Consider the following 72,089-nt stretch of genomic DNA (forward strand, 5'->3'; position numbering starts at 1 on the left):
TCGGAAGTAATCTTACTAATTTCCCAACATATTCCGGTAAACAACCATTTTTTAATAGAATGCAGTTAAAACATTCTCTCATAAATAAGAATAGATGTACGGTAAAGAAGAATTGAAAGGATATATGTCCAACACAGACAAAAATAAAATGCATACGTCTAATAGCATTTTGCTCCATTCCTTCAACTCAACAGCTGTCAGAGATCAGGACAAAGACAGTATGTGTCAGACATTTGTAATATACTCAACTTACCAAACATGGTGCAAATGATGATTTGCAGAAAAATATTCAGATTACCGGCAATACTGAGCCAGTTATAAGAAACATCAACAGGGAAAAAAAGAGGAGAACACGGGTTAACGAGTCTCTGAGCAGCTTGGCACATTTGATGATTCAACTGCCAGTAAATCCCCAGTAAATGTGTGTGGGTGCTGCTCAAAATGCCAAATCGCCCTCATCGATATCGCCCGATGAGAAAATAGGTTCTTGCCCACTGTCTCCGATCGGAGCATTAGCCAGAGCAAACAGGGGTGTAGCCTCATAATGCATCAAGGCGCGACTCCGCCAGGGTGTGGTGCCTTGATCGCCGTGCAAATTTATCTGCAACTGCATGTGTGTGTCTGTAAGAGAGACTGTGTGTCTCAATCTGTGTGTGTGTGTGTGTCGTGGTGTGCTTGAAAGATGAGGGAGATGAGCGAGAAGAGGGAGGGCGCAGATGGGAAGGTGGATGAAAGATTGGGAACAGAGGAGAGAGGAAGTGGAGGATAATGAATGTAGGGAGGGGGAACAGCAAGAAGAGAAAGGAGAAGCAAAGACTGAGAAGAAAACGTGTTAATTATGATGTGTCTCCACTGATTCATTGACAGTTGTGCAGTTCAAGCGTGGTTTTTTGTACTGTCTGCTCTAATCTATGTGAATGCAACATAACTCACCTGTCTAGATTGCATTTCATTGTGTCACAGGTAGCTGAAGCAATCCACACCAACCAACACAGTTCCAGTTCCCCTCAAACGATTCCAAGTCACATCACTGTTGGCACCCCTGCTGTAGGACAACTTGTACCCTTTCTTCGGAGTAACCAACCAACAAATCATGACTTGATTCATTCATTTTTGTACAATAAAAAAATGTGATCAGAAATGGTGCCAGGCTGCCAGCATGGCAAGATCACCAGCCAGCCTACCTTCAACCAGGAGATTTAGTGCCAGCAATCAAAACTGCACGATGAGTGAGGTTTAATGGAAACCAGTCGAAGCCCCAATGGTGTCATTATTTTATTGCTATTACACTGTAAAATCAGCAATAACCTCATATTGATAAGTCAAAATAAAAACCTAGTTTAACTGAGTGCTGTTATCAGCCTGAATACGTGCGAAGTCTGTGGGTGAAAATAACATTTAAAACAGATTTTTTTTTACAGACATACGAAACATCTGCATTTATCTGCAGCTGAGTTTCAGAGCTTTGCAGCTGAAAACAGCAGGACTGAACCAAAATTATTTATTTTTTTAAAAATGGGCTGAAAGATGCTTATGCTCCACGATCCCTCTGGGAAGTGATAATGCTCTGTGGGTTCAACACAGTTACTTACCCATTTTACAGTCATCTGATCCATTGTTGTATTGATCATAGCAGCTTTAAAGAAACAGAACAATAAAGTGAGGAATAAAGCTCCCATTGCAAAATTAAGAATCTGGCAGATTTTAGACTGAAAATAATTTTGATTTCCTTTAAAGTCCATTCAGAACGTGATGTCATGCAAATACACTAGCAAAAACACACTCAACTGCAAAATCTTTATTCTAAATTGGATAAGTTCAAATCAAGCAAATCATGATAGTTTGAAAGCAGCCAATTTAGTAGAACAACATGCGCTGCCTGGCTCCAGACAGCTTGTAAGCAGTCATTAACTGTTCCTGTCATCCAGAAACGTGCTTGCTGAATGCTGTCACCCTTCTGTATTCCATGATGCCATTCTTCTTCTAGCAGGGCTGTTGCTTTGGCTAATGGCTCCCATGAGATCACTTCAAAGCCTGCTTTCGAGGCCCACTGAAAACTGTCTGTTGATGGAGACTGGGTCAGAGTGACACACATATACAACATTCACACATCCAGGCATGCATGCACCAACACACGCTCTAATGCTCGAAGCACAGAGTCCCGTCTGTCCGCGTTGCTAGCTGACATCACCTTTTTATGAAGTGCACCCTGTTTTACACTGGCTAGGGCCTTGTTTGGATTGGGCTGAGCAATGAATTTGGCCAGGCTGAAACTAATACTGCTGAAGGGAGGATCAGGGGAAGGAAACCTGGAGGTGTGACGAAGAGAATGTAACCAGACCTGAGGGCTGGGGCATTTTAGGTCTGGGATATTTGGGGCTGGAGCAAAGGTTATTAGGTAAGGCAGAGCATCAATAAAGCTGGTGATGGAATTGATTTAGTGGTAGACGGGGGTGGCTCAGGTTCTGGCTTTTCAGATCTTAGAGCAAACATAAGTAGTTGTTGGTGCCCAAGGGCAAGACCCCAAATGGGGGAAGGGGATTCGACGTCTGCATTGCTAGGTTTGGTTTGGCCCTGAGGTTGTTGGATGTAATCATGGAGGGAAAAAGGGAGCTGCAGAAGTAAAGAACCACCAAATTCACTCATTTTATTTGATTTATAGTGGGCTCTGACTTCATTACAAACGACACTTGTTGGATTAGGAGAGAGCAATCTTATTTGCATTGTAGCCAGATTCTTTTTCACAGCTGGACTTAAACCAGCAAGCACCTTCCTTACCAGACGACCTGCGTAGGAAACAGTGGACTTGAGCTGGAGAATGGATCCTACCATAAAACCCCTGCAGTTGAAATTACATTATGTCACATCATTAATCTCACTCATTTTACGCTACTAATCATGGCTCTGACGAGGGCAAGGCGCTGCAGCTGGCGAGGCGCCACGTTGAGATAGACATTTTCCAGCAGCACCGTGAAGCGGCCGTTTTAAAGGATTAGACGGACCTTGCGGCATCATGGTGTGTCTCTCATACCTCAGCTGCTCCCACTGCAGTGAAAGGGTTTTAGTCAGGATGCACGAGTGGGGAGCTGTCAGCATGTCAGTTGGTAAAGGTTAGGCGTGAAAAAGAGAAAAGAGACAGAGAGTGACCCCGACAACAAAAGGTCAATGACATTTATTTGCCCTCAAGGTTTTTTTTTGTTTTTTTGGTGGGGGGGGGGGGTAATTTCTATCCAGTTTTTGTGTAATTTCACCTAAAATGCCCAGTTTTTATTAACTACAGAGTTGCATTGCAGTGGTCACCACAGATATTATTCTTCTACAGTCAGTCTACAAAGGAGAATAGGCCTTTTCTTACAGAATACGTTTTGACATGACACAGTAGGAAAAGAAGACTTTTTTCAGAGCCCTGGTTTGGCACATGTTCGCTCATGTCTTACTAGGACAACAGAATAGAACTAAGTCATCTCTATTGTTATTGGCGACTCGTGCTTTGCCTATGACTGCTGTTTGTGTTGCACAAAGCACTGAAAATGTACATTTGTACACATCAGGAATGTGTCTTTCTCGAAAACATACAGCAGTTAATTAGGAGAATTTACAGACTTTGAATTAAACTGTCCCTTTCAGGAAGTCGCTGTCTTCTTTTTGTGCTATTGTAAGCTTCTCAACACACAGGCGTGGCCGAGTCAGTCTCCGTGTTGGCCCAGACATTCAGCTGATTATAAAAGAAGAAGAAGAATCTTTATTTCATCACATATCATACAATGTACAACATTGTGAAACTGTTATAACTACAGGGAGCAGGAGCACTTAGAATAAAAATAATTAATCTATATTATTTATTATCAATTCTTAAAATGTTTTATCTTTTAAATATAATAGGTTCTGGTCCTTTGCTTTTACTATATGGTTTAATTATAAAGCACCTTGTAACTTTGTTCTGAGAGGTGCTATAATTATTATTAATCAAATGTTGGTTGGTGGCTGAGTGGTGGCTCATGCGCTCCAAAAGCTGTGTCTGTATAGGTTCATGTAATCGCAGTTTTCCAAAAAGCATATTACTGTGGGTACTGTCCTGATTATTTCAATCAGAACTGACCATCAATCATCAGTGAGTCAGGTTGTCACACACGATCGTCTCTGCGGATGCTGAAACTGATTGTGCAACAAACTTGTCAGTCATTTCAATTATGCATGAGATTACCAGTCGGTCTCAAATGGGTTGACACAGCATGCTCCGAAACATTCTCTGTGGAGGTCATCATTTGAATGCTAAGTCGTTCTTTCTTGGCGAGTGTGGAGGGTGGTTAGAGGGTCTATATGTCCGGCGTTCGCTGGCCTCTTAGAGCATGCTGTGAGAGCATGTTCTCATTCGTAGCGCTGGACAGAAGTAGGAGATTAAATTTCCCCACGGCTACATTTGTGCCTTTTGTTTTCATTTGCTATACATAATGTTAGCCACCTGTGTGAACTGATTATTGATGAAGTCATGGAAATATACTGCTATGTTCAGTACCACTACTTGTACTGAGCAAATGAACTGTGAGACTCATGGTTACATTTTGAATATCACTTATATCACCACGTGTCATCACGGGCAACTTAACATAAATGTTCTTAAGCTCACTCAAAAGCGGTAACCTCAGCGATGTTAGACGGGGTAGAAGGAAGTCCTTTGGAGAGCAGTTTACCTACAGCCTGTAGTTAATACTTAAAGTAGAAGAAACCTTTCCATCAACAAAGGTATGTGTAACTTGCAATATTACTTATGGTATGATATCAACTACTGCAGCTACTGATTTCCCATTATAAATGGTATTGTGGCTGACTTCTCTATTACAGTTACTATTCAGCATTATTACACGGCTCTTCTTAATGCTGTAGAATGCTCCATTCATTCGAATGGGCCTCCCCAATGTTCGCCGGTCAATTATTTTTCGTCAATTATTTTCGTATAGTTGACCGCTGCCAAGCATATTTGACCGTTGTCAAGGAAAGTGGCCTTTTTGCCTCTGATTCATTTCATTTCGTAGCACTCTGTGCTCTAAAATCTTTGTCCCGCAAGTAGTCCGGTCACTTTTCACCCCAGCGTCTTCGGTCGCTAAGCAACGTCAGCTGATCTGTAGTCTACTTCATATCGGAAAAAACATACTCCTAGGCCACTAGTATGGATGAGTTTCACATTAACTGTAATATTATTGGAAAATATGGCAATCTCAACTCTTGGCAAAAAGCTGAGTTGTCGTCACCAGTCAAGAAAAGAAAAAGAGAGGAAAGCAGCGAAGAGGGAGAAGCGAGACAGCGTCGGTTTGGTGAACTATATTTCTCTGCTGAAAAACACTATGAACGGTAACAAATAAATCATAAAAAGACACACTGTGTTAAGTTTTCTTTCGTGTTGGCAAGTAACCGTGTAATAAGCGGGATAATGTGTAGAACGGCGGTCACTATCAGGAAAATAAGTCCCTTCAGGACGAATCAGATTCATCCTGTCGGGACTTATTTTCCCGGTAGTGACCGCCGATCTATACATCATCCCTTACATAATTCAGTTCATGCTTTGGCAGACAAACACTTGAGGCTGTTGAGAGATGAAACGTCATATTGATATCATATTTATGAAGGCAAATCCTTTTCTCAAAAACAAGCATTTAGAAAGGTGCAGAATACAAAAATCTCTTTTCCATTAAAACATTATTTTAATTGAGAAATGATGATGATTCCAACTTCTAACAAGGTTTGTGAGCCAATAGTATAATGTCAATGGTATCATGTGGTACCTGGATTCTATAGTATGCGCCCAGCATACTGTGGAACTGCCCTAACGTTAGCTAACTTTATTAACCTTAGCTAGGTGGTAGCGTTGCATTAACAAAGTTAGCTCGTGTTAGTAATGTTAACTAGAGTTTAGATTCTCTGCCCGAGCCCGACCCTACCCGGCCTGAAGAATATTTACTGCAAATATCCTCGGGCGAGGCCAGGCTGGGCCCTTGATAAAGCATTTGTGCATTTTTTTTTTTTTTTCTTTTTTTAATAACTCAAAATAATGACTGTATTTTTCAGCTAGAAAACGCACATCTCTCTCCTCCCTCCATTGTTGTCTGTGTTTGTGTCGCTGTATGGTGTTTCACGTGGGTTGTCCTAATGCTGAAAACATGACTTGTCACAGAGCAAGTTTGAAGGAAAGTGGGAGGTATGGAACCATTTTAAACAAGTCGTGATAACATATGTGTCGGCTTTGTCGAGTGCATTAAGTGCGGCACTTGTTGCATTATTCATTAAGAACATTCTAAACAGATTTCTGTAGTTCAAGCAACTCGGAATTGTAGTTGAGAACGTCAGTTATAACAGCCCACCTATAAAAAAATTGTCAGGTTTAAATCGGGCTCGGGCTCATAATTACAGTTAATGTGTCATGCTGGGCCGGGCTTGCACACAACGTGCTCGGGCTCGGGTAGGATTGGGCAGATCTAAGCTCTAATGTTAACTTTAGCTTATGGTAGCAATGTTAGCATTTGCTGCCATTAGCAATGTTAACATTAACTTGCTTTAGCAATGTTAACGTTAGCTCACGTTAGCAATGCTAACTTTTCATAGCTGTAGATAGCATTAGCGACGTTAACGTTAAGTGCAACAAACTAGCAACCACTTAAGGGGGCAGACGGTTTGAACAGCATTTGTTGTGATGTGACTGTAATGTTGCAACACCACAATAACACCTTTAAATAGACATAATTTTTACTTTAATGAGTCAGATCAGTTCAGATGATTAAGTCTTGTTTTTCATTGAGTGAGTCGCTGAATGAAATCATTTGGTCATGATGAATATATCCCAGTTAAATTAGAGAGAGTATATTTCCATCATTTGAGGACAGGCAGCCACTGATGTCAGACTTGGCCGATGCTGGCATCTGTCAAGAGGGGAAAAAAAAGTTCAGGAAAGAAGACCTGCTTCACAATCACAACATCTTAGTTTAGCTGCTCATAAAAAAAGAGAAAAACTAATTGAAATTGTTGTGAAGAGCAAGTTGATGTAAGTTGGTCTCATTGCCAATACACACACTTTTTAAGAGTGATGTGAAAATCATGTGAACAGTCTGATGGATTCCAAGAACGCTTTATTTTTCAAAGCTTCTAGGAACGCTCTGAAGGGACCCTGCGGCTCCACGGTCGTTGTTCGCCAACAGGAAGTGCTTGAGGGATCCTGGTTAGTTTATTTGGTCAGCGTTGCAATGTGTTTATGACAGACTGACACATTTTTCAACACGGATTCGGTTCCATTTTCTGTCAGAGGCAGACTGTCAGCTGGACCCATCTGCTCGAGAGTCTTCGGTCGAAACATACTTTCCAGAAAGGGTTCGTCATATATGCCCCCCAGAGTGGAGAAATAAAATGTGATGAGGGATGGTGGTGGAGGAAAATTGGTCATTATACTTTCTGTGAGCCGCAATCATCCACACAGCTGAAAAGAATGCTTGAGGTTTGACTTGAATGTATGTTGATCATCTATAATGATACCTGATCCCTCTGTTTTTTATATCTAACATAGGAATAAGTCAAAGTACAACTTATTGGTTGATGGGTAAATACACCAAGATGCTACTCAAATGACCCAAACAACAGTTATGAAACTAACTGAGCTTTTTTGTAATCAGCAAGGATTATGTATTTCAAATGTTTGAGGCACTTAGGTTGGATCTTTTTTTTTTTTTTATCCATATACCGCAGGCTGAGAGTAGCTGATTATTTTAACAATGACACAGCATATTTGGTGACCATAACAGGGAGTTGTCTAGGGGTTACAGCCTAATCACCAGAATTTATTAACGGATATGTTGAAACGTTATGTTTCTTTATGTTGCAATATGTTTTTTAATGTGCTCTGGTTTGGTTTATGCACCAAAACCCCTTGGTTAGGGAAAAGATCACGTTTTGGCTTACCTACATTTTTCGCAACAAAAGCGACTGGAAAGTAAAGGGGAGGAAATTCTTTCCTCAAGTAGAAATACACATACCAAAAGTAGGAGTTCTGATTTAACATCTTTGCTCAAGTTGAAGTAATAAAGTACAGGCACAGAAATATACTCAAATTACAGATGTAAAAAGTAATATTTTTTTAAGCCAACAACCTCAAACAGTTCACCTAAATGAGGCCATGGGTGGGGAATAGCTTGCTTCTCAGGATCTGCTCCGGCGTTGTCGGCAATGTTAACTGGTACAGTTTCATCCACGTTGCTACGTTTGTCAACACGCGCCTTTTCTTCCCATTCGAGTCCCTCTTGCTGTCTGTCTGTCTTGTTATGTCTTTCGCGTCATTTCATCTCGCCTCCTCTGCCATACGTGATATGCATGTGATAGGTTCAAATCTTGCGATGTTGGGAAGGCACTGTGCAATGATGCAACATAAAAGTAATTGATAATTCCCTCCAAATGCATTCAAAATAGGTAACGAGTGTTATAAAAATGTACGGAGCAGAGAATATAGATACCGTACTTCTGACCTCTGCTTGCTTGGCTTAGTTTCAGCTCTTGCCCAGCTGTTGTTGTTGTCATCAGTCTTATCAACTGCTAAAAAACATGAAAATGTAGTTGCACAAGCTCTGGACAAACAAAACAGTGATGTCAATGGTTAATATCCAGAGGTTGCACTTCACCGAATTGACATGACTCATGGCATCCATGGGAGGAATATACTGAGAAAGAACCCTCTGTTCGCCATGTTGACCGTGTATTATTTTTGGCTGGGAGAGGTGAAGCTACATTTATTTTTATGAAGCTATCTGCCAGAAAATCACGGTTGCATTTCAGATGTTTTTTTTCTGACATGTGGAGCACATCTTATTCAACTAGTCATATAAATACCAGATAAACGGAATTCAATGAAGTTAAGAGGGGACCTTTTAGCCCCATAATAGATGCATCTGCCTCCGAGGACCTTGGGATTAACACGGTGACTTTTGCCCCACATCTGAGGCCACATCCTCTCCTGTGATCTCCCGTTTTAATGTCTCCTTTCCTTCCCCTCTCACTTTACTCGTTTTTTTTACTCCCTCTCTACCTCCACATTTCCATCCTTTCTCCGCTGCCCTTTCTTCTACTTTTCTCTCCTCTGCTCCCCCTCTTCACCCCCTGCCCGTCTCCTCCTGGTATGTTAGTAACTAATGTTCCTGGGGGGGCTGTTCAATTTGGAGAAAGCCTTACCCCCTGCATTGACATCTGCTGCCTGCTACCAGTGAGTCACACACACACACACACACACACACACACACACACACACACACACTGACCCCCACCATCTCCTCTTAAATTGTGTTAACCCTCTCACATTCTCCCTGTCCCTGTTTGTCCTTCTCTCTCCCTCCCCCCCTCTTTCTCCCTCACTCACTCATCTATTTCCTTCCCTTTTCCCCGGCTCCCTCTCCTCCTATTTCGTTATGCCCTGCTCTTACCCCCCACTTCTCTGTTTATCTGTACCATCAGGTCTGTTAGGGGAACAGGGTAACCTCGACACCAAGATTTTTAGAAAAGCAGATATTGCACAAGAGTCCTCACCTTTGCCTGTGCACAGTCCTTCTGGTTAACTCTGTTTCAGTGTGGAGGTCCAGTGTGCCTGGAGGCTGTTGGCTTTTTGGACCCCGGAAAGCCGGTCTATGAATACACAATGTGAATAAAACAATTAGCTTCTTATCAATCGTAACCCTTGCCCGTGGTTGACTCATTCTCAGTAAATGACCATGTTTGACTCATCGTTCACAAGAGTTGTTTTGCTTGACGTGCCCGTCAACAACAGAGTGCACTTTAGTCCAGACTGAAGAAGCTCAACAACTGCATGAAGGATTGCCATTACACTTTGTGCAGACATTAATGGTCCCAGTGGGATGAACCACATGGCTGTAGACTCTCAGTCTTGTTTGATTTCCTTAGCTTAGTTTCACATGGTTTGGCTTATTTAAGTCTTTGCCCTGGGATATACTCGCTTTTAACTGCACGTTCACATGCGTATAACGGCTGCTTCACTGTCCTGCATCCGTTTGGAGTGGTGGCTCTGCACATCCTCAGAGAATAAATACCATACGTGCACTCTTGATGCGATGAGTACATGAAGGTTAGGGGCAGTGTAGGGATGGTACCAGATGTCTGTTGCCAGAAAGCTGTTAATGGTAATGTTCTTTTCTGGAATCCACGAATAAGTTCACATTTGCACGTGTCACAGGCTTACCGTGTTGACAATTCCCCAAATCGTGTCACATCACCTTACATGTACAGTACGTGTTCGACTTGACTGTCTTATCAGGAGATGGAGGAGATGGCGGTGGAGTTACAGGCGAGACGGCTGTCAAGTCGGTGGCTGCAATTCGAGACTGCGTTTCAACGTTTGATAGCGCTCAAGCATTGACATTTTTTAAGGAGGCCTCAGGACAATTTCCAGACATGTTTGTGCGGACAAAAAGATGATATTTTTGATGAGAAGTACATTTCAAGCCATGTTTGTGGTGACCCCAACAGGTATTTTACCCAACACTCGATCTTTTCCTAACCCTAACCAAGTGGGTTTTGTGGCTAAACCTAACCAGACCCTACACACTGTGTTGTCAGAGCATTTAACCGAAAACTTAACCGAAGGAAATGTGATTCGCAAAATAAAGAAATGTAAAGTTTTGGAGTAGTATACCTCTCTGGCTCCTCTCAGAACATCCTTAAAGACCAGGAGGCAGAGGAAACACATCTTACAAACACACATTTGTGGATTGACTAGAAATCTCACATTAACCTTTTTAGAGCCTCTTCACTAAGGTAAGAATTATGTTTATCACTTAATGACACTCCAGAGAGGGTTGGCACACCAGCTGTCGCTGTTACAATAAAGCAGGAGTCACAAGGCCACTGTGTTATGGAACACACAATTCTATTTGTGCAATGTATATTCAAAAGCAAATAAGTTGATGAAAACACATACCATTAACATTATTATTTTTTTAACATTGTAATACCTGAACATGAAGGCCAGCTGTGCCCATAGTAGTAGAGCTCTTCATAAAGAACCAAGAAGATTTGGAGTTAACTGGCGACTTTGCACAATCAAAGCAGCTCTTTGCCGCGGGTTTTGTCATTAATTAGCCAGTAACTGTTGGCAGATGTGCATCCTTGACCAAATGTTTGTAATTCCATTCATGTTAATCCACTTCCAGTATCAAGCTTCAGTTTTTGACTGATGTTGTTTGAGGGGGATCCATGGGGGAAATACAGAGAGAAAGTCAGGGTGAGAGATATTACTCGATCCATCCATCATGATGGCTGATCAAATCCATGTCTGAGCCTCAGCCAAGGGAAAATCAAAACATTTCCCCCTCCAGAATACGAGCGGGATTTAGATAAAAACTCTAGAGCTTCATGCCAAAGACTGAGCCAGCGGAACTTGTTGTACCCTTAGATACATGTAAACCATATTGGTAGCCTTCAGTAAGATCACTGGGTGGTCTAATACACAGGCTTTGAGTGGCTCCATGAGGTTAAGCTACTGATCTTGTTTAATGAAAAGGCAAGATTGTATAGGTACTACTTTCTTCTTCTTCTTCTTTCCTACATTACTACAGCTGTTTCTGTTCAGCACCAGTCTCACACTCTTGATTTGTGTAACTGTCTTGTCATATGTCAACAGTATTTGTTTGAGTCAAATTCAGTGTACAAATTGCACATGCAACTAAAACCTGATGTTTGTTGAAGTCTAGGGCTGTGTCAGTATGTTGGCTTCAACTTTAGAATGCTGCATGTTCAGTAATTTTGTGATTTGACTCTCTTTTGCTCATTTTTATAGCACGTTAAAGCCATGCTAATACATACACTGTTGTCAGTTGTATTAGCTTGTATACACTGTTATATTTACAGCAATCTGATTTGCCTGGTAAAACCATGCAGTTGCCTAACCATGAAATGAAAAGAAGACAAAAAAAATAGTAATGAAAAACACTTACACAAGTTGCTCACCCTCATTGAAGAAGGCTTCACTGAGAGGAATGCTTTTTCAAGAGTGCCCTGACCCTCACCCTGATTCACACAGACACTTTAACACCTGGAGGTTGCTCAGTACAACCACAGTTGGGGTTAAGCCTTGCCTAAGGGCACCTCAATGGTGGTAATGAGGGAGGGGCGAATGCTGCCTTTTGATTCACTCACCCATGTTTATGTTCCTGGTTTGGGGTGTGCACTGGCTACCCTTCATAAAAAGCTTACTCCTCTAACCTTCAGGTCACTAATTCCCACGCACTGTTTAATTCTTCCGACTTTTACAACAACTGTCGGTGCACCTTTGAAACCAACAACACAGCTTTAATATAAAACTTCCTGTATCAGATCCAGTTTGCAACAAAGCACCAGTGGATGCTTCAAGTCTGATTTGGGGACTTTCGAAGACCAACCATCACTCTCACACTATTTAGAATCAGTCAAGCTATTTATACCTATGATTTTTTGTTTGTTTGTTTGTTTTGTATTAAAGCCGGCCTTACAGAGCACATGCTACATATTTTCCTGTTTGAACTGGATAGTGACAGTAATGCTGATCTTAAATTAAGACATTTTGACACGTCCACGTCACAGATTGCATTTAAAAAATGCTGTCACTGGGCCTGCGGTTATGCTACATTGGACGAGAGGCATTCACACATGCTGATGCTAGATGTTTCCACAGGGAAAATAACTGTCAAATTTAACAAGCGAACTCATTAAATTGTGCAAAATGCATCTACTGTAGATCAGGTGCACAGTAAGCTCCGCTGACAGTCTGCAGAACGCTATGTGAACAGTGTGCCAAAGTGGAAGACGTCAGCTGCATCATGTGTCTAATCCTGTAACATTTATTGTAAATGAATTTGAAACTTTGTCATGATCTGCAAGGTTTGGTCAAATCGTTCCAGTTCTGTAAAGTATAGGAACGTTTCACAGCTACTGGTTGTAAAGGTTTACTTTAGCATGTACTTAAATTAAGTGGGTTTCTGTTTCTATCTCCCCCTTCCTCTCTTCATCCCTCAGCCATCCCTGGCTCTTTCCCGATACCCTTTAGCTCGGCTCCCCGGCTCCGTCGTCATGTCTACCATATGCTGCATACTGTATGTCTCCGGGACCGCAGCCAAGGTTGAGTCAGGGAATTACATTGAGATTTGTCTGTGCCAAGAAACACAGCAGTGCGTTGCTTTAGACACAGACACTTGTCAAGTTCTCAAGAGGGAAAATTCAAGTATATGGCTATGATGTAATGGTATTCCCCCTGCAGAGACAACTAAGAATGACAACTACTTAAAGGGAGTCAATTAGTACATGGAGAGCATGCTCTTTTTAGGATTTAGGATCCAGATTTGGGTGATTTCTGAGGTTACTTAATGGGTAACAGAGACTGAATAACGTTCTGCTGATTTTAAATGAAGTGAAGTTTATTGCGAGGGTAATGAAGTGACACCAGTAATAATGACTCAGGATACTACACTTGCATTAGTTGCTGTGAAACAACCACTCTGAATCATATCCACAAATTCCTATATTCAAGTTGGTAAGACTGCGAGGAATGAGTCAAGGTTGGACGATCACCATTCTGCACAAAATTTTATCAATCTTCAAATCAACAAATCTTTAAAAAAAAATTATTTAATGCGTCAGATTAAAAAGCAGCGATGAAGTGCACAGTGAAAAGTGTCAGCATAACGGACAAATCTTCTCAGAGTTACTCGCTTTCCACCGAGAAGGAGACAAAAGCGCGAATAACTACTCCGAACAGCCGCACACAAACGGGACTTGAAACACCACACTAATTGTTTTAATGGAGATAATCTTTTGTGTAAGGCATTCTCTGTTGGGCTCATTTGTACACTAAAATCCAAGTAATAGGTGTGAGGTTTTTAAAGAACTCTGCTTATTTTCTGACTAAATACTGGATTTTTGGTTTCAGAAAGTTACAATTGTCGGACACGTGGTTTCAGATACTGTTCTACCGTCTGACAAGCACTTTCATTGGCGTATACACTGACTGTGCCATTATTTTTCTCTTTCTATGACATATGCCTGACAGAGAAAAATGTGATGGAAACAACAGCCTGAAACGAATCATAACAGGGAGTCCTCACGTTGGAATGAATTACTGGCACAGTTCCAGTAAATATTCTCCAGCACTTAGCCACCCACTTGGCTTTCCCACACATCTAACAGACTAAGATTCACGCCCCTGTCCAGAAGCCGATCAGTCTCTTGGCAAAATTAGTATAATTCAACGCAATCTGCAACTCCTTGAACACTTTTTATTACCAGTAGTGTGTAACCACAACCATAGATCTCTATTTCAGCCCAGTCCTTCCTTTTATATTCTTTGGACTTGAGGACGGTCTCTCTTATGGCCAAGTTATAAAATGTTTCATGAACAGCTACAACCGCGCTGATGATAATGATACGCACAGCATCTGCTGGTGGTCCGCATCCAAACCAAAGCTACATAAAATGGTTATGCTAATGGTTCGTTTTGTCTCAAAGCAAATACATCAGAGCATCAGTATGGTAAGAGCTGGCACTGGCTGAATTCTCACACACACAAGTTTTAAAATGTGTTCAGCAGTGTGCAGGACATAAAACTGACTTCATTTACCGCAGAAATGTTGCACAGAAGAGGCTTTTACAAACCCAGAAAAAGTGGTTTAGTGTCTGTATGGCCATCACGCGTCCTTAACATTTCAAAATGCTGGATCCATGCTTGGAGAAACATTTAGCTATAGTACAAAGCAGGCAACGCCAAAAGCCAATGTCAGGCAAACAGCAGGTCTCAAGTTTTGTGGGCTGCTGACACAGAATACCTTTGAACGTATAAAGTCAATCTTCAGTTATATCACTGATCTATGCAGCAGGTGCAGGAGTGGGAGTCAAAGCCCAGAAAGAGATGCATGTCATGCTTGAATGCACAGGAATCAGATCTTTGGTCGTCTTCATGTTTAGATGAACACTTAAAGAAATGTCGCCATATGTGATGTTTCACGAGTGGTTGCTGAGGCTGACACGCACCGGCGCACCATTTCTTGAGTCATTTGTGTCTTAGTGGAGGTAAATATCCGTGGTGTGAATACCATCTGTCAACCACTCTCATGATGATATACAGTAGACTCTGTGAATCCAGCTGACTGCTGTTTTTTTTTTTTCCTTGGCTGAATACTTTAGCATGTTGGGCCGCTCTCCATATGGGGCACAAAGACAGATTACTGTGTTCAACAGGGCTTACGTATGTTCGGATGTAATGTCCTGCACATAAAGCTGTAGCTATAGTAACATATGGATAGACTTAAGACAGGATGTAATGATACTGTATGTCTTGACCTTTCACCTAGTGGGCTAGTAGACAGATTCCATGCTGTACATCATGGGAACAGATATTCCATAAGAAATCCAGTGGTACTATAACACTTCTGTTTTTCAGTCAGTGTATGAGGATTCGCATCTTTCTTAAAGCTAAATTCCTGTTTATTACAATTTACAAGTTTTAATGCTGAGATCTGGAATTATTTTAACGAAGTCCAACAGAGTGAGAAACAATCAGAGAGCGGCAACTGTCCGCTTCATCACTGACCGTACATCCCCCTGTGATGTCACACGTTTGTTTGAGAACTACCATTCTGACCCAATTTTGGCACTAACCATCTTTGTTTTTTTGGTGCCAGAGATGACCAAGTTTGTGCATGGCTAAAAAGGTGTAGCTTGGGAGACTATCCTGATTGGATCAGACTGACAGCTGAGGACCCTGGCACCTTAATTAACGAAATGAAATCATGCTGTAATGAAGAGGACTTGAAACGAACAATTGGGGTCATAAGCTCATTAGGAAAGTGTTCATTGGGGTGATGAATCAAGTGAGAAGCAGGGTCGTTTTCCCATAAGTTTCCATACACTCTGACTTCTTTTTGAAACCAGAAGACTCGCCCCCTGCCAGCCATTAGATAGAATGCAGGTTTGAGGCACCATCATGGACTGTCCATATTTGATACAGTTAATGGTTGCACCCCAAAGTAATGTAATGATCCCAGAGCACATTGAGGATGCAGTAGCTCAATCCGCAGGGACTTGGCTTGGAGACCCAAGGGGTTGCCAGTTCACCTCCTGAGCTATGCCGCAGTGCCCCTTAAGCAACGCACCAAACCCTTACCTGCTCCTGGCGCCCCATACATGGCAGCCCCCTTGTTCTGACGCATCTTCATTAATGCATGTGTATAGGTCCTGTTTCTGTCTCTTCTTCTTCTTTTTCTTCTTCTTGTGTATGCACATTTACAGCAAGTACAGCAAGTTAAAGTCAAACCAGGAGGGTGCACTCTACAAGCCAACTAAGAATGTCACTGTCTGATATGCAGTATCAACCATGCAGACATGAAAGTCTCTAAAGCCCATACACTTTTCCTCTTACCTTTTTCATGTCAGAGTGCCTAATCCTCCAGCTGTGGTGCACTCGGATTCAGTTTCACATTTATTTCATGCAGACTCCGCTCACACTAATACCTTGAATATTAACCGTAACATTTTGGACAGCTCTCATTTAGATAACACATGTTAAAATGTCATCTGCCTCACTGTGATATGTTGTACATGGATCTGTGCCATGTCTCGCATACTTTCACAGTTGGAACAGCGTTTTTCATCAATTCATCAGAGAGGGGAAAAAAAAATAAAAGAGAACAGTAGCTGCTCAGTGTTTAAAACCTGCCTGTTAACTTCAGTGTCCTCCTTCGTAGGTTGACCTGTACAATATACAGTCTATAAAACAAAGATGTATTGTGTCAAAATAGCAAGTGACATTAAGTTCACCAAAGACTGTTGCATATAGGTAAGTTAGTTTAAGACTTTTAATAAGCTTACCAGTGTCACACAGTGTTTGCCCCAAACAGCTTTTTGCTTTTTATTCTTACTGAAATAAAATCCATTTGTTTATTCTTGAGTAACCGCACCCATGTTAAACAAAAACCTTTTTTATTAGACAGTAACGAGTGTTCTGTGGGCGTCAGCTACAGTTGTTTGGGACACTACATTTAGATTTAGGGCATTTAGCTGAAGCTTTTATCCAAAGCGACTAACAGTGATTCATACATTCATACATTGATGGCGGTGGCTGCCATCCAGGGTACCCACCAGCACATCAGGAGCAGTTTTGGGGTTCAGTATCTTGCCCAAGGACACTTGGACATGCAGACCATGGGACTGGAACCAGCGACCTTCCAATAGCAAGACGCTGACTCTATCCGTGATCCACAGAAACCCCACTGGCCTGTTATCAGTTCTTAGTCGAACAATGGAAGTTAAAAAAGGATAATGTGAAGTGTCTGCCTTGTGCAGCAGCAGCGGCTGAGTCGCAGCACGTAGTAGAGGGAGTCATCACAGCCTGACAGGTTGTTTGACAACTGGATATGGATGTACAGGCTGCACAGTATCGTCAAACAGTGGGGTGCGGGCTGACATAAAAGTGAGTATTCTGTTCAACACATCACCATGAAGTTAGTCTGACTTACCGGCTGCAGACTGCTGGTGTTAAGCCTGTTGTTGGGCGTCAGTATTTCTCCTTCCTTCCACTATCTGCATGGACTGTTATCAAAATCTCCATCGCTGCATGAAACAACAATAAGAACTTCCGAGCTAGCAACTAACTATCTAGTTGGCTAACAGCACGAACGTAAACAAGGTAGCAACTATTAGCTTTTTCTTCTGCAGGGATTCAGCTGGTTTTAACGCAGAGCTCGCCTCCTCATGTGTAAACCAAGTTTCAATTGGTCGAGGAAGTTCATGCACTATTTTGCAGGGGCGCCATCGCTGCATGAGCTCCACCAACGACGACTGGTTTAAAGACATGAAAACGAGGCAGAGCGCTTTAGTTTCCCTTTACCAGAATGAGAATAGTGCAACCAGATCTTTTTCCAGCGCTTTCACAGTGCTGTTGAGATGAAGGCATTAGCTTGTGATAATTTGAATAAACCAAGGTAAATTATGATAATAATTTACTTGTATCAGAAATTCTGTCACTGAAATTAAACAGTGGTTTTGTTGTTCTGTACACGCAAGATCTATTGCATATCTCTCCACCCTGGGACAGCGATCCCTCTGTGGCTTCTTCACAGGTTTCTTACATCTTGTTGAAAGGGTTTTTTTTTCAGTATTGTACGTTTTTCCTCACTCATATCGAGGGTCTAAGGAGAGAGGATGGATCTAAGCGTTCGTTCAGTTCAAAGTAAGGGGAAGCTCTACAGAGCCTAAGTTAAACAGATCCCCAGATATTGAGCATAATTAATGAATATTTTTTCATGTAAAATGTCTGTTTTAATCCTCACCGTGTCATCCCAAATGTTTACCAGAGACAAAAACCTGTTTTTCATCACTGGGCTTCACCACCATGAGAAGGTTTTCTGTTTCACTGACGTAAATCCCTCTAATAAAAGAGGAAGGTGTCTTTAAGGACCATTAATAAATCTTACCATCTTACTATTAGTTTATATTTGTGTGTTTGTCTACTCATTGTTAGCCTGGCCTGGCACCAGTTATAGCTCACCAGTAGCAGCAGAGAGAGCATGACGCATGTATGCAGAGCCAACACTGCGGTCCATTCATATAGCTTCAAAGCCCAGTAACAGCAGGCCTGTGGCACAACAGCCAACGCACACGTACACACTGACAAACAACTTTCATCTCTCTAAACACATTCAGCTGCTCAACGTGAGCCCCCCGTTGTTCCTACACCATCTTCCACTCAGAGGAAATGAAGGAGGCCAGTGCAACATTTTAATTGCTGGCATGTGATAACATACGCGGACACACAGCAGCGGTGATGCGTACGGCACACCACAGGGAGAGCGGTGCTTTATAATCTTATCAGCAGAGACTGGACCAATTTATCTAAATAAGTCAAACGTCTGGTGAGGGAACTGTTCAGGCTTCCCTCACACCTCGTCTTATCACGGAGGACAAAGTGTCTGTGGAGTACTGTAGTTCAGGGACGAATGAGGCTTTGTCTAAAGCGCTTTTCATTGCATATTCATGCGTGGCATTTAAATATGTTGATTTGGTCTTACACGTTGAAAATGAGGTATGAACATCAGCTAATTGTGTGTAAGTAAGCACACTGGCATCATTTATCACTGTTTCCGAAGCTTACAGTGGGTTTGATCTTGTTTCACAGTAGCCTCGCTAACAAAGAAGCCTGTTCATAGAGACTGAGAAAGTCAAAAATAAACATGTCTGACATAACCAGCCTCATGAGAGACGTAGTAATAGAGTAGAGGAATAGATTTGTTTCTCTGCAGTTGTCAACAAGTTTGATAAGAACAGAGAGCTGTTTCCTCATGCAGTAACAGGAGGAGTATGATATCAAGCCAATCACTCTGAGGCAGCACCAGGACTTTACCGCTAACTGATTGGAGGGAGAAAGATCCTAATCTCTGTTCCACATTCAAACCACAAACCGTACGCCTGCGCGGCCACCCAGCACCGAACTCCATTTTGTCCATTGTTGTATTTATTCAAGGATTTGGCCATTCTCTCCTTTTCATCAAGCGCTGTGTGTTATAACTGGCTGCCACTCTGAAAAGCAAAGACGCAGACAAATTGAAGTGATTTTCATTTTGTCAGCTTGCTGTGAGCTTGTCCAGAATGAGAAATTAGATCTGTTATTATTCAAATAAAACAGCAGTGGGAAACTTCAAACTGTTCAATTTGTGTTTCCCCCTGCAGATGAGACGGAGGCCAATCCAGCAAAAAAGGCTCTGCAGCTCAGGAGGAAAGATGTTTTGCCAAATCAATATGAAGTGATTACAAGAGACACACTTGTTAGAAGTGTTATGATTCTGAGAGAAGGTTCACGACAGCTAAAATTCATTCATGGTAAGTATGATTGCTGTAGTCACATAGGGACTTTACAGTTGACCCTCTGAGCTCATAACGCAGAATGCATTTGCAAACTCAAAGTTAAAGGCACTTTCATTCAGGGCTGAAGGATAACAAATGCAAGCTAGAGTGCTTACATTAGATTACAAGCGTCAGTTTTGCTTCACACAAGAATAGTGCGCTAATTTCCCATTCACCAAGCCCTTGACAAGAAACAGGTTTCTCATTTCCTGCCTCTGACAATTAATTCTGCTAAAACGACAACTGCTGCTAGAAGATTTAATTTGCTCTATCTATCTAGCTCACTAAGCTAAGCTACTGTAAGCTAACATGAGCTCCACAAGTTAGAATCTTAAAGCTAGCTACGTGTCTGGGCCAACGTTACTGGTTGATTCACACATAATTAATAAAGAAAAACTATTGTTATTGTATTGATAATAATCAATTATTAAGAGTTTTAACGAACAATGTGAAATGTGTTGGGCCATTTCAATAAAAAGCCAATAAAACTCTCAGCTTAACATTATGTAACTTTACTTGGACAAGCAAGACAAAGTCATTAAAAAAATTTTGCTAGCAAATTAAAACAGCATGTTTCAACAATTATGTTTTAACTTTACAAGGGATTGTTAGACTGACTAATATGTTTGGCAAAGGCAATGTAACACAAGTAGTATTTTGCATAACAATGTTAGCATGAGTTGTTGGAGTGTAAAGATCCCATTTCAAATGCAAGACAGAGTTGCTAACATCAACTTAAACTCCCATAGAGTGCTGTAATAAGTCCTAAGACCCAGAAATCATTTAGCATCTATGCCCTTCAAGTTCCCGCATCTCCAAGTCTATGGGTTATTTTAATGGGTTTTCAGTTAAATGCCTAAAATCAGGTCTGTGGTTACCACAGGCTTAAGATATTTACATTTTCTGTTCTACGAGCTCCTAATCGACTCATGTGTCCGTCTTTATACAGGCTGACTTTAGTTGCAAACTATATCTAACTCTAACTTTACAACATGTAGACAGATAATTTATAGAAAACGCGTACAGTTCTTTTGTAGTAAGATGCTTAGTGGTGGTGACGTTTTAAGTCGTGCAACCACAATGTAGTTCATATATTGTCAAACAATAGCATTTTAAATTCGTTAGCTGGGCTCGCTAACATTTTCAGCATACGGTAGCGCAGACAAACGCTGAATTCCATTCCCTCACATCTTTGCAGTTATGTTTTGCAGAGGCCAAACAACGACATCTTTACATTTTACCACAGCCTCATGCACACGTGTAGAAAGCATGTCAGGCCTTCCATACCAAGTTACAGTTTTTAAGATGCTTCAACAATTCCCTGTTAGGAGCACAGATTTTGCAAACAATAAATTGTCTCCTCAATAGAGATATCAGGGTTTGTTTCCTGTCTTCGGAAGCCACTTGTTTCTTCTCCTGTCTTACACAGAAGAAAAACAACTCCCACAGACATGAAAATTTCCCGAGCTCCATAATCCATCACGGTAAGGACCGGGCCTTTATTTGGTTCTGTCAAGACTCTGTTTTATCGTTGTTTTATTTTGTCTGAGTTGAGTGTTTTTATATCAGTGTGTATAATGTTACACTCTGCTTACAGCTAATCACCCACAGGAAGAAACTGAAGTCTCTACCGAAGAAGTAGTAATCGGAAGTAATCCCTCACAACACGACGCCCTGCTGCCTGAAACATCACATTCATACTTACCCAAGGCTAATTTGTTGTCCCAGCAACAAATACGTTATATTTCATTTTCTATCATCAAGGGAAATAAGTACAGATTTATATCAAAATGCATTAGAAACAATCTGGGAATTATACGACAGCTGTAGTAAATTAGACACACACCAATATTTTCCTTCCTTTAACTGCTTTTCAACATAAAAAAGGGAATTCAATTTTTTTTTTTTCCATGTTTGGCCTTATTTAGCATGCCCAGCTTTTTGTAATGCTGTAATCACTCAGATAAAGTCCTCTGCATGGCTCCTAGGGGTGCAGGGCATGGCTGTAAACAGATACAGAGAGGAAACTAAGTGGGTGATCATGTTGTTTCAGTCCCGTTAACAACACATTAGCGAGGACATCCCCCACCACCCCAACACTCCTTGTTCGGAGAGCTGATTGACAGCCCGCAAACGTCATCCATCAACATGCTAGTAACTGTCCCGGCCCTCCGATCAGCTGGCTGCCCAGCCGCTGTGACTACTGGCTTAGCCAATCAGGAGGTCAGTTGATCAGCTTGTCTGCCACCCAGAGAGGTGAAGGTTCAACCAGCCAGCCGGTCAGTCCGTCAACACCTTTTGGTTCCTGCTATCAGGAGGAATTTCCTGTCACTGTCTTCTCCTCCCATAACACCTGGACACACACAGACACACACACACACACACACACACTGACACAGGCCAAATGGCTACTCCTGTCACACTTTGTTACACCTTGTTCTCAAACGAGCAGCAGTGCTCTCGCTGAAGTCTCACATCTATTCAGCAGATGTTTCTCTTTCAAGTAATCAGATGTCTACCTGCGGAGCCCTGCGGTCGCTCTGGATCACATTGAGTCCGTTATGTAAAACCACAGGGCTTGGAAATGCCTTTGCGCCGCAGTTGGCTGTTTTAGCTCATCATCCTTTCCAGCATGACTTGCTGTGAGTGAGCCAAACAGATTTCAGTGTTGAATCAGACGAGCTGTCACAGGATGAAAACATTGTATCATACATACAACATGTAGGCGGTTCAGTGTCTCATCGCCACAGTAGATGGATTATTTATTTTTTGGAGGCCACATTTTGCTCTTATTATGATTTTATTCAACCACATTCTTTATGTCCTAAACCAGAAGCAAGTTAACCTACCTACCCCGTGTCTAGACTGCAAGTGTCACATCAGTACTGCACAGTACTGCACTTGTGTGACAACAGTTAAGCATTGTGTTGTGTGCTTATTTTACATATTAATATATTACTTCACAGTGTCTAGCGGCAGAGGAGCAGCCAAAGTTGCTGTACGGTTTTCCTTTTACAGTATTCTTGACGTTTTTCTCATCAACGCAGATGCATGTAATTGACTTTTAAAGGGGCTCTGTGGAACCTCTATTTTGTGTTGGAAGCCAGTCATTAATTCATATGAGCGGACTCAATCCCCAAACTAATGTTAGCTCCTTTTGCTCTCTGTTAGTGGGTCGAAGATGGCCACTAAGATGAGGCACTCAAGTACATGCATCAGGTTACATCCTTTTGACTGTCTCAGAAAATCCAACCTGAGTCCTTCACAAAGAATTCCACAGTTGTAAGCAACACAGAGCAACCGACATTAGCATAGATAGCTTCAGCTCTCTGCAAACTTGATCCATAAGAGTTGGCTGGGTGTAGGCCGCAATTACTTTCACGCCTATGACGGTCTTACACTAAACAATGTTTCCCCCTCCTAATCCAATCGGCTCTAATTAAGCCTGATGGGGAGAGAAGAAAGAGGAATTGTAGAAAATCGAGAGAAATCTTCTCTTATTGGCAATAATCAAAATGGCTAACCGATATTGAGAATAAGGAATGCAAGCTGGAGCAGAGCGTGTTGCTCTCTCCTTGATCTGCAAAATCTAGAGACAAATATCTTTATTCAGAGCCTTTTAAGTGGACATCATCCATGCTTTTATGCCTGCATTGTCCAAAGAATAGATTCGAAACAAACATAAGCGTTTCAGTACACGGCTATGCCCATGAGACGCAGCTGAGATACAAACCTGTACAGAGCCAGTACAGACAGCTGCATAGACTTAAATGACATTGTATCAGATGCGCGATATGTGCGAGTAATTTCAGTAATGTGCTTGTTCAGCTTTTCCTGTATCTTTTCTAATGGCAGTACAGTTTTTATATTATTTCATATTAGCGATGCTGTGTCTGAGTACTGTCCTCTGTCTGTTAAACAGCCAGTGATCAGATCAGAATGACTTTGTTACCTGTAAAAATGCAGTGTATTTAGCTTCCTCTGAAGGTGACAGTTTAATGAAGTCACACAAACACACACACACACACACACACACACACACACACAGCAGGACATTACAAACACTTACAGGCACACACACATCCAACACCAAGCACAGACACAAAATGAAAATCCCATGTCCGGCTTCATACACCTGCTCAGTGTGTGTGGCTTCCCTTGAGACACACTCATGCCAAAACAACCAGGAAGCAAATGGCTTTCGCCAATTAAACAGTCCAACTTATCCAGTTGTTTTTTCAGTGCTTTTGTCTAGACGGAAACGCTCTTTCTCTAGCAGCCTTCCCAGAGTCTGAAATCTTCTGTGAAAGGCATTGTGAGCTGGTCCGATTTTGGGCTCTAAATCTCAGAATTTCCCACCTCGTTTGCATCCATAAAACAAATCTTTGGAAATTGCTTTAGCTGAAGGTCATAAATTTAAAACGGTACAAGAAAATGGATATATATAAATCAATTACATTTCAACTACCTTTGGATATTGGTCAAATAAATTGGTTCTCAAGGTCTTTCAGTTCTGGTTCTGATTATATTTAAACTGTTCAGTAGAGGCACTTGAGATCATATTGTTATCCAGAACGTTTGTGTTGCACATTTGCAAAAGTTTGCACCATAAATCATCCATCTTCCATACAGCATTTACAGAGGTTTTCTTGGAAGTTCATGTTTGAACTAGAATAATATGAATCAGATGCATCATGTACGTGGGGTATGTCCTATATGTTGTGTAAGAATGGACTGAAATCCATCATCCATCATCTTTCGCTGAAAAGTCGATGATTTGATCCAGCAAACAGAATTAAAGCTGAGCTGTTGTTCCTCCAGGTTTATAGTATCTATAGATATGCATCTATAGGTTCAGTGTTTGTAGCACAGGCCGGATTATGTCATCACCGTCTCCATGCTTTCCCAGCTAGTTTGCTGTTTATTGGCTTTCTCAGCCCTGGACTGCATACATCGTGGTAAATTGTAGCCACGGGAGCCAGGCATATGGCGCCAATAACATTAATAATTGGGAAACACAGGAGAGATCAGACAGAAGACAAGGAAGCCATTCAGATCCTCTCTTACAAGTCGTCTGGTATATATTTCACATGGTACATACGAGATTATGGAAAACAGACAGTGGTTTTGACAGTGAGAAACAAGCTAGCTCATGTTTAAATACACTGAACATAACACAATTATTTTAGTCTGACCAAATTACACTTGGCAAACAATGTAAAATCGTTGTCCCATTTAGATACTACTTTTGCGGGGCATTCCAAGAGCTTTAACTATCAAAATGGTTTGTTTTTCACCTGAGGGTGCAACAATCAAAAGGAAAAGCTTGTTGCACTTTCTACTAGGAAAAAAAAGGGAAAAAAGCTCAACATTTACAGGAGTAAACAGTTGTGCCAGCACGCGTCTGCTCAGCAGGGAAGACTGAAGGTACATAATGAAACCCTTGGATAATTAAAGCTGCTGTAAGCATTGATTTCTTTTTAGCTAACTGTCTGTTTTGCAGGTTGCTTCCCTTCTTTCCTGTTGACATCACCACATGCTCAGAGGTAATCACCAGACATGGCAGCAAACAGGAGGATCCTGCTTCTCTTTATGGAGTTCTCTGTCCTGATTGGATGAAGTGGGCGGTCATAACAGAAAATGTCTTTCCTTTAACGTATGAGCAAGGGGAGGAGAGATATGGGATACTGACCAAACACACTGTAACAGGGATCACTGCTGGAACATAGAGCTATTTAACACTTTTTTCAATTTAAAATATGACTTACAGCAGCTTTAATAATTACTTCTTCTGATTGGCTTTCGAAACCTGTTTACATGAAGAAAGAGAGAAATAAGAAGAAACAACTATCCATCCATCCAGAGTTTCCTCCTGAGTTTTGTACAGCTAACTGACAGTACTGGGTCAGACTAGTAAGTCCTCCCTTCTCCATGAGTAACTGCACTAAAGGCCGACATGCTAAAGTCCTCGGCTACATTTAATCAGCGTCGACATGGGGAGTAACATTACAGGGTGAGCCATGTTGAGCCAGCATGACAAGGCCTGAATCATAATGCCTCACACTTGTATTACAGTACTCACAGAAGCCTGGGATAAAGTCAGTTGAGCGCCTGCTACTGTGCTTAGGATCCACGGTAGATTGAAAAAACAGAAAAATGTAGCTCCATAGTATGATTTGTCTAATTACCTTTTGTATCAAATCTATATGTGCGCAGAAACGACTTGTTCTTTGTCTGCTACAGTCTGTCACAAAGGATTGACTAGGATTGCTTATCAACAATGTATATGTGTAGCACAATGCGCCAAAGAGGATGGCGTTATTATAGACATGTGCTTCCAATCAGTGCCATGATTTATAATTTGCATGTGAAGAAATACTCTCAAAGAGACCATAACAGCTTTATTACAAATGTTTAGGTAGACGAGCACGACCGCAGTGCATCGTTTAAGGAGCATTTAAGTTGGTGCGAGCATATGCTGCCTATTAATGTCATGATCTGATACATGGGCCTTAATTATCATAATAACGTGGTCCATCAACACTCGACAGACTCGAAACAGCAGCGTGAAAACCAACCGCCATCTAATCAGCATAATGCGGTGTGCATGTTGAAGCCCGATACATTAACTTCCATCATAGACCGCAACATGTTGTAGAGAAGACTCACAAGCCTTCCCTATGCCAGGAAAGGGCTGTGGCACTGCTGACATGTGCACACTCACAATGAAGCTATGACCGTCTCCCACGTGACGTCAGGAAGGGGAGCAGGTTTGCTGTGACTCCCAACTCAAAGACTCCCATTGTTTTATAAAAATCCACTAAAACAGCTTGAGGTTAATCGTGCAGCTGTTTGATGTAATGCATCGCAGCGAGCAGCACATGCATCGCACGTTTTCCGAACATGACTTAATCACCCAGCTAATTACTGAATTTAATGGTGGCTGTGATCACTTTTTCCATTACGGTGCCTTACAGTACAGTTACTCACCTCTAGCGGCGGTGAAGAAGCCCTGTGCACCCACGCAGGTGCTTTGAGTTTTACGGCTTATTAGAGCTGCGCTCGGGTTGATGATGGGTTTGGCTGCGTTGGCAATAATGTGAGACCACAAAAGGTTTTAAAAAGAGTTACACTGGCCCTGGACACACCAAGATTGATTGTCTTGGAGAAATCAGAGTTCAATTTAGTGAACTTTGGCAGATGAGTGAGAGGCCGAGGTGACCAATAGCAAGCTTTTCTGACATTGCTGGCTTCTGAGGGCCAAAGATGCTAAACTAGAGGGAGCTACTGAAGCTGATCAGTCGTGTTTCCTCACTGACTACTCTGACTTAACCTCTGTTGTTCTGCAAAGGAGCAACGGTTTGTAGACAGTTATTGAACAAAGGTCAAGGTTTTATAAGAATGATATTTTCTGAATAAATTATGTGAACTTATTGTCCCATAAGCGTCCAAGCTAAGCAAATGAGCGAGTGAGTTTGCTATCTGTTAGTTTGTTCGCTCATTTTCAATGGGCAACATGGTGTGCAATGGTGAAAAATATGCCACACATAAGCAAACAGAACAGGGAAGCAGAAAATTAGGAGAAACGACACAAACTAGCTCTGTAGCTTTTCCATGCTTTAAGTGAGTTTGCAGTTAGCTTACAAACTACAGCAGATAACTAGATGCAGTTGCAAGAGAAATAAGGTAAAAGTAAAAGAGTGAGGTAGATGTCGATCAAGCACAGTTTCTCCACGTCCACACAGAGAGGCTCAAATCTTGCAAGAAACTGAAAGACGTCGTAAAACTTTAAATCAGGAAATTAAGTCCAGCTGCTGCTTTAAATGATGATATGAAAGAATATGTCAAGCCGGTGGCGGAATCATGGGACATAGTATGGGAAACTGTAAATGTGCAGGGTTGCAGTTCACAAGAGCTGCTGACTGTGGCAAAAATAATGATGGGTTTGGACTCTGATTTGACAGTGTTGATACAAACACTATAATAGAGCTGTTTTACTATGGCCATTTCACTGAAGCATCCAAGATCCAACATGTCAACCACTATTCAGCTCAAAAGATGAGTCCAACAGCTGAACCGAATAATGTGGAAGCAATATAAATCCATCAGCCATCACATGCTGTCAGTGCTGCCATGCCTCCTGCAGAACTCCTTTTGTTTAGGAGCAATATTTGGATCAGCTTTCAGCTCCTTTGGTCCACGTTAACCGCCTCATCATCTTGACCACCTTTTCTGTAACGTCAGCCATGTCTTGTAACTTCCCTGTTTTACAATCACATCTTGTGACCATATTGCCTCCTTGGTTCACCCATAGCTGGTCCTGAGCTGTTCTTGAGAACCGGAACGACTGCTCCACCATTTTGTTTCTCCAAGTGAGGAAGTCGAATATTTGCTGTAGCCAGCCAACAATAAATAGTAAAAGTTAATTATACCTTCTTCTAAGATGATTTCCTTATTTTTCATGATTTAAACACTGCAAAGCTCAACTGTTCAGCTTTGCCTGCAGACAAATGAAGATTTTTTATAACCTAGCCTGATAAGCTTGACCTCCACCTCTTCCTGAGAATGGATGTTTCAAACACTGTTTCATTTGCTCATCATAAGTAAATAAATGAAGTCATTCAAAACCCAAAGTACTTATGCTGTTTCGCCAATTAATTAATTTCACATTAAAGACAACATTAGGCGATCAATGCGTGGTACCGCCTAAAATAACTTATCTAGATCTATGGCTGAATGCCTCATCTCAACTTTATGACAGATTTCATAGTCAAAGTCATTTTCAAAGTCCATCTAAAGTTAGATCATGTGATCAGTTACAGCTGACTAATGTGTAAAGTGGCCACCGCAGGAACAGTGGTGTTACGTAATATTTGAAACGAGCCACAACATAGCCCATAGGTGGGCTCCAGTACTTAAAACAAATAGCACTACAACTCTGCTTGTGTGTTGAAGCTCTTTCCCCACAGTGCGTCATAAATTATGTAGGTGGGATGTGACGGCCCACCAATGGTGGTGTGTTACTGTAACAACTGGGTTTGTGAGTGGGAGAGGGAAACAAAAAGTGGGTGAGAGAGGCGGGAGAGCATAAAGAAGCGGGAAAGAGAAATAGAGTGTTGGAGCTGTGACATTATTACGTTTTGAAACATCCCATCTCAGTTTATATTGGATGGATGTGGACCCAGCTGTTGAACAGATCTCCCCTCTTCTTGTTCTCATTAACTAAAACTTTTTTCCCTTTAATTTTAGTCTTTGTTTACAGTATGCTGTGCTGCTGTTATACTTTTGTATACAAGTGCTTTGTCAAGTAGTCTATACAGGCTATTAATTATAAGTGTAATAAATTGATCACCGTCTCATCCTGACCGCATGTCAAAGATGATGAACAGGCCCGCGCCTTACATGGTTACTCTGCTGCCATCACATAATCAACCAGTCAGAGGTGTTTTTACACCCATATGCAGAATAAACACATACACAAACATGTGCACAAATGTAGTAGCATTTACAAATGAATGGTGCAGCCGTATGCAATCTTACACATACACAGGTGTGTACAGGTGCTGCTGTACATAAATGACATTCATCACTGTTACATTGTATCCCACCACACCATTACCTCAACCTTTGGTGGTAACTTGACCATGAGATACCGACTTAGACCAAAGACTCATAGCATCTGGATGAGAATACATCAAAGGCAAAAAGACAATGGCGTCACAAGCCTACAAGATGCACCTTCACCTCTCACAGTAACCAGATCTTCAAGTTAAAATTCATTAAAAGCTGTACGCAGCAAGTGAACTGTCTTCTGTTAAGTGTTCGTGGGACGTGTTCGTTCATTAATGACGGCTGAGCTTCTTCTAAAGACTCGATGCCTTGAAACCATTATGTTCATGCTTGTTTCACACATGTCAGCTCAGAGCACTTGGCCGGACTTCAAGTGTGTGGAACCTGCGTAGGGTCTGCTTCTTTCTAGACCAAGGATACCACAGCAGGAACTTAGACACTATTTACAGGGGAAAATAATTATAATTAACATTCCTGTACACTTAAAGGCATCCATACATTGCACCGTTTGTTGGTTAGTTTGCAAATTTTGGTTTGTCGGCAGAGTTACACAAAAACTACTGAGTGGATTTCCATTAAACTTGGATGGAGGATGAAGTGACCTAAGTGAAGTGCCACCTAGATCTGATGAGTTTCATTTGCTCTTATGGGTGTTTTAAAATGAAGAGTGATACAGGTCTGTCGAGTTTTAGCTTGGATTAGTCATGATTTAAAGTGTGTTGTTGAAGTGTTGTTTCTAAAGTAAAGGTCAAATGTAGGGTTTCCCTTCCTGCGTGAACCCAGAACTGGTGGGTGTGGTGCTGGTTTGTTGTGGCTCCTGAAGAACGATCGAAAACAGCTGTGAACCGATACACACCAACCGGAGAGCGTGAATCTGAATGGTTACGTGTTTGTGTATGTGTGTGTGTCTATAGGCTAATACGAATAAACACAGCGCAAGAGTCTAATTACTGCGCACACAGTGTCAACTGATTTCTGTTGATCATTTCCCGCTGCTTTTCAGTTGATCTGAGTCATGAGTGCATGAGACAGTGATGTCACTTCAGTTTGGATGTTTGGATGTGGGTACCTGTGAGCGCCTGTTTGTGTTGAAAGAGGAAGTGTCTGTGTTTATGTGAATGGGTGGGTGGTAGTTCTGAATGTGAGGTTTGTGCATATGTGTGTGTGTGTGTCTGTGCGTGTGTGTTGTCACTGACAGCTGTCGCCTCCCAAATGAGGGAAAAGTACCTTCCTTCTTCTGTGCAGGAGGCAGGACACACAGAAAGAAACTCACACATAAACAGACGCGCACAAACATCTGAGTGATTTGTTTACCTCCATGTCAATTATGAATATCTCACCATCATGAACAATTAAAAAAAAAAAAAGTAACAAAACTTTTCAGCTCCACATGTGCGCTTTTGATAATCATCACAATGCTAAATGGATTGGCAGCAAATATGAAACACAATATCACACACCATTGTGTCCGCACATGTGCTCACACTCACTCACACACACACACACACACACACACACACACACACTCTTGCCAGTGTGGGTGGGATTGCCGCTGGAGCAGACACACTCCTTCAAACAGAGCTGTGTAGTTTACAGTGTGATCACATCGTGCTGTTGATTGGCTGGCCAAACTTAAAAAAAGGTCACTCTCGGACAAGGCTCGGTTCTGTGTCTGTATACATTTCGGTGTTTTTGTGTGGCGGAGTTGAAGCACCTACCTCTGCACAGTCGAAGCATGTCAGTCAACTTTCTTACATTTTCAAACAGCAGACTTACAGATGTTTGATTACGAGCTCTATTCTGAACTTTGAGCCACGTCTCATCACCGAGTTGCACAAGAGTACTGAATATCACTCATCTGAATATGTTTACCTCCAGTGTGTGTTTATGTTTGTCTTTTAGACTCTGTAACTATGAGTAAATCAGTTTGCTTATACTAATATTTGTGCATGCAGCCAAATAGAATCTGATTTGCAGGTGCATTACATATTCTCCATTAAAGTGGCTGTGATTGTTTTTGAATATCAGTATCACAGAGACATGTTTACGTATTGACCACATAAAAGTTGATTATCAACTTCAGAAAGAAAGAAAGAAAATGTTTTTTGTGAATACGTTATCTTTAGGTGAAAGAATGGGCACAGACAGCTTCACTGAAGTATATGGAAGTCCCCGTCTTTGATGGGTATATGTTGCTCAAGGATGCAAGTCACCTCTTTGTAATTTCTTAATAATAATAATTTAAAACACTTTTTTTTTTTTTTTACCAATATTATGGTAAAAGACCTTAAATGTAAATGTTCTCAATGACCAGAAACAGAGGACCACTCTTGGTGTAAAAATTTAGTCCAATGATAGCAATATTTACCTGTGCGTGTGTGTGTGTGTGTGTGTGTGTGTGTGTGTGTGTGTGTGTGTGTGTGTGTGTGTGTGTGTGTGTGCATAAAGCTCAACAGTAAAAATAAAATAAGGATTAATTTTAGACATTCGAACTCAATCCCGGTAAGATCTCAGTGCCATTTGACATTTATCTGCTGTGGATAGAAAGAGCATGGATGCTCACAGTTCATTCTCAACTTCAAATTATCAATCAATCAAGTCTTCAAGTAAAACAACTCTGCTGATAGTCTACCATTATAAACCAGTGCTCCTACCTTGCCAAGTGCATTAACTTCGCAGCTGGACTAAAGTTACATTTTGGGCGTTGTATGTCATCAAAGGAAGGCATATAAATTGAAATATATGTATAATAACAGAAAGAGACTTCTAATAAACTTCGGTTTGCTGTGCGTCTCTGAAAAGCCTTGGCGCCTTGGAGTGGCATGTTGCCCTAACACTTCATCACACCCTCAATATCCCAACAAGAATTTGGACACACACAGGCATGAACACACAAAACTAAGAGTTAGGGCTGAGCGGTAAAGGGAAAGGGCTGTACTGGGATTGGGCCTCAGTCACCTTTACTAGAGCACTTGATGATGCTTGTTGCTATGGTTTCCACCATTAAGATATCTTACTCTGTGGCAGCTGCAGAGTTAAGCTTGTGGATGTGACTGAATAATGTCTACTAGTCATCCGATATGATATGTCATAGTGCTCCTGACATCCTGAGCCTCGCTGTGAGATACATGGAGCTGCGAGACGAGCATCAGGTGAATGCATCACAGACGTCCTTGTTCGCGATGTAAAACCGATCGATGTAAAAGCAAGAGAGTGGTTGATTTGATTACTATAGTTTTGCCTGACTTTGAATTTTTTGGAATCCTCTATTACACTGGCGCTGAATGAAAGACACATTGTGAGAGAATGACAGATATTATGTAAGTGTGTGTGTTTGTGTTTCTGAGAGTCTTCCAGTAACTGCCAGTAATTCATGGAAGTTGCTGCTTCCCCGCCACGAAATCCGCAGAAAGCCACAAACTTGGATGCGTCAGTTGTATACAGGCAGCAAACTCGCAAGCAAATTGCTTCACTGATGCAGATTTATACACACACACACACACACATGAATGCAGCCACAGCTGTGCAAGTTCAATTTGGGTTTCAGTTTTCCGTGAACATACAGCAGGCGTTAGGCCCCCATCTCCTCTCTTAGTGCAGGAGACGGCAGTGGCCAAAAACAACACTCTAGCTGTTTGTGTGTGTGTGTGTGTGTGTGTGTGTGTGTGTGTGTGTGTGTGTGTGTGTGAAAGAGAGAGAGAGATGTGCCTGTTCTGTATTTACATATGCAATCATGCACGTGAGCATCCATGTATGTGTGTGTGTGTGTGTGTGTGTGTCCATCATAAATCTGGCAACCTCTCAGACCCCCACAGACATAAAACATGACTAAATGTAACTGAAGAATAGTTCCCTCCTTCTCCCTGCTGGCTGGATTCTGTAATGCAGTAATTATACTCAGTATGAGATTTATGGAGAGGCTTACCCTCACTGTAATGTTTGTTGAAGATTGTGGGGGAGGGAGGGAGACTCATGTTTCACTGCATGGTTCCACTTAACACCACCGTCGACACATCCCTGGTAGGATTCACGCTGACCAAACAATATTAGTGCTGACTCTGATTTGAAGCCGCACCAGCCAGGATGAGCAGAGATTAGTGGGAGTAAGAACAGGACTGATCGCCAGCACTGGCCTTATTGCTGACTTCGTCATCTTTCATTTTGTTTTCTTGCTGAGTCAGGTCAAAGTCCTGTCGTATATATTGCCAAATATTAACAATGATAATGGCTGTATCCCAATTCAGCCTTCGATGGTGAGTCCTCCTGAGAGACCTTCGAAAGCCGCTTCAACCGTAGCTAAATGGGATGGTCTAGCCTTCGGAGCATTTCCTGGTTGCATCACCAGATGTTCCCGCCCTTAAGTCACAATTTCTGCTGCCCAGGCCCGCAAAAGTGACGATCTATGCCAGAAAATTCTGACATAACAATGATGATTAGGTGGCTAAGGAAGAACATAGATGCAGAGAACTGTAACTAAATGTGTACCTAACCTATAAAGGAACTGATTTGACGTAAGATCAAAGGTCAGAATACTGTAAATAGAGTTTATCCATTTTGGAGGTGATTTTGAGGTTTGCTGCTGTGAAATGTAACCAAATGCGTACCTGTGATAGAGTAAAGCATCAGGAAGAAGATGCAAAGACTGTGGCTGTGTCCTAAATCACTCACTTATTCCCTACGCCCTAGCCACTACATAGGGAGTCCCACATGTCTAAATCAGCAGATGCTATTTTGGGAACAAGACTGTTATTTGGAATATCGAGACTGAATATGCTATTTACATGACCCCGATCCAATTTGGAATATTGTCTTATTCAGAATCATGGTGGAAAATTAGTGTGCATGTAAACGTCGTCATTGTTTTGGTTTGTCCAGCCTGCAATTTTTGGTTCACTCTCAGCGTTCTCGTGAGGGTAATTTCCAGCCGCAGCAGGCAGCTGTTTTCAGCAAAAAAACCCTGAGTGAGCTTCCATCCCAGCATCAAGAACCAAGGTTAGCAGCTCGTGAGTGAACATTATGGATCACTTTTGCAGCTGATGATCCAGATAATTCCCTCAGGAGCTGATGAAGGGGAGTGAATGGCAGACAGACACAACAGTGCCCTCGGTCTTCTTTTCTAAATCCTATCAAGAATGCGAAAATTGTGAACTCCTCCTTTAAATAAAACCAGTGTTAAGCGTTCACAGCTTTAAAACTTGACATGGTAATAACTAAACCTCTGTCTGAAGAGAAGTGACAAAGGTGTCCCCTCTGGCCGTCTTTGACCTCTCTGAGACGTCCAGGGATGAAAGACGTGTCCGAACAGGACCAGAAACCGGAATAATGTTAGAAAACTGGTTGTTGTTGACTATTTTCACCATGACGTCACTGAACCAACAGCAGTCACACACGAGAAGTTTCACATGGAAATGTTTTGTCTTTTTTTATAGCCTGTTGCATGTGTAGGTGGGTCAGCCGGGGTGTGTCTGAGTGTGGCTGTCTTTTGTTTGTCTGTTATTCTGCTGTTCAGCTGTCCGTGGTGGAGCTAACAAAGTTTAATAACAACAGAGCACATCATGTTCATCAGTGCTTCCAGGCCTCTGTCTCTTGTTTGGTGTAATGTCGAAGTTTGTGTACCGCCGCAGCTCTGACTCGCTGGATTCAGATAATAAGCAGATGAGGCCATCGGCGGATCGGAGTTTATAGGAGCGGGATCGGATCGACCTTGAGCCGTCTGTTATTGTAAAGTCCTCGCGCGACTCCAGCTGAACAGCTTCCTCAGCATGTTTATGTCCACAACACTCTCGCTCGCGCTGCGTCCTTTCATCACGGAGGATGATGTGAAGAAGACATCGGACGGAGGCGAGGGAACCCTGAGTGACTTCGCCACACTGACTCGTGTCCGTCTTTATTTTTTCTTCTCATCTATGACGTGTAATTATTTGAACTGAGGCCCGACCCTTTCAAAGGGTTAAGAATGAATAACACTTCCTGGATGTCTTAGTAGAAGTGATGAGAGTACTGAAATGTATTTCGGTGAATGACTGTGATCTTTGGAGCCTGGCATAGACGAGGCCGACATGTCAAAGCCTGGATTTACATAGAAAATAAACACTCCACATCACAGATTTGGGCTTAGTTTACCAGGATTTACACTTAGAATCTGACGTCTGAGGCAACACTTCAAACTGTCCGCTTCACGCTTCCCATGACACAGTTTGGGGTGACATTTTGTTCATAATTACTTCCAGTAGGTTTTAAATCACTATAATCTATTAATGACAACTCCGAACCCTTATTGATCTATGCCTCCATGGTAGATAAAACTAAATAAAGTGTCCGCCACCAACTGCAGCCAATAATAATTATTAGGTTTGCAGATGATGTACAACAGATGTGACTTAATCATTACAATAAAGTGTTTAAAAAGAACTGCATAAAAGTCATTTTAGACGGTTTCCTTATCACAGCAATGTGTCTCTAAAGCATATAAACACTGTTAGGCTTCTCGTAAATCCACATCCCTATATTATCATTACCATCCATTGCTGACAGCAGCAGAATTTGTCCCTACACTTTATTCCTGGCATAAACACTGAGCTTTACCACTCACACAGGACCACTGCCATTTTGTCCTATACTCACTCATGACCTACTTTTTGCTTTTCTTTCCACAGTCTCATCAATCAGAGCCAACGCACGCTCTTTGGTAATATCACTTTTCACAGATTTGCTCAAAAACACTTCCAACAATACAAATCAGTAACAGGGATCAATAAAGAAAATAAAAAATTAATGTGAGCACATGCAGAGATGGCCAAACGCTCAGTGACAGATTGTGCAATTGCAGTCCTTGTGTGCGCACAGCTCACACTGATCCAACTTTAAGGTTGGAGACCTACATGTACATTTGGACACATACACTCACATTTGTTATTGTAGTCACAATGGTTGGCTTAAGTTTATTCACTGAAGACTTAACATGATCTTACTTCAGCTCATAAACCAAACATCAAAGTGAGGGAATTGTTGAACCGAATCCCTGTGACGTCACATTAACAACAACAGCTACTAATGTATATACTGTACAGTATGTTTATTGTTTGTGAAATGGCCACACTTGTTTATTTCTGTTGCCGTTATCAGCAGTAACTGCAAAATTTGCAGCCCGGCAGCACAAACTCGGTCCAGCTGCCATTTTGGTGTAAAAACAGGCTGAAATTTCTGAAATCCAACAGGTACTTTTTCAACCATAAAGTAGTTTAATTGTTGTTATTAATGAGATATGAAAGCATCAAACATGCATTTCAGATTAATTTGATGTAAACACGTAAATATATAACATATTTTAAAAAGAGCATTTAAATTGTATGTAAGCTGGTACATGATGCAGGGGTTATTGTTAACAATCGTGTGATTGGTTCTATACCACTTTCAGAGCTTAAATATGAAGCCCAGCCCATTGTGTGGTCATCATTGTGGGGTTGCCAGGCAACCAGCAGAAACTCCAACAAGTAATGTGTCCCAGCCAAGAAACTGTTATTGTATCGATTAAATAACACATGGTAAGTTTTAAGAAGCGCCAGTAGTCATTTTTTTACTTTTGGACAGAGCCAGGCTACCTTTTCCCTCTGTTTCCAGTCTCAATGCTAAGCTAAATTAATCGACTGCTGGCTCTGGCTTTGTATTTAGCTGAAACACAAGAGCTGCATCAATAATCTCCTCTAACTCCAAATGTTAACTAACTAGTTCTCCATTCTTTAACTTTGTGGAGACCTGTGGTTGTCTTTAAACAGCAGGTGGACGAGGTTTTGTTCATCCACATCAGCGCAGAAGGGTAAAGCAAGAATTGAGCTCTACCTGTGGTTCTGTGATGGAGGTGGCTGTAAGGAAGTTTTCAACAGAAAAATGTGTTCAACAGAAATGTTACGATCCTAAAACATCCATGTATGTTCATTAATTAAGCATATAAAAGATAAGTATTTTCCTCTTCCTACTTGTTTTCAGACGTGTGATATTGAATTATGTCATTGAGAAGGGCTGCGTCCGAAATTCCATACTAACATGCTATTGAGTATGCTAAAACAGTATGTGAGATTTTTTAGTATGTCCGAAACCTTAGTATGCACCTAATAGTACATGGGATGCATACTATTTCCGGTAAATATTACAGTATGCAAGCACTGGACACTACGCCGGCATAAATATCCCACAATGCAATGCAGCGGTGATGACAACAACAACACAACGGACAACAAGTGCAGCTTGTGCAAGTGCAGCTTCAATGCAGCTCTGGTGTAACGTCTAACGTTATAACGCTTCAATTTAAGTTTCTAACGGTACCCGTTTAATGAACATTAGCTCCTTAAAGTTCCTGTTTGTAAGATGATAAAACTGACACTTTGGGTTTCCCAACTCGTCAGATACTGACGCTTTAGGATTGTAGGTCGGGTCAGCACTATCTGAAAGCGTCAGTATCTGACCAGTTGGGAAACCCAAAGCGTCAGTTTTACCATCTTACAAACAGGAGCTTTAATTAACTCAGTTAACATTATAACCACAGCAGTGTGTTATCACAAGCGAAACCTTATAGTTAAGTAAAAGCCAAATAAAACATGTTTTACACGAGTATTATTGCAGATTGCCGGTAGAGGCGAGGTTGACACGGGTTACCACGGTTACGCATCTCCAATCCAACCGGCAGGAAGTGCGTCACTTCTGCACTAAGCAGTGCGTCTGAAAAGATGCATACTCCTGTTATTCACTTAAAAGTATGCTGAACGATAGTACACATATTGAATATGTAGTGTATAGTATGGAATTTCGGACGCAACCAAGGTGTTGTACAGCTATTCTTGTTTTGTTTCCTTAGATACAGTAGTATTTCTATTTGAAACATTTTGAAAAAATAAACCTCTTTTAATTCTACCATCAAAGGATTTCTCTGCCACAGATTTTTGCCACACCTCAACTAATCCAAGCGACTATCATGTCTAGCCGCCAACTAAAATACCCTCAATCATGTAGATCAGTCATAAAATTACCCAAAAAAAAAGCGTATTGTGCAACCTGTCGTAAGGTCCAACCCGTCTCTTCGACGGACCTGAGTGTCCGCCCTGCTGAAGTGTCCTTGAGCAGCGTTCCCGTGTAAATCAAACCCTGGCTGACAGCAGGATCTGTCAGAGCATGGGTCCTGACCTGACCCATGCTTTGAGAAACACTGTCTCCCTCCTGCCTTTTAGATTTTCTCACAGTTATCCAGGAGGAACACCCTAGTGAGTGTCTCTCTGCCAGACCTCTACATATGTTGGCCAGACAGCAACACACACACACCCACACACACACACATTTAGTCCAGGTCGTGGAAGCAGTAGCACCACGCCCTGCGAAACAGCTAGCTTGTCGTATGACTGTGCCAGACTCGTTTATGTGCAGGCGATTGTGCTTGAACGTACCCTTTATCCTTTTTGATTTTGATTGAGAGGAAGTGAAATCTGGGTTTTGACAGAACGTTTAGTGTGTGCGCAAGAGGAGGAGGTGACGGTGTTACAGGCAGAGGTTCCATGCATGGTGACCACTTGCAGCTGTAGCCAGCCTCTGGTAGATTGACAGATGTAGGTTAGGATGACAGCAGCAGACAACAGGGTGGTTCGGAGAGGTCAATCTGGGGTTAAAGACAAGCAGGGTGGGTCTGTTTTTCCCTGCCAGGAAAAATATCAAAGCTGACATCTGGAATCCCTCCCTCACAGCACAGGAATAGCTTTCAATAGCTCCTAAAATCTAGTCAATATTACCTCTCCTCTGGTTGATTGTGTCACCTGAAAGCACGGCTGAGATCGATTTTGATGGTTGTCCAAGTGGATTCCCTTCATTTCGGGGGTTATTTTAAAGGTCATATTATGCATTCACCCATCTTTCACAAAGAAAAAACGTATGGACTGACACGTTTTCCAGTCTGCTGCTAAGATCACGAGCCGAAAAACACACGAATGATGTGTGAAACAAAGTTATGATCAAACAACAGATGTGGTCGGTCAGGGCTGGCCCGTAGGAAAAAAAGGTCTCATCAGCAGCTGTGCGCGAACAGTCAACTGACGATAAGGAGAGTAGCAGGAGATAAAGCGGTTTGAACTGTTTTGTCTGGCTGGGATGGGCTGCTAAAATAAGGTCAAAAGAAAAGAGCCTGGAAGATAAAGAGAGGGAGACAGAGCGACTGACACTGACCAGACAACAACACACACAAACACAAGGAGTCGCAGGAACAAAGGACTCTAGAGGGGCGAGTGTCAGGGGCCTGTTGGCCTTTTGGTGTTTAAGAGTCCCACTGAACGATGTTTTACAGACTTCCATTGGAAAACTACTCTGATCACAACCTTTGTGTTCTTTATGATCAGTACCTGGTCAGCAAGCTCTCTCCTCCCTGCTGGGGGAACCAAACCAGCTCATTAATCACCGGAAGTGGAAATAAACGACGTAGCTCACCGATAATGCCATATGAAATGACAAAATCAACTTGTGACTGGTTACTTTTAAACGATCCACGTATCGGGTTTGCAAGAGATGTTTCGAACTTTTCAGACCTGCAGAGGTAAAACTCGGATCCCACCCTCCTCTTCCTCCTCCTCCTCCTGTGGGAAACCAGTTCGTAATGGTTCTCTCTGCCTGGCAGCCAGCCCAAAATAACAGTCTGGATTGAGGATTAGGAAACTGTGTGAGATTTAAAACAAGTCTGCAGCTCAGTTCTGCAACTGGACCAGGACTAGAGTTGTGGTTGCTGTAATTTGGCCCTTTGGACTTCATGTTTATTGTGGTTCCAGGGCAGGTCCCATGAACAGCATGTTTCCAGATTAGGATAGAATTGTAGTGTGCAGTGGCGCGATGATCTCCAAAAGGGTGGAGGGATGATGTGTAGCGCTTTGTGATTGGGATGGAGACTAAGTAGGTGGGGCTGCTGTTGCTCCGGAGATGGAGCAGGTCAAGATATGTGGCAGGTCTATCAGCCTCAACCGCATGAAGCCCAAATTGCTCCTGAGGCCTGTCATCTGAGAATAAGAGGCGACGTTTAACGCAGTTCTGAGGTAATGAAAGTGTAGTCTATTTACCATTCACCATGGACAGGTGTGATATGGTACATGTGTACTCTACTGCTCAATAACTCTTTACAGAAACCAAAAGGTTGTGGTGTTTTTGCTTTATAGTAAAAAGTTATACAGTATCTTAACTTTTACTCAAGTATGACTTTTGCGTACGTTTCCCAACACACTTAACTATAGTATGTATGTCAGTGATGCATTGAGCATTCATTTAATCCACGATGAAGACGGAAAAGTATTAAAGAACAAGAAAAATCAGCAATCAGAACACATCAGATGTACATATTTTTTCTCAGAAAGGCAAATCCGCCAGCAAAGACAGAAAATGCAGAGTTTAAAACAATACTTTTGTTGTAAATTCCTGTGTGAGAAACAGGAATCCCGCAGATTCCTGCCCTGACTCCACCGTGAGACGACCTAATCCTTTGACCTCTTCTGAGGCCTCAGCTCCTCCTCCTCCTTCATCCTTACAACGCTTATTACTCCAGACCCCCCGCCTAACCTCAATCTGCAGACCTGATTTTGTTGGCTCGCTTTAGTGGACACTGGATACATATTATTGCTCGGGTTGGTTATAGTTAAGCTTTAAGTAGTCGTAGCCGTAGTCGTTGTAATGTAGTTACAAATGCTTACGGGCATTTAGACAGATGATGTCTGACACAGTTTCATGCTTTAAACAGATTTCACACTTGATGAAAGCGTGTTTTAACAGGACAAAACAGTGTGTATGTGAGTCAGGCTGGGATGATTCTCTTGCAAGGGATTACATTCACATTTATATTTACATTTACATTTTAAATTTAGGGCATTTAGAAGACGCTTTTGTCCAAAGTGACTTACAATAAGCACATTTGTCACAAGAAAGAAGCCACAACATATCACTGTCGATAAAGTAAAGAAGAAAAAAAAAATAGAAACCACCTCTCAAGCCCTTAGCTGAGCGTCGTAGCAAGGATTATTCACCCTTGTTAGCACAGATTCATCACATATCTGTGTGTAAAACCCAAAACTGAGATGGCCGTTGACAGAGAGCGAGAGAGTAATGGTTATCGGATGAACATGGCAGCCTTTTTTAGGGACAGAATTAACCCAACCTGCAGACTCACTCTCCCCCCCCCCACAACTGTAACCTGAACCAGCATGATGACATTTGAGGCGAATTACGGTGCTCCTTGTCACGGTGAAATCGATTATCCCCAGCATCTCTGTAACATAGACCATGTTGATGAAAATCAGTGTCAAACTGTCTGATTCGACCTCTTTCATAGCACTCAACGCAGATACAGAAAGCAGAGAGAGTTTGAAGCCAGACTTAATGCGAGATGGAGGCTGGTGGGCCCACAGTAAGAAGGAGACCAGGTGAAGTTACGCGACAGAAGGGGGTCGGTGGTAAGTGTGCCGTGAATGAGCATAGACACAACAGTGCAACAGTATTTTGAGAAAGCAGCCTCGTCATGATTCCCATGGTAAAACCAACAAGACTAAATCATTATGTTAGCCAGAGGCGCAGACAAAATACTAATGGGAAGGGAATTTAGATTGTTTTTATAACTTTTTAACTTAACAAGATGAACTGAGGTCAAAATTGATCTTTGGTAGAAAATAAGTATATTTAGTCTATTGTAGTTAACTTGGTTAAAATTTTTGGTAGAAAAAATAAGAAATGTTGTGTTGTGTTTTTTTCTGCCATGATAGTGTCCACAACATAACTGTGGACAAACGGTTTTTGGTTCGAGTATGTCTGCTTTGTTTCATTTTATTTGTTCGGTATCTCCTGCTAAAGATGGTCTGTAATATCACTCACGCAGTTATCCAGCTGATTTTGTTGTCATTGTTTATTACCGTCTGTGACTTCAGCACTTTGTACCTTTTTCCATAACTCTGATAGTCAGTTACTTTCTGTTGTGGTTCGGATCACAGGGGGCTCAGTGGTGAGGTTACAGGACTACTCTTTGCTGGGACAATTGTCAGTGTTAAACACTGAGGTATATAATGGCACAAACACATCACAGAGTGTGCAGGCGCGGCTGATGAATTAGGAGTAGCGCTGGGAGATTGATCCAATTTTTGTAAAAACATGATAATCAAGATAAAATGTTGAATCCAAGAAACAGACATGGACACAGGTAAAAAAAAAAAATTTTTTTAAAAAAACCTACTTGGCAGAGGGAAAAAGCACTCTTTCTGGGAAATAGCGATGGTAACAAGCTATGCTAACTGGATTAAATTTGTGAAATTAAAGCCAACCGGTTAGCATAGTGGAAGCTAGTTAGCCTGGCATGCTAGCTTGTTACATCCACTAGCTGTACAGGACTACAGTCAATAGAACAACATGGAGGTTGACAGTGGCCTGAAGGACTTAAGCTTCGACAATGATTCCGCGATTACGTCCAAAATGGTTCTATCTTCTTTTCCAAAACGGCAACAAAGAGGACAGTTGCAGCAGCATCGTGACACGTCTACATTTACTTTCATGAAACATAGGGTGAATTCAAACGTTAGTTCAACTTGAGGATTCCTGAGATACATCAAGGAACAGTTTTGAAGGCAACACAAAATACTGGATACACTACCATCACCAAAACCTGCGGTGCCATATGAGCCGCTGTTTAGAAAATTCAAATAATCAAGACAAACAATTTAAATCAGAGAGCATCAATGCTGGTCACTGGCACCTTAGTTTCTACACATGTTCAACTCAACCTGTTGTTCACTGAGGTCCAGTGGACCACAGGTGACCTTGTGTTACATAGCACACACACAGACAGGCTCAGCTTTGTATCACAGGGCGCAGAGTATCCATTTCACTTTGGGGAATCGGCTCTTCGCATTTTCTTTCCTTTCATATCAAACTGTCAGATCGCACTTTCTCCATGCAGATCTGCATCGCCCTGCCTGAAGGATAACAATATTAGTGTATATTGGTTCCATAATAACTCCGCTACGCTCCAAAATATGACCTAGTTTTTCCCTTTCTTATCGCTATGTCGATCTGAGGGGCTGCCTGTATTGAGTTAGTGAGACTGACGGCCCGGTGTGTTTTGGGGGCCTGAGCTGCCTTCTGTGTTACCACACACGGTCAGACCTGGTAGACATATCCCATTAAGAGATACGGGAAAAGAGGAGATGGAGGGGACTGGAGGGCCGTTAAGAGTCAACAGAGGAAGATGGATAGATGTTTTAGAGTTGAAGGGGTCAGAAAGGTAGGATAAAATTGGAAGCAGTGGATCAGGAGAGGCCTTTGGATTGAGATGGGAATGTAGTACAGAAAAAAAGACAGGAAAGCCAAGGAAAGATGGGTGGAGGTGAGATTTTTATACAGTAACAAATCCTGTGAGGATACTACCACATTAGCCTGCATAATCTGTGAGAGTGATTCGACAGTTTGTGATCTGATAACGCTGCATTAACAACCCTGTGTCATAGTCATTATGTTTACATGCTACTAAATTGTGTTGTACGACCGAATAAACGTCTAGTGCTTCAGGACTTTTTTAGCTCAAATCTGTCTCTAACCTCAACCAAGTGCTGTGAGTACCTTAAGATAACCAAGACTAGGTCGAAACCCAGCACATGGCTGTGTACAGTATGATCAGCTGTCTCTAATGTGAACTGATGGATAATAATGGTAATAACATATGTTGGGGCTCAATAATAACAAGTCATGTCAGGTGTTTATTTTGCTAAAATTGAAAATATGACTGACAATTTTTAGTCACATTATATTAGTAATTAGGATAACTGCTGTTATACGTGAGCTTGATAATAAAAATGTAACAAAAATAGGGATAAATAAAGTTCAGTTTGGGGGCGTCGTTTAGCTCAGTAGGTAGAGCGCATGTCCCATGTGCTGAGGCTCTGCAGTGGACCCGCGTTCGACTCCCAGCTCGGGTCCCTTTGCTGCGTGTCACTCTCCCTCTCTCTCCCTGTTTCCTGTCACATCTTCAGCTGTCTTGTCAATAAAGCCATAAAAGGCCAACAAATATTTAAAAAAAAAATAAATAAATAAATAAATAAAGTTCAGTTTGTGTGTCATCTGAAACCTCTCAGAAATTGAATTTAAAGTGTGAAGGCGATGCGTCTGCTACCAGCTCCTGGTAAAGAAAATACCAGGATTAAAGGATAGAATCAGCCACCGGTTGCTTTGCCATTGTCTATATAACCAGCCCGTTCTCACTTCCAGTACGTCAGGTTGATCAGCAGGCCAGTGCTTTCTACTGCGACACTGCCAGCCTATGTCTCATATTGTAGAGATATCTACCAAAGCTAGTAAGTTAACTTGTTAGCCCTTGCCCTTCATTGTCCAACAATCATACTAGCAGTGTAAACATCACCACTCCCGAGCTCCCAGTCCACGGCAGCTACAGTTACTCTGGTGATATGCTGCTGATATGTTTGTTTCAAGTATGAATTTGACAGTTGGGCCATTCCTACAAATTGCACCTTTAAACACAGGACTTCTAGTTTGAGTGCTGTGCATGTAAACAAAAGACAAAGCTGACTTGTTTTTAACTTGCCTTACATAACTGAACTGGCCAACCAAACTGTGATGTAAGTGATGTCTAAGAGCCAAACTGTGGCCATTTCACAACGTTAATACGTCCAGAAACCTGCCAGAAAGCATTATTTTGAAAGTCCAACCAGACTTTGCGTAATTACAACATTTTCATCTCAGCATTGTGTTTCCCTTAAAATACATCTGCTGTTGCAGTTTTTTTGTGTATAATAGTAACAATTAAGAGACAAGAGTTAGTGTTACAGATGATGAACACAATAGGACAGTGACTTCCAGACTGCCTCGCTGTGTCCACTGGCTGACCGTCCATACAGACACGAACACAGATCAACAAAGGTGAACTCCGAGCTGAAGATCAGACCCAAACAGGAAACTCATAATTAAGATCATCTCTAGTGTGGTCAACAATGATGAATGGGAAATGACCATCATTGACGATGACCCCACCAATATTTTTTATTCAATATCTATGGCAGATCAGAAAACATTCACACATACCATTTTTGCTCGTATGTATTTTAGAACACACTGAGAACAGATGCTGTCCTGCTGTGTTACATTTGAAAATACTCAAATGGGTCAATTTAAAAGGAAATGACAGTTCGGAGGGCTCGGCGAGAAAACAACACTGACAGGAAATAGACGGCAGGATGGCAGAGAAAAGTGGAGGGGAGCAGAGTGGCAGATAAAAGCAGGATGGAAACAGTGAACAGGGTGACACGGAGGAGACAGACAAGGCTGGCGAGAAAGACAGGAAACGGGGCAAAGTCGAAATAGAGACCACAGTGGGCTGAAGTGGGAAGGGGAAATGGAAACCATGTGCCGGCACAAAACTTGTGTCAACCTCTAAGTGAAAGATAGAATAGGATGGGGAGAAAGGGGAGACGGGTGAACGAGATATCGGTTGGGTCAGTGGTGTGGTTCCTCTTATCCTCAGAGCCCCTCTGAGAGAGAGCTCCCAGTGAGATACCACCATCAAACACACACATGGAGGTAATGCCTCTTATGATAAATAGTGCTGGTAGGCTTCTCTGGTTTTCATTTTCTGAAAGTAAAAACACACCCTAATAAAGACTCCAGGGCCAAAGACATGTTTCTGTATTGTTAGCCAATCACATACATACATCTTAAAACCAATTCTGAAATGCCCTGGATTACATTTTATAGGGGGTTTATTCATTCAGGGTTTATTCATTCACCTCATTCAAAATCTGATAGGCATATTCAGAATTTAAATAATACAGAAAATTGCTCAGATGTTTACGATAAGCAAATCAGGGGGGGGAAATACAGACCTGGTGGGATGGGAAGGTGGAGGTTTCTCAGGGTTTGGATCAGACAAACCTCACCCGGCATGCAAAGAAGTGAACGCTAATCTACAAAAACAAACTGGAAAACTAACGTCACCTGAGATTATTCACATGAATGAAAAGTGTGTGTCAGTGAGTTTCCAGGGTGACTACTGCCGTGAAGTCTAGAAAAGCTGCTCCTGTTAAAATATCTTTTGCATCAACAAGGTGTGACAAATGTCAGTGACAGTTATAGGTCCAAGATGGAGTCTGGGTCTACACCAGGACAGCTGTCCTCGTATTAGTGATCTCCGTGGGAATGGAGAGGGGTGGTGGGTTAACAAGGCGGGAAGCATTTTTGTCATTTTTGGTAGCCTACTGACTACAAGAGCTCAGGAACAATTAAAAAAAACTGTTGTCTGCAAACATAGTTCATTTGCCAATGACAGGATTCTGTTTTTATTTAGGTTTTACACAGCATCCCATCAAAGATTTTTGGAACATAGTACCAAGTCATGAAGTAAGGCAGCGAGGGCACAAAGCCAAGCTCCTGTCCTGGCAGACCATCTGCATACAGTCCCACATAGAGCTACCATGAGGGTTTGAATGCGGTACTTGGGGTTGAAGAAGCATCTCATCACACGTTATGTTAACCTGTTGCACTCTGGATATGGCACATTAAGCCGCAAAAGATCAACTTTAACCCTTTGACCTCTGAACGACCCGCTAAAGGATCTGATTCAACCAGGACGATTCTATCATCCTTACTGAGTCACTTCCATATGCTCGACAGAGACACCACGTCCGAGAATGAGCCACATGTGCCATCTGAAACATTTTTCGCACAGATCTCCTCTGAGTGGATTCAGCAGACACTGCAACTGTTGAGCCATGTTTGTTTGTATTAGCTGATTCAGAACCTCTGTGGCTTTTGAGTGACTTGTCAAAGCAGCGTATTGACATCAGGAGGTTTATCATTCCTGCTGCACCATCTGCACCTTTGATGCCCGTGATGCTGCCCTATTAAGCCATATGAATGTAGATCAACAAGATATTAACTTTTCATGGGAACCAAGAAAATGATAGAAACCAACTGATGTGATTAGTAACAATGCATATGTCAACCCCGCCTTTTCCCCGTCAGGGGAATGGGTACTAAGAGGCGCTGTTAATTGTTCCACCACACAAACCAACACACAAAAAGTTACGTTGTACATAAAAAGTAACCTCTGTCACAATACCTATCACTCTCACCTTCTCAATGAACAGTGAAGGCTACGATTAGCACCTGCAAACACTGAAAAGAAATATTTTTAAAAGACATTTTTGGCTACTGAGTCAAGTTCTTAGTAGTTAGCGATGGCGTATCTGTGCCGAACCCACTGCTGACGTTAGAGGAGCCAAAGGAAGGTGAGGAAGCTTGTGTAAGAGAGGTTTACACGGTGCCGTAAATTCCACTTTCACGGACTTAAAAATTCATCAAAGCGCGAGATGTGAACATTGATCACTCAGACTCCTGTTGGCTTAACCCTGTGGCCCCGCCTTGTGATTCATGTGAAGGGTCGGTTTAAGTTCAGTTTGCCCACCTTCGTTAACCCCTCTGTGTCACCAAAGGGCCCATACATAATACAGTATACACAGAGATCAGTCTTGAGTAAGAAGCTTTGAAATGTAATATAATAAGGCTGATTACACCCTTGCTGTTTCTGTTCGGTGGCTGTAACATTAGACAAACAAAGAGAACAGATTTCGGATGACATTAGGGTGTGCCTTTTCTTGCTTGACAATATTTATTTCCCATCGCCCTTGTTGTTAGCAGTAAAGTTATTCCTGGAAATACTCGGTATTACTCAATAGAACTGGGCAGCCACTCAAGGCTTCCTTAATGCATGTCTGTTTAGCTCAGAGTCATAACTGACAATACTTCTGTCCCATCTCAGGATCAGGTCTAAAGAGGCTCCTCAATCTCTCTTATCATGTAGAAAAACATGTCGGGCCCTTAACAGTTAAAATGATAAAACAAAAGATTACTTTTCAAGTGCAGCCCAAGACTCCACAGACAAACGCTTGTCTCAGGCTGCGGTTTGGGAAGCCAGCGGGTCCGAAAAACATTCTGGATCAATTAATACGAGGGGTGGGGGTAGCACTGTGACGTCACACTCTAATACGATACAGCACATCTGCTGGTGTGTGCGCAAGTGGCCTCGACATCTGCCTGTGTGTGTGTGAATGAGTCTCTCCCAGTGAGTACGTGTGTGTTCGCATGTCTGCATATGTGTACATATGTGGTTGTAGATGTGTATGTTTTAATGTAAAGCTGCTTTGATGCTTTCTGTTTGGACTGACTTTAAACCCTCTGGGGTAATAAACTCAGTGAATAAAGGAAACCACCCCTCAGTTTCTTTGCATTAAAGAGTCGGGCACGGATACAACAGTGGCAGAAATGACAGAAAACTTTCTTCTGGTGCTATGCTGCCAGAATGCATTGCACAACTGCTTGCATCGGCCGTATGTGGACACGTATCCATAAGAATTGCTTAGGAGGAAAGCCTGTCTCATTAATCAAAGCACTTGGTTAAAGATGCACTGTGTCACAACTATGTCCGGGTGTTCTTTCATTGTTTGTCCATTATAAATGTTGCTTGCTATAAAAAAAAAAAGAAAATCATATTCTACATTCACATCCTGACAGATTCTTTAATACATGTCTTCTTCCTATATTACCCGTAAATATAACGACAAGTTATGGGTGAAGGAAAGAGCCAATAATATTCAAAATGTTGCACATATTTATTATGTTATACAGGTAGGTTCAGTGATAAATATGATACCAAGCCAGACAGCGTGAGTGCTGTGAGTTATGGATGGATTCATACTGTATTTGTATGGAACACGGACGTAATTTTATTCTTGGACGATAATTGATCTTATGACAGACAGTGTTGCCAGATGTAAGATAATTATCATATTTGTTTGATAATTTTGCCCTCTGTGCGATGAGAAAGTCATAATGGACCATAATTTGACCATTTTGTATTAACAGTTGGATTTCGTCTATGCTGTCTCATTTTCAGTAATTACCTGACATGATCAGCATAGCAAAATAAGGATCCTGCGTCTACGCCTTGGCTTTCCTGCCGTTCATGATTGGTGTAGGCTCTGATGATGAAGGTAATTTGTGGGCATAAACTTTAAACTGTTTCCAAGCAGAATATGAACAGGCTGCCAGTCGGGCTGTTTTGTCATCTACTTTTGGCCACCATCATTAGCTACACCAGCTTGCTTTCACAAAACTATGTGGGTGGACTGCGGGTGGATTTTTTTTTAGGCATTAAATACATGTTTTCTAATATTACACATTTACAACCATTTATTCTTGTCGTTATGACTCTCATACTATAATTCCCCCCAAAATACAATAGTTTAACATTGTCTGTCATGCAACGCTGGTGACAGATGTCTGCATGGGTAAAACATGTTGAAAATGATTAAGTGCTGAAGCAGCAACTCAACTAAACTGATCCTTCCTCTCTTTTATTCACACACCCGCCAATCAGTAATCAGAGCTGTTCTAATCAGTGAAATTAGCTGCATGTGTGGCACACTGCTGCTGCTGACACTGACAACATGCTAACTTAACTTTCTCCTGCACCGCCACTCTGTGTAGAATCACAGTGGTGATGGCCTGGAGGATGTGTTCGTGGCATCTTAGAGTCTATTTCTTTCATTCGTCCATTAATCCTACAGATCATTCAAATTTTAATCCACGTTTTATCATGAACCCTCAATAAACTACACTCTCCTGACTGGAATGTTGACAGGGAAATGGTGTGAAGTTTGAGTCCGGCCATCAAGCTCAATAAGAGTGTTTAATGAAAGAAATGGTACATGGTGCACCCAGGTAACAGTTGGTAGAGTGCACATCAGTGCAGCGTCCCCAGGTTCAAGTCTGACCTGCGGCCCTGCATGTCGCCGCCTATGTGCTCCTGTAATCTCTCCGCTGTCCTATGAAAATAAGGCCATAAAAGGCCAAAAAAAAGTACCACAAAAAAAGAAACGGGACATAGTTTAGACTGTTCGACCGCAGCCTATCTCGGCTTTCTTTGTGTTTAGTCACTCCCAGAATACATCCTGTCTGAGCCTTGACTCAAACTCAGCCGTCCCCAAAATGAATCCAAGATAAATGGAGGAGAATCAAGCCCAGTTTCTGTTAGCACCACCCTCCTGTCAGCAGAGAGCCAGCAGTAAACTGTGACCGTGATGGATAGACGCTGAGAAACAGATACATCATCATAACCAACCTCATTAACCCCTTCATGCCCCTGATGTCCTCATACGGCCTGACCTCCCTCAAACGCAGGGTTAACAACCGCGGCATTCTGAGAGGCAAACTTGGTTAATTTAGGGAGTCCTGGTGCGGTAGTGTAAACCTTTTGACCCTACACCTTTTTAAATTTAAATACAAAGCGTGGCTGATTGAGAAAGCGTGACCGAGTTTTACAGCCCTAAAGGAACCGACTGCCTCTCTCTCTGCGCGGTGTTTGAATCTGTCATCAAAATGGCCAATCTGTGTTGATTTTAACAGGAGGAAGGTTTCAGAAAACCTCCGATCCAAACACCCCGTCATCACTGAAGACGTGAGCATCCGCGTGTCCTTGTTCGTGAACCAGAAAATGACACACTAAATGTTTGTGTTTAGTAATTGCATTGAGGACTTAGGCAGCCCTTCTGATTATTTGTCATGGCTCTGCTTCTTCGAAATGTCCGCAGTTCTGGTTTACATTTCACATGCGTTCTCGGGTCTCACAGGACGACACATATGAATACAGTGTTTGTACAGTAAGCCCTTGTATTGTGAGCTCGGCCAATCATGAACAGATTGAGGCAAATAAAAACTCAACAATGTTCATTTCATGTGATGAGAGCCACCCAGGACCTGAAAGTTACAAGTTAGAACACACAAACCCACGGTAGCACTGGTTGTAATTATGGCTGCGTTTTTACGGTCGAGCTGTCCTGTTTATCGGAAGGGAAAACCACAACCTGCAATAAACTGTTTGAATTAAGTTATTAATGCGGTTTTTACTCATTATCACCAAAGATGCTGTAAGATTTTCCACTTGCCACCTCATCTGGGGTAAACTGTGAACACAAATAACAGCTGATTATTGTTTTGGTTAAATAACACTAATGATGGACTGCAGTATTTCGGGCTTTATGTGTGTGTACAGAGTTCATGTATTGAAATTCAGGGAACTGAAGCACCCCCAGTTAGAAAATGCCCAGAACACATCATTTTTTTGTTTCTGTGAAATTCTGCGTGTGAGTCTGTCCTGCTCCCAGGTTGGAGATCACTGTGGTGCTAAAAATGGAGCTGGATCATACGAATGCCAGAAAAGACAATTTCCCAATACGTGAGAGCACAAAAAAAACACACAAAAAAACACCACAGGCTTCTCTGAATTGGATGTGCAAGAGCCAAAGCTCCATTTACTGACTTCATTGGAGTGACTGAGGCTTAAAGAGACATAAAACCCTGAACGCAATTAAAGCAAGTTAAAAGCTCTGTCTCAGCAATACACTATGACTGAATGAATTCTCACAATCAATGCAATTTCAGTCTTTGTTTCATCAGAACGCATTAAACGTTTAATTCTGTTACTATTTTTGTCGACCTGGTATTGAAATTTGAACAAATCAGTGCGTTCTCTGTGTTTGTTTTGGCTTGCATACGTACTTGGTCAAAAACTGTAATGACCAAAAAGAAGAAATTCAGCATTTATGTTACAGCAGCTTCTGCATTAGTGTTCTTTTTGGTGCAGTATCTGTGTGGTCGTACACAGAAAATGTTCTTAAATTGTCTCATTTACAACAATCAGACAGCCAGTTCACCAACTGCATACTGAAGAGGATTAGGGCCACATGTGAATTTTTTTTTTAGTTCTGACTTTAAAGTCAGAATTCTGAGAAAAAAGTCAGAATTCTGAGAAAAAAGTCAGAATTCTGAGATTAAAGTCAGAATTCTGACTTTTTTCTCAGAATTCTGAGATTAAAGTCAGAATTCTGACTTTTTTCTCAGAATTCTGACTTTAATCTCAGAATTCTGACTTTTTTCTCAGAATTCTGACTTTTTTCTCAGAATTCTGAGATTAAAGTCAGAATTCTGACTTTTTTCTCAGAATTCTGAGATTAAAGTCAGAATTCTGACTTTTTTCTCAGAATTCTGAGATTAAAGTCAGAATTCTGAGATTAAAGTCAGAATTCTGACTTTTTTCTCAGAATTCTGAGATTAAAGTCAGAACTCAAAAAAAATTTACATGTGCAGACTTCTGACTTTATTCTCAGAATTCTGACTTTTTTCTCAGAATTCTGACTTTAATCTCAGAATTCTGACTTTTTTCTCAGAATTCTGACTTTAATCTCAGAATTCTGACTTTTTTCTCAGAATTCTGACTTTAATCTCAGAATTCTGAGAAAAAAGTCAGAATTCTGACTTTAATCTCAGAATTCTGACTTTTTTCTCAGAATTCTGACTTTAATCTCAGAATTCTGACTTTAAAGTCAGAACTACAAAAAAAATTCATGTGTGGCCCTAATCCTCTTCCGTAACTGCATGAGTGAATTTGTTAGATTTGAATTTATGTTAGATTTGAACACTTCCTACAATCCTCTGCGACACCTATATTAGTTACTGGTGTTCATTCGAGCCACGCAACAACGTGCAAGTGCGAATGCTGAAGGAACAGGACAACCCAATGCCGTGAGTTTTGACAATCATTCGCCATCACTACAGCCGGACCCCTGAAAAGGAGATGGCTACTGCCTGTTCTTATGCCGACATACATTTTAAGTCAGCAACCTCGTATAAACCCCTCACAGAGAACTGCGGCTCAGCGAAGGATGTAAAAGTTGCCAAGGCACTGAAAATTTCCAGGAGCACAGGATGTTTCGACATTTTAAACCACTGTGACTCTTCCTAGAGCTAATTACTGTGTGCCAACAGAAATAACCCTTGTGTGCCAGCCCACACACACGCACGCACGCACACACACACGCTTCATCTTATGCTCACACACAAACACAGGGCCCAATGTTGTCCCTTTTGCATTCAAGTGGTATATCAGCTGAGGGTCGCTGCAGCTGTTCCTGCCGCCTACTGCACCTGATAACCACCCTGGGAGCAAAGCAAGAGCACACACAGAAACATCAGCATATCTCATTCTGTGAGACGCGAGATAGGGAGCAGTCACTTTTCCACTGGGCTGGTCACCGAGTGTTGTTTACCTCCTTGACTGTCTGCCGCACAGAGACACAAACATTTACTGTACAAGGGGAACCAAACAACTGGTGGCTGTGATAACTGAGCAGCCGCATGAAACACAACATTCATGTGGTGCCTCTCATGTTGGTGTTTCCATTCAAGCCAGAGGGTCTTAAGCCTCGTCAGATATCGGACAGAACTGTTGCACAGAATCAACTTTCTGGAGCGGGCGGATTCAAGCGTCTGGACCCAGTTTATTTATCAGTGCATGTGCTTTTCTAAATTAAACCAGCACTGACAGGAGCCGATGGTTTAGCAGTGAATCTGGAGCACAGAAGTGTCCTTGTCAATTCAATACATGGTTATTAGCATTGTCAGGCTCCTGAGTAAGACAACCTGTGTCTGTGGGATCATCACACCCTTAAATGCACTCATCAGAAAAACAACCATACGTCAACTATGAAAGCAACTTACTACGGTTGATATTTACGTTTTCTGCGTAGCAAAGGAGGAAGTCAGATGAAGTATTATAAAGAGCGACAAAGTCCACAAAGAGAGTAGGATGTGGTGGACGGTTGGTTTACACAAGATGAACGTGCCCTCTTGGATGCCCCTGTGGTAGATAAATTGAAGTGTTGTATAAAGCACCCAGACGTCGTACTTGAGTAAAATTGCCTCGTTTTGGTTCTAAAGCAACATGTAATCTGAAAAGTAACTAGTAATTTAAGTCATTCCATTAATATATTGAGTAAAAAAAGAACAATATTTTCATCCAAAATGTAGTGGAGTGGAAGTGTAAAGTACCAGAAAATGGAAATAATTAATAATTAATAATTAATTAATTAAGTACTTCAAAATTGTACTTAAGTACAGTAACTGAGTAAATGTACCTACATTACATTCCAGAACTGAATAAAACATGATAAAGTGCCCTCTGGGGTGGCCTTCCAGTGCTCTCTTTACAGTTGGTGGCCTTTGTGTTTTTTTCTCCCTTACCCCTCAAACATGCAGAGTCCAGCACTGTTGTAGCCTTTGTGAAAACTGTTGATTATTTAAAGTGACCGACCACAGTTTAATTGAACATTTGATGTGTGTTTATTGCTGTATAAAGGATATATATAGTTTTTTGGGAGTACTCATATTATTTAGTAATAAAGTTAGAGTTATTGAACCTTTTTAAACAAGTGGATGAACTCACTAATCCAGTCTAATTCAAAGTTAGTGGACAGTAATGTGACTATTATCATTATTTATAAAGGGAAATGACTCTGACTGTGGAGTTGTGCACATTTTCTGAGAACTGAATTGCCTCTTTCCAAGAGGACTCTTTCCCCCGAGGGCCATCCACCCAAAATTATACCATTAAGCTCAGTGACTTGTGAACTAGGTTGACAGTAGTGAGGTGAAATGGTGAAAACGTGAGTCTCAGCCCTGAGCGGACGTCCTGCATCCTACACCCATAATAACTACAGCTTGATTCTACTTAACTTCCATGGCTGCAATTTTCTGTGTGATTACTTCCTCTGCTCTAAAGATGAAAATTGTTTTCATACACCAGGTTGTCATCTCATTCTCGGAGAGAGCCCGGTATTTGGATGGATATGTGTGTGTTAGGTGCAGGCTGGAGAGGTGTGTGTGTGTGTGTGTGTGTGTGTGTGTGTGTGTGTGTGTGTGTGTGTGTGTGTGTGTGTGTGTGTGTAGGTGTGTGTGTGTGTGTGTGTAACAGCTGGCCCTTGGAGCCATCTGTTTGAGTTTTCTCTTCCTTCAGTGCTGCAGCTCAGTCAGGGTCAAGTGTCACTCAAGGTAACGTTCACAGTTTTCATTTTTCACCATGTGAAACTGGAGGTGTGTATTTATTTGACACACTAACCTCAAAACCATTTCCCTTTCATTGGCCGATGTGGTGTAGTCACTGGACCTTATAAATGTTTGACAAAGTTCATACCACATGAACACTCAAAATATTAAGTGGGGGGATAAGACTTGAAATTAAGTGTACTACCAGTCTCTTAAGTGTTTCCATCAGTTTCCTCCTGCTTGTTGCTACATATTAGGTGGTAGGTATAACATTTGTTTTCCTACTCAAACCCTATTTTAGCAGGTAATTTAGGCTAAAAACATGGTCTTTCCCTTAGCATAACTACGTTTTATTTTTTCCCCAAACCTAATCAGACCACAAGCAAATCATCAACACAACATTAGATTAATAGTTGAACATAAAGAAACATAATATTGCGACTAGAATGGATGTGATGTTTGAACATATCCATGGTTCGCGGAAGGTACAAAACCAACATCTATTCCAGCAACTGGTTTGGATACTAAAATGCTAACAAATGAGCTTCAGTGGTTCTGGTTGGTAGATTTATTTTTGGTTAACTGCCCCCCTCTGCCGAACAGACATGAGAATCTTCTCAACTAGCTGTCGGCAAAAAAAACGAATTAGCATATTTCCCAAACTGTTTAACAATTCCTTCAAGCCGACAGCAGCCACTGTTGTTTAAAAAAGGACCAAATGGCCAACATTTAACAAGCATCTTGAGAGACTACACGGAAGAGTTGAAACAAAGATAAATGTTGGGTGGAGTATAATTTCGGTGTTGCTGCAAAGTGGAACTTTGGCCATGCTTGTGAAAAGATATGTCAGCATTTTTTGAAAAGCCATTTTTTGCCAAGGTTCGACAGCTGAAAGAACCAAGACCCCTTGTTGAATCGCAGAATAATAAAGAGCACGACATAAGTCAACGAGGTCTTAAAAAAAAAAAAAAAACAGAGATAATGTTGATCGTTGTGAAAAGAGACAGATGAGAGAGGGCGGAGGAGGAAAGAACCAGAAAGAGACAGAAAGGGAGAAGGGGAGGGGGCTCTTGTGACCAAGGCTGAGATTAGTTTTGGAGTAGTTCCTGTAGTAATTTTAGGGGGATTTCCCCTCTGAGCTGCACAGCTGATTACAGGCGGGTTTAAACTTTAAAGGGCGCTTGAGGATAGCGAAGACGCCGATGTTGACAGTGGGAGAGAGGATGATGTTTAGATAACAACCGCGGCGGCGGCAGTGGCACAGATGATGGAGAGGGAGATGACCGTGAACAGCAGCTTAAAATGAAGGCGGCGCAGCAAGAGGCTTGGAATAATGATGATGTGGATATGAAGACAATATTAAAAATAATGATGAGGATCACTGATGCACTGATCAAAGAGGAAATCAGGCAGAGGTCGATCCTAACGTAAATAGTCTCATGACCCGGAGCTAGACTCATATGTTAAGACTCAGACTGCGTATTAGCTTGAGGCGGGTCAACAGCATGAGAGTCTATCTGTCTGTCTATTTCTGCTCAAAGCTGAGATTAGATTGGCGCCAGTCACATGGATGCTCCAGGTGTGTGGCTTACAGGTCCAATTTTTCTAGGATAAAGGCAGGAATCCCATTTTGTGTGTGTAAAAGTGTGTGATTATGTTATAATTTGTATAAATGGTCAGAGTTGATGGGTCACAGATCTGGCAGCCCGAGCCTCTGACACAAAGCGCAGGGCCACCACCTACATGGCGGCTCTTCTACGTCCGTGTGCCAGCTCCTGTCCATGGCATCATTGGCCACAGGAGAATATCAACAGAGAAGTCTCCCACCAATCGGACGACTGCCGTCCAACGCACACACAGCGCTGGCCAACGCTGGTTGCGCTGTTCCCAATGTTTCTGAAGTGTGAAATTGAGCCCAGATGCTCAATAAAGCAGTGGGAACAAGAAGATTATGTGTATGCGGGTGTGTGTGAGTGTGTGTTTACAGATTCCTTGCCCAGGGTTGCTCATGCCAGACTTGAAACCACTGTATCGGCCAGCCTTGTTTTCATTCCATTAATGTTTGCTCCAAATCAATGTACAATCACAGCCCAAAACACATTCATCGCATAACACGTGACCAATGTGTCAAAAAGCTCTCCTCTCCTTTTCCCATCACATGCACTCTCTCACACACACACACACACATCTGGATACAGTACATACAGTACATTATTTCAGGTCTCGTCCTCCACCCTTAGTTTTCCTTCTGATCTGCACCGTAGTGGGTCAGAGGCTCAGAGACGAAGTGTTTCCACTGGAAAATCAGCTCACGAGACGAGGAGTGTGGACATAAAAGACGCTCCAACATCTTGTGAGCTTCCGCCTCTGCTAATCACCGTTGGAAAGGAGTCACAATGGTTGCTCTATCTCTGTCTGTGTGTGTCTGTGTGTGTGTGTGAGCGTTATCCACTTCCGTCTGTAATGTAATTTTAGAAGGAGTCAGGATGGTTTCCACACACACACACTTACGCGTACAGATGGCCTCACTTTCTCCGACTCCACCTGTTTTCATCCCAGCCCCACATAAACAGTACGTCTCCGCCCTGTCTGCCCGCCATTTTAACTGTTTTGAACACGCTACTGAATATAAAACCACAGAATCATGTGAATACAGCAATTTTGTCTTCTTCCGGTCAGTATGTTGATTTGCAGTGTAACCTAATCATTATGAAATGATTCATTAAAGCAGCATTATGTAAATACTGGCATTTTGTGAGAGGTGGCGCCCCCCACAGTCTCTTAAGCTTAATACCACTTAATAATAAATACAATCCCCGGTCCGTAACAATTTGTCAGACGTAAAGTAGGTGCTAACTACAAAAAAAACTCATTACGTCGTAATATCATGTGTTGAAAACTTGTATCCTGAAGCCAACATGAATGTAAAACATGCCAACATGAATGTAATCCTGCCCTCTCACTGAAGTTACATAGTGCAGGAACAATGGCAGAGGAGCAGAGTGGTCGTGACAAAGACACCATTCACCCTGGACCATCGACATGATTTTGAGGTTGTTATTTTAAGGTAAAGTGAGGTAAAAGTGACATAAAGTTGCTTTAATGTATTGTATCCCAGTCTGTTCTCCAGTAACGCATCATTATCTACTATACAGCCCTCCAATCACAGTTATTCACGAATTACTCCTTAACAATTCATCAATCATCAAGTCATGTGGACTGTGTTCCAGGCCAACTGAGCGCTGGACCACCGTGGGGGGAGGTGGACTCTGTGTTTATAACATCGATGCTTGGTGCTCACACACAGTCAAAGTTGATGGACAGTAATTGTCGAACTTCTGATATGAAGATGCCGACCCCATTATCGTCACCACATAAACCCTGATGTATGTTCAAAAGATGCATTACATGTTTTGACGTATTTGTATATAAATGACTGTATATATTTTCTGTCATTTGTGTAGCATGAAGCATAACAAACTGTCATTTCATTTTGCAAACCTGTGTTGTATAACGATGAATAAATGACTTTGTTACCTTGTTTCTGATTTATACCTTTCTCACTCTTGAGTAACTACCCTCATTGTAAAGTCTTACCACAAATACTGGTGGGCGTCAGCTATCACTGGTCTGACTGGGCTTCTTATCACCAACCAAGCTGTGGCCCCTCATGTTCACTTCTGTTCCACTAGAGGAGACATAGAGACCATCCCGTCTTATCTGGCTGACCGCTGCTCATTGAGAAACAGCTGGCAGGCATCACGGAACAGGATATCCATACAATACATCAACACCAACATGAGGTTTATGATTAAGTGAAAGCCTGTGATGATGTTAGGATTACAATTAGATAACTGTCACCTTTAAAATTTGGGTCACAAGGCGGACAATTTGATTTTCGGACAAACTGACAGGTGGTCAACTTTCTCCACATGCATCATGAGGCTATGACGCAAGTCCAGCTTGTATCAACAAGTGATGTAATCATGAGTCATTCAATAATCAAAACAGTTTTGTTGAGGAGCTGTGGAGGGTAAGATGTCGCGAGTTGGATGAGAAGATTTACAGGTCCAGCCATTAAATAAGAAGTATTTGTTGAATTAGTCCAAAAGGGAAATGTAAACACAACAAGTTGTGGTTTTATAGGGAGTTACATGGTGTAACTTTTTCTTGGACTGGAGAGCCCATTTGTTGCCACCAAGCACTGACGGAGAGAGCAAATGAGCATTTTTCCCAATTGTCGAACTGTTCCTTAAAATGTGTTTAAGAACAATGTACAAAAAGATTTTAAAACCTGTTGCAATACCAGTGCAATACAATATGCCGCTCCTAAACAAAAAAAAACCCCTGTGTTTAAACTGAGTTCCTCAACTCCCGCAAAGCTGAGCTGTGGTGACTGAGATCGTGTGGGACTCAGAACTAAAGGGTGAGATGCGATGTGCAGCCTGTGACCACTGGACATGACTGGGAGATTCCACAGCTGACTGTTCACCAGCTGCGTAATGGACGCAGAAAAATCACTACTCCCTGTTGGAGCATCAATCTGCTGTGAGGACGGCATTGTCAATAGATAAGTCTACATTTCCTGCTGTAAAACAGTTTTATTGTGTTAAAAAAAAAAAAAAAAAACACATTCAGATTTTTAAGAGTTGCACATGTAATAATTCTAGAAAATCTTGATGGTGCTCTTTCTGATGTGGATGACTTTGGACCATGTTTGCAGAGCATGTACTGTGTGCATGTGTTTAACTGAATTGTAAAACATGCATCGGTGTGCACATGTGCTTGCTTGTGCACGTGTGTGTGTGTGAGGAGAGAGAGAGAGATGAATCGAAAAAAAAAACAACTCTGCAAACAGCATGACTTCACCACGGGGGTGTGAGCCCCCATTTAGTTTCGCTTCCAGTCGTGGCACATGTCCCACCTGGTGCACGAGCCAGCCGGATGGGTTAACCAAGTAATCATCGCCGTGGAAACGCGCTGACAAATAGGCTGATGCAGTGGGAGTGACGGTGATTGCGCTGAGGTCAAAACAATTAGCTGGAGCCGCCTGTGAGTCCATTGTGCTCAGTCAGTCGCACAACGTATGTTTTTGGAATTTACAAAGACATGTCACTACCATCATCTTTATCCATAATCTGATTATTAGGCGACTCAAATCACTCAGTGCGGCCAACATAAAGCTTTCAGCTGCAGCGCACACACTCCACAAAAAACCTGCTGAACTGTGACATTACTGTAAGTTTTGTAACTCTGTCTCTGTAGAATTGGGTATAACTCTGTATATTGTAATGGAGTCGGGTTGGTTTTATATACGTGAATCATATTCCAAATGTTGCTCTTTAGTTCTCTAAAAGAAAAACTTCACGTCCCCCATGGCACCTAAGCTCTCGGCGCTCTGATGCCAAAGACACCAACGTTAGGCATCAGCAAGACTGATTGGACTTAGTTTTGGCTGACATCCATTCAGCACAGTGTAACACCACTATATGTCACAGAGATTAGTTGGGACAGAGAAAGCTACACGGATATCTAACAGAGTGGAGCGATGCTGCCAGAGGGCTTCAGCAGCAGTTGGCATAGATGTCCTTCAAAGTGACTGAACTGCGCGATATAAATGTGGGCTTGAAACACAGAGAGCAGTGCCAGTGCTGCTTCAGTCGAATAATCGTTAAATAAATAAGTTTAATGATGGAGTCACGCAGATTCATTGCACTCCCCTCAGTCCCACAGTGACGTAGTAGGTCACTGCGGGCTTGCCAACCTGTCAGTGTGTATTGTGTGAATCAATGTATAATGTGATGAATGTCTTCTGTATCCACTTGAAGTCATCAGTGTTTTGCTTGTTGTTTGGCAAATAAAGGTTACATCTTCGGTTAAGTTTGGTGCAGCGTCGGTGCTGTTGCAATCTGCTTGTTACTGTGCAAAGTGTTATTTAGACATGTTGCTCCCCGAATTGTTTTTTTTTAAGGGGTTCGTCTTCTCTGTGCATGAACGTGAATGTGCTCAGTTGCTTTCATGGCAATGTGCACATCAGATATTCGCACTATTTCTCTGTGTGAGTAAAAATAAGAGGTCACCGCAATGAAAATATTGGCATGTACCCTCTGGGAACGAATTTTGCGAACAGTTATCAAATTTGAAGACACTTTAAAGCTGCTGTCAGCGTTGTTGTTTTTTGGGCTTACTTCATGTCCGTTTGGCAGTTAGCAGGATTACTGCTCCTTGCATGTTCACAAGCAGACGGGGGGGGGGGGGACATGGGTTACTCACACTCCATAATAGTGATTAATGTTGGAATACAGAGTTATTTCACGCTCATTTTAACAAGATAATATCACTTAGAGCAGCTTTAACAGACTAAAGTTTTGACCATGTGGACTTTTTTCAAAGGATCACCCGGACAGGAAATTACAAGGAATCTCAAGACAATGACTATCTACACAAATGTCTCATCAAAAAACTCAAACATCTAAAATTTACCTTGGCATCGGGGGGACTGTTAAGAGCTTGAATCCATCCCTTGTCTGGCATTACACGATAGTCTCTGGGGTCGCCTCCCACAGAAACACACCCTTACACACAGAATTACTCACGTCAGCAGTCGTCATCCGATTGGGTAACTGTGTCACCTTGTGAGTCACTGTGACCAAGAACACCCACCTAGCAGGTTCAAGGAAGCCTTGGGAGTCTCTAACAGCGTGTGTCTGTGTGAGGGTGCCTGTGTGTGATCGTGTGTGAGTCTGCAGGGGGATGTAGGGCTTGCCCAAACAGCTGAGCAATCCGATCTTCAGGGGGGGATTGGATAGAAAGAGGCCTCTTTCTCTTTGTTTCTCTCTGTCTTTTTTAATTCTCACTAACTCAATAACTGTCTTTGCTAATCTGCTGATTTGAATGATGTTTGGGAACATGGCGTTGGGTCTGCGTACGGTGCGTGCATGAGTATACAAACGATTCCAGTGATTTGAGATTAGGGATTTCCAGCAACCACTGGAGATTCTGAATGAATGTCGCTTTGAAAGCTGCCGGTTTACTTGTTTAGATTTGATTTTCACAGAAATAGCGACGCTAAGACTGAGTTAATCTGCTAGACCATGACGGTGCGATACGTAAGAACTGGGCATTCGTTGAATTCAGTAATTCAAAATTAACAGAGACACATAAACAGCTAACTTCTGCTAACTGTAGCTGTCGTTAGCTATTTAGCTCGTTTAGCCATGCATCTAGTGGTGCGGGTGGGAGCTTGGAGCATCGGAGGAGTGTGGGTGTTTACACTGCTAGTGTAGAAGCTTTGGACCAGGGTGGGACAGGGCTAGCTGGTTAGCATGCCAACTTCAGTTGATATGTCTTCATCACAATACGTAAACATCAAAACTGTTATTTCTCCAAATACTGTTGATTATTTGTGTTATTTTTTATTACTTGGTGCAAGTTTAAACAATTGTCTACCTGTAGAATTCATACTCCTTACAAAGAGGACCGCTATCTACTGCTAAACGCACACACTGGCTGGTAAGCTCAGTGCAGGCGTATTAGATGATTCTGCCCAGACTGGGAGTTCACATCACCGGGGGAGTGATGGTTGTTTCACATTCTCACATGTTGAACCTTTAATCATTCACTTGAACTTTTCAATCAGACTAATGACAGGCTGTCAGAAAGAGAGTCCCCCTGTGTTTGACCTACTAAATAAAATTTTCTCTACATGTGATACATTCCCTAATAATGTCAACCTTTTCTCACTAGCAGTGTGCATAGAGAGATGACTTGGGTTTCATACCTGTCCTTTGCTTTACCTGACTCAACGACCCCAAATACCACAGTTAGAGGGGCAGAGTAAAGAAACTCAATTTTAAAAGCCAAATAATCTAATAAATGACAAAAGAAAGTATACAACATTGGCCAATACAGTAAGTAATCGGCCTAAGTCTCACTGACTTTACATAGAAAGTATTTTTTTGAAACCCTCCTCAAAAGAACGCCCAATACCATAAATGAGAGTAATTCAAGAGTCAAAAGATTTAGTACGTGACTGTGTTTCTGACTGTGAGAGTCCATCTGTTCACCATCTTTAATCAAACAGTTGAAGACACTGTGGGTTGTCAGCCACATATTTCAATACACTGTCACTGTTTTAGTACTTGCATCAGTGCTTTGGTATCCAGTGTTGCCGCACACTTCATTCATTAAACCATGACAACCGTTTCACTCATTATTCACTCTCAGTGAGAGGTGTCAGTTACGTGTGAGCGCACACACGACTGTTAGCACAGGAAATTTAGATATTTTTGAAACACGATTAAGAAGGTTTCCCAAATAGAGCTGACTTGTGGTTTCCTGAAGCACAGAGGCCCACAGTGTTTAGTAAACCTCACACAGCAAGGAAAACCACACCAACAAGAGAATCTGCCATTACTCAATAATTCAACACATCTTCCCATTTTGTGTGCGATCCTTGGCCTTACTTTTGGTTCTCACATCTGTTTCATTCACTTTACTGCAGTTCGATCACTCTCTGCACACTCGTGGACACATACACAAACAGCCGTAGAGGCACTTATCATTGTTGTGTTGGAAGCGGAAAAACCGATGTTGTTCTTGGCTTTGATGTTTTTAAACCATATCGCTACAGCATCATATAACCGCGAGCACGGGTTATTGGCTTGGACATTCACATCATTACCATATCACTTCATCAGTGCCATCAGCAATACTTAATTGATCACACACCCATGGACAGAGTACATTTGTCTTTTCACAGTCTGCAGTCTGTTTTCTTTTCTGGGATAACACTTCTAAAGTGTGCATACTGGCTAATTAGCAAAAGAGTTTTGTTGTAAATTGTTCTTTCAGATTCAACTAACTTGTGGTAGCGCTAAAACTGAGGTTTACGCCTGATCAAACAGTCAACGCCATCTGGACAGTTCCTCTTGGATGTGGCACTAGATGTGAGAGGATCCAGACTTCACCTCTGAATGATCCCTGTGCCCAAAGACACCAAGCTGGCAGGACGCCCCGAGCATCCTCCATTAGTGCAGCGTACCTTGGAACTCACATTTGCTTTATTTTCTAAACAGATCTGTGACTCAAAATGAGGCCGTGAAAATCAGTGCATCAGAAACATGTGGGTGGATACAGCAAGCGGAGGGCCGCAGTGGACGGACGAGGGAAGTCAGTAAAAAAGCCTCGACATCCTGTCTGTCTGATAAGCATAACAAAAGTCAGAGATGTTCGGTAATTCTTAGCAGGCATGTAGGTTAGGGTCCATGAGAATGCCCTGTATTCTGCAGAGGGTTGGGGGCTCCACCTGAGAAACTCTTGAAAATGTAATTTTGTCTGTGAAGTCACTGGTAATGTATTATTGTAATTTTTCATGTCTGTTTCTTCTGTCCTTTAAACAGTTTCATCTTTACGCAACTCATATTTGAACCCCTGACCACCATCTTGAAATCTTCTTCTGTACATTAAAGTGCCCACAAAGACGGACGGTGCATACTGTGGTTGAGTGGTACTGCATATGTACGCATAATGTATTGATTTTGCAGGCTACACTTTGCCGCATTGACGGCTGTTTGAGGAGAACAGCCTGAATGACACACATCACAGAGGGTGGAATGAAAATGGGCTCCATTCCACGTAAGCACTTCATGGCTTCATACCAGACCAAATCTGAACCAGAATAAGAGCATTTTTTAGCAGAAATAAAATGTTACATCCGAAATGAGGAGGAAATAACTCTGGATTAATGTCCTGCTTAGGAAATAATTGCCATCTTTATGACCATTTGGAAGCAAATGTTGATTCCTCAAAACCTTCAATAATGAACTTTGACGGCTTTTCTCAAAAAAGGAAGTGGCTTTTTCCATCTCTGGATGATTTTTTTTTTTTAACAACAAAGATTACTATGGTAATAATAATCTCTTGGTTTCAGTTTGGAGTGCTGTCTAAAATATGCAAACCAGCTAAAAAAGCAGAGGGAAATTGAACTCAGTGGTCCGTACCCTTCACAGATGAGATCCTCTGCATTGTTCATCATTTGCAAGTGCGTGACTAGTGACAAACGCTTCATGCTGTTTATCAAAAACACAACTGCTGCTGTCAAAGCGACTCAGTTGTCTAGCATTTGTCCCGGCATCCTCAGAAAAACAAGGCCGTCCGTTCTAAACTAAACTAACTAAAGTTTCAAGAGTTGGACGCCTCAGTGAGACTGACTAATTCAGAACAGCTGTTGAGAGAGGCAGACGGTCACAGCACCCAACCAGGGGCGTGTTCGAGACACAACGGCACTCCTGGTGGACAGGTGAGGACATCACCCAACACACAAGCAGAGTGTGTGAGGGACAGAATACAAGACTTTCATCAAACTTTAACTTTTTTATTCACAGTAAAAAAAATTTAATCAAGTCTGTGTCTCAATATTGTATCTTAAGTAATACCAATACCCTTTTTGTAAATGCACTTTGCATGTTGCTTTGGCAACTGATTATACAAGAAACTTAGATAATATGCCATTTTGTAAAAGGATATGAGCCCCATGAGATAACTATCAATCTAACTTCAGAACACAAGTGCCCATGACAAACTCAAATGTGATAATTTATTCTTTTGTTTTCCATTGTGTCTGTGTAGCTGTGTCACGACAGCCACATTTAGTGTATTACTGTGTGCTGTGTCCCAATACCAGATACTAGTTTTATACAGCAGGCTATATATAAATCTGAGAATGTTTCTGCTATTAGTATGCAACAGTTCAACACACGAAAACATTTTATACTGACAGGAAATGTCACAAAACGTTAACTGTCAGACATTAGTCAGACTCAGGAGAGAGCTCAGGATGGTTTTCCAAACATTTAATAGTTATTTCCTCTGCAGTGTGCATGTTTTACCATCATCCACTATTTTCATTTTGATTGATTCCAATAGCATCTCCATTTCCTAGTCCAACAGCACTAAGTCCAGCTCGGTGTCTCTCTTGCAGCCTTTCATTTTGCCAACAGAAAGCCAGTCTGAGAAACTCTTGTCCAGCCTCCAGCTTGGTCACCGTCTTTATTTCCCGTCTTACCTTCCTCTGTCAACGTCCCCTTCATCTCCCCTCTGCCCTGGGCCTGAAAACCTCCTCCTCTCTGTGGTCCAAAGTTTGTGTGATAACGGTATAGTTTCAAGGCCCCACATTCAAAACCAAGTTAGCCAAACCCCATGTTAGGATCTGGGCCAGTACTTTAGTGTCTCAGATAAGGAAATTTGGTCAAGTGTCATCAGAAATTCTCTAATACATTTTTTGGCCCTACTTTTAGGACTGGGAGTAGGAGCCTTTTCTCATCTTTTTTTTTACTTACTGCAGGAAATCGGTCCAATCGAGCTGTAAGGAGATGGCGGGCAGACATCCACGCAGTCCGTAGGAAGAGTAGGCTAATATTTTCTGATGACAGTGAGCTCATGCGAAGATAACATTTTGAAAGATTTGGAATACTTTTTGTGAAGGATGCAAATGCTCCATCAGCCTGGATAACATACACTGTGCCGTCTCCACAGAAACCAAATAACCCATTGTCCACCGAGTGTTGATCGCAGCTTTGCAACAGCAGCGATTTGGATCCATCAACGGACAGCTACCAGCAGATACGGCCATGTACAGTCATATGACGCACAAATCGAAATGACGGTTTATGCTTCAAGGATCATTTCCCACACACTTTTTATCTCGACATGTCAGAGTGAGACTTTATTTCTATTCACACAATATGTTTGTGTCTGACAGCCTCCTCGGCAACTGTGTTTTCTTTTTGATGTCATTTTCAAAGTTATCATCACAACGCCACAAGACTCTATGATGAGGGAATGGGATCGGATGGGGCCGATGAGAATGATGTCACGTTTCTGCTTGAAATATAAAAGAAATCATAAAAATCTTGAGCTGTCACTGAATTATGGTAAATCAAAGAGGTACAAAGTGATTTAGCTGTTAACAAGCTGTAAAATGTCTTCAGAATTTTTGAAAAATACAGAAGCATATGCCCCACGATCACGGCCAGATGTTGCACTCGACAATTTGAAGATATGTATATTACTCTAGTCCCCTGAGTAAACTGGGGTCATATAAATAGTCATGATGGGAGAGGAATGTGGGCATACATGTCAGCTGTTTTGTACTGCCAGCGTGTCTCATGTCAAACATGAGACCAAAGCAAGACAAATATAAATATTTATCATGTGAACAGAGGAAATCATACATATTAATTCATAAGTTCCCCTGTCAGACGTGTCCACACGCGCATTCCTGCACTCCCAAATACAAACAAAACCACACAGTCTCCAATAGTTCGGATTACCAGTTGACGCACCGACCGTGATCTTTTCACAGACAGAGGGAGGCAGGCTGAGTCACAGTGACAGATGGGTAAGGTAGTTTCCACATGAAAGGCCTAATTCATTCACCCTGATGGAGGAGAGAGCGGAGGAGGGGAGACGTTCAACCCTTCAGAGGATGAGAGGATGAAACATAGAGCATAGCAGAGGGCAGACAAATCAATCAAGAGTAAATAACAAAAGCCAAAAGTGTCTCGTACAGCACGAACAACTAAAGGCCACGCGACGTGAATATGCAGCAAGGTAAGGATCTGCAGGTGCAAACAGTGGCTTGCAGGGCGGGCTTTTCCTCAACGGCCACCATGAAGTTTACATTTGTGGTTTTGAGTGAAATATCTCCGGCCAAATACCTGAAAACTAAACACATTCCCATCAGCCCCCAGTTCTGACTTGTTTTTAATGCTAATGAGCACATTTCACATGTGGTTTCATCAGATTCGTTTTGTGCTTGATTGCCAACAGGCGTTTCTTCTAATCATCGGGTGTTGATTAACTGACAATCCAGCAACGTCACACAGCAACAGGCTACAGCAAGTACAGTTCCACTTTACAAAACTCCATCAGCGCTTGGGAGCCGTGGCACCTCTTATCTTTTCTGCAGCTACGGCCAAAAGAGCTGATGTCCAAGGTCTTCCAGGAAAGCGCGTCGCTTGTGAGATCTTCTGGCTTCCCGAATTGGAAGTTTGGCCAGGGAGAGAACTTGTGCGTTAAGAGCAGCAGGGTTGAGGCAAATTGAGGTAACTATATAAGGTTCCCTCATCAGTCCCTCTGTTCTGTTGGGGCTGCTACTTGGACGGTGTCTTAGCTATTGTCCGAGCTCATATCGTCTGAGCGGGTTCTGTCACTCTCATGCTTGTGTTCTGCTTTTTGAATTATCCAGGAAGCATTTCTCGTTTTGATGCAATTGATCCGATAAGCCATATATTAAACATCTGAAATAAAGCTCAAGAGAAGCCACACAAAGATACACTCTCACCCACCGTCCTCTGTCAGCTTTAATCTTAAATGATCTTCTCCCCTTCTCAGCTTCCTCCTCCACCTCATCCACCCATTGCTTACTTTTAGACTTTCTCGATCTTAATGTTTTCTCCCTTTACACTTCTCCATTTCTTCCTCCCTGTGATTCTGTTCATTAGACCCTCGTTTTTTTTTCTACTTGTTCATTACTGAATGCTTATTGATTTATGTTGGGTGTCGCCAACAAGCAGATCCTCACATCTGGACCTCTGCAGGACCTGCGTGTGCACACACACATGAACTTGAAAACATTCGCAAGCGCGCAAGTTCACAAGTGCACAGCTGAATTCACATCCACGGCAATAAAAAAGCATACAGATTTACTTGCAAGTACAATCCACACACACACACACACACACACACACGTCAGAGCCTCACCAACATACAGTGCACACATCTTCATTTATCGCCATGACAATGAAAACAACATTCCCACCCTCTCTTCTTTGTAAACCCCCTGAAGTCAGTCTCACACACGCACAAACAAGCGTAATGTGGAGTCATGAAGCGGAGCACAGTGCACAGATCCAAGACCTCACACAACAAAAACACACTGGAGGTGTTGCCACACTGGGTTGACTCCGGTCAGCGGACAGTCACGATGAGTTTGAAGGTTTTTGTGTTTATGTAAGATGTTACACTCACTGCCCTGTTGTTTACTGTAATGTGTGTAATTAAGAACCCCACTGAGTGCCTGGTAAAAATAATTTGCACTGATGTGTCTTTGTCATCATGGAGAAACGTGGTCCTGGAAACACCTATTGTGGCAGGAACCACTACAGAAGCGGTTTTGGATATTTTGCCAGCTGTTTATAGATCTGTCTGTCCGTCTTTGTGAGATCACTGTGATACCATCGCGACCGCGAACGCTGCAGTCCGGAAACTTTACAGCCGTGTAGCTGAGATCAAAATGAACACCAAGTTGAGAGATGGACAGTGTCCAAGCAAGGGGCTGTCAGTCGGACACACTTTTGGCCCGGCATAAGATGTTTAGTCGAGGACTGGAGTACCAGTTCAGAGCTGGAGAGCATTGCTACATTTAAAGAAGAGCAAAGAACGGCACTGAAGGATTTTCACGATAGAAAACACATTATCCCTCGGCTCTGTTCTGTGTAACAAACGATCTGGCACATCAGGCTACAGATGAGCTATATTATGAACTCACTGATTGGAACCGTTCTTCAAAGAATGTACAGCTGCAACCTGGAGAGGAAGAATGGACAGACTTAATTTAACTGCGTACTCATCTGCGTAAAAGCCAGGCGGCACTAACAGAGCTTTACATAGATTACATTCTCTACCTGCTGTTGTAAGACTTTACCACGGCTCCTGAGGAAGCTGCTTATGTCCTAAATGTTATTTGTCCTAATTATTTATTAATTTATTTGTCATTCCTACAAATACGCTTGTAGAGTTTTGCTTTTATAACCTAAAGAAATCCTTCTCAGTTTTAAATTTTCAGTTTTGGAGAATCGGAATGTTCCACATTTTCCTTGCATCTGTAAATTATTTTGATGTCCTTCTAGATTAAATCAAAAACACTCATTAGTGCCCACTTTCGGCCAACTTTTACTTCATAGACATGACTTTGAACTGAAACCACAGAAAGCGATCAGATTACTTTGTGAAAGTCGACCTGCTGAATATGTAGTAGTGCCCCCAAATTTCCTTCTACAGGCCTACATGATGTTTTCACACCCAGCTTTGAGGGTTTGAAAACAAAAAGCTATGATGTGAAGACAGAAGTGAGATGTAATATTTTGCGGGCATTGGTGAGGTGCATATATTTCAATTGAATGCTATTTTTTGTCATGTAACGGACACATCTTTTCATCTGTGGGATTGCAGACGGTTTTAAATGCGTTCAAGTCAAGTCTGTTTTGATTTAGTCGAGTCGAAAGTCATCAGGTTGGAATCCAAGTCATGTGAGTTCATATCTCTGCTGTATGCGACTGAAGAAGAACATTCTCCCAGCGGCCAAGACGAGGTAAAATATCCTCGTGATGGCATGAATGCACTAACCTTTACCCTCCCTTCCTCTATTGGTTTTTTGTCATCTTTCCACATGTCCTGAAATTTTGAAATCCACCTGCCAACATTTTTCATCTAAAATCGCAGCGGTGTCACGCGGAGGTATCCCCCCCCGGGTCAGAGGCAAAAAGCGTCAGCTCAACTCAGATCAGCTTGTTGTAGGTGCTGGAAACACAGCTGACACGGGAGCGACCCTCCTCCACCCCGCCACCCGCCCCATTCAGACGCCTCTTCATCTCTTCTCTTCTCTTTCTCCCCGTGTCCCCCCTTCATTTTCAGTGTTTTCCTGACGGTTTGGACTCAGCGCGGCCATAACAAACACACTGTTGCCATGGTGACTTTTCACAGTCCCAGCGCACCACTTCTGAGAAGGAGGACCTCTTCTGGGCCACAAGTGTTGCTTAATGCTTCATGGTTATTAATGACTTCTATAAAACAAAAAAAAACTGCTGTTGGTTTTTTTTTGGGGGGGGTTTTTTCATTTCATTGTAATTTGTTTCATTTCGGTGGGGAGGAGAATTTACAAAAGAATGGCTTTATTATCGTTCATTGTCAAGTGCTTCAAAACGTGCCTCCTTTAGGAGCAGAGACCTTAATGTTTTCCCTGTTACGTCAAGCTGTCTCTGTATGATTTTCCCAGATGAGCTCACCTACTTTCTGCTCCCCGACACCACCTGGCCATGGCAGACGTCTGGCCATCGTTACATATGTCAAGGGTATGACGGCCGGAGGTGTGCGAGGGATTACCGTGCGGTGCGTGTGAAAATTTATGTGAGGGCATATTCCTCGCTGATATTTTTTTCCACGAACAAGCGCTTTACGCTTCTCGGCTTTAATGTGGGTTTGTGCGTGCTGCCTGTGTGTGATCATGCTGTGGGGGAGTCTGCTCAGCTGAGGGACTGAGGTGTGGCAGGGTCAGGAGGTTAAAGGTGCTCTCATATTCTGGAGTCACTGATCCTTCCCTAGAGATGAGAAAAACAAGCGAAGCTCTGGTCCAGCCACAGGATGACTAGCTTCCCATTATGCGTCCACTTGTAATAACATTTCAGACAGCGGGAGCTTAATATGGAGTGTCGATGTTATTTCCACAGTGTTTCTACATTTTGACATCAGTGAGCTGAAGCTACTGTACGTGGTGAAAACATCCCGCATCAAGTGTTTCTGCTGTTTCTAACCTGCAACCAGTGAGCAGATTCTAAATATGGTATTAATGTAGAGCAGCTTTTATATTGATTAACCCGAGGACCCAATCCCACTAAAAACAC

The sequence above is a fragment of the Sparus aurata genome, chromosome 17, assembly GCF_900880675.1.
Source record: "Sparus aurata chromosome 17, fSpaAur1.1, whole genome shotgun sequence".
Classification (NCBI taxonomy): Eukaryota; Metazoa; Chordata; class Actinopteri; order Spariformes; family Sparidae; genus Sparus; species Sparus aurata.